Source organism: Euleptes europaea, chromosome 2, assembly GCF_029931775.1.
Source record: "Euleptes europaea isolate rEulEur1 chromosome 2, rEulEur1.hap1, whole genome shotgun sequence".
Taxonomy (NCBI): Eukaryota; Metazoa; Chordata; class Lepidosauria; order Squamata; family Sphaerodactylidae; genus Euleptes; species Euleptes europaea.
In genome coordinates, this window is record NC_079313.1 from 11860768 (window position 1) to 11930760 (window position 69993).

Below are 69993 nucleotides of genomic sequence, written 5' to 3' on the forward strand. Positions count from 1 at the left end.
TCCTTACACTTCAGAATGTTATACAAAGAATAAATTGCTATGGAAGTGAGAAGGCGCAGCGCGGCTGCCCTAAAGCATTAGAATGAAAGCTCCGCATTGCAATCACGTGCTCACCGAACGCACAGCCGGTTCCGGGCTGGCTAAAAGCCGCGCGGATGCGCAGCCCCAGGACAAGAGACAGCAACAGCGCCGCCATGCCTCTCTCTGATCATAGAGTCGGTTCTCCGGAGAAAGAGCGGCTTCAGGAGGGAAGCGGGAGACTTCGGGGCGCATGCGCCGAGACCTCTCTTCCCGAGGCCCCGCCCTTGCCGGCGCCGTTCTATAAAAGCGCGGCCTATTGACGTCAGCGCCCTCTTCCGCCCGCTCGGCCCCTGCCAACGAGACAGGGCTGCCGGAGCCGCCGCCATTGTTGCCGGCCTTTTCTTTTCCCCCCCGCCCCCTGGCAGTCCCTTTCGCGGCCTTCGGAGAATCCGACGCCATCCGCCAACATGGTAAGCCATCCGAGGCCGGGCTTGGGCTGGTGGGAAGCCGGGGACCGGGGCCGAGCTGGCGGGCTGGTTTGGGGCCCCGGGTGGGAGCGGGATGAAGGCGAGGCCTAGCGGGAGAGTTCGGCAGGGAGAGCCTTAAAGAAGCCTGGTCCGATGAATGCTTATTCCACGACAATAAGGCCATAGGATAAGTGCCTAAAAAAGCAAAACCAAAAAAAAAAAGCCCTTCCTGGTCTCTGCCCGCGAGGAGCTTCCCATCCAAAATGGATGGGTACGGGAACGTGGCCCTACGACTGCGGGTTTACACTATATTTTAACGCTCCTAATCCGGTTTCGTTTGGCGGGGGAGGTCTTTAGACCCTCGGGGATGCGGTTGGTTTGGTTAGCGTGGAAGCAGCGGCTAAAATGTGGAGAACCAGGATCTGGAAGACGCGGTCTCGAATCTCTCCTCTGCCGTGGTGCCCCGCTGGTGACCTTGGGCCAGTCCCACGTTCTCGGCCTAATCTACCTGGCAGGGTTGGTGTGAGGATAAAAATGGAGGAGAGCGACGTAAGCCGCTTGGGGAGAGATGTAGTGGGTAAATGAAGTAAAATAAAACGCATAACTATACGGGGACAGCGCTCCCCCCCCCCCAATTTTTCCTTACCCTTAGCAAATTCCTTAAAAGTCGTAAGTTGAGGTTTTCCACAGAGTGGCGTGATTTTAAAATGATCTTTAAAAAGGTTGGATTTCTCCCTCCCCCAATATCTATTACATAATGCCAGGAAAGGGCATGTTTTGCTTGCAAGGGCTTGGCTTCTATTTGTACAGAGGTGTTACTTCCTGGTTTCTTAAAGCGGGGTGTTGGGTGGAGAGGTTGTGTGCCTGCCTCCCCGGTTTTGGGGTTTCGGGCACACATCCCCAATTGGGCTTTAGGCTGCCCCTCCGTTGTACATTCGGGCGCCTTCTTGGGGGCCTGACTGGTAGGATTTCAGTCGCGCCCTGGAGGCAGAACTCTTTCAGAACTGCCTCTGGTCAGTAACTTTTCAGGATGATTTGGAAGAGGAAAAAATCACAATTGAAGCAGACGTTTGGGAGCTGAGCGGGAGACATTCACAGCCCTTAAGTTACGTGGCAGAAATGCCCGAGGGGCGTGCATGGAACGGCCAGGGGGGAAGTCTGGGACGTTCTCTCAGCCAAAGGGAGGTACTGCAGCAAACCATGGAATCTGATCTCTCCCCCCTCCTCCTGCATTGAAGTCACCCTCTTATGTAACTCTGCAGTCTTTTGCGGAGAAACACCGGAAAGCTAGAGATCTGGTTTTTCCTCGAGTGGGGCCAGTTTGGGAAATGGATGCCAGTTCTGCAGTGTGCCGTCTTGTACCAGAAACAAACGGGGCTGTGAGTGTCACGGGGGCGTTTATGGCAGCATCTTTGTTACGCAGGATGGCTTTTCCCCCACAGAGCTGCGTGGCTGGCCAGCTCATCTGTAATTTCAAAAGAAAAAAAAACCTTCGTCTTTTGCTTTCTGGGACTACCTCATCGCATCTCTGTGCCAAGCTGTGAAGTCGCTGGTCAAGGCTGGTTTGCCCTATACAGCCTGTGGCGTCACGGTCTCTCTGGTGCCGATCACATGGAAGCAAAGTCAACAGAGCCAAGCCTTCCAGGTGAAGAGCCTATTGCGAAGGTCGGCTTGAGCTGGAAGGCTTTGCTGTGATCACGATTCGAGAAATCCAGAGATATACCCAGTTTGGTTTCTGTTATGGTGGGCTGAGCTGGGTACCCAAAGACTGGGTGGGAAAAGGCTCAATTATGTATAGAAATATACTTATTTTAAGGTGTTGATATCTATATTAAAAACATTAAGTCATATTAAAAGAAAGCACAAATGGCAACAGATGCAGGTTGATAAAGTAAAACCCCGACGCATTTTGCCTCCCTGGCCTCCATCAGTGGTCTAATCGCATCACTTATAATGCACACCAATACATAATGCAACATGTATAACAGTGTTATAGCAGAATAATAACCCAGGTAGGGATGTATTCCAATTTGACTCTCTGCAAACTGTATTCTATAAAATTTATGTACTTTCTACTTGTTCTTTTCTGGGCTTGCTGGCTTCCATACAAGGTGTGCATGCCCGTATCGACCAGATAAACGGTTTTAGGTTGGGTCTTTCTCCCCTTTTTGTTTTTTGTCGTGGTGGGCTGAGCCTCATGTGCCACATGGCAGACAGGTGAGGTCTGCCCCCCTGCCAATGTTTCTTTATTTATGTTTCGACTTATGCCCTGCTTTCGATCCACCATCTGAGGCCGGGCTCAATGCAGCTAACAGTATGCATCATACAACACTAATATATAATAAAACCATAATTATAGCTTTTAAATGATTAAAAGCCCTCATTCTTAAATTCCTAAATCACTTAATAATTTAAACCAGAGGTGCTTATGTACAGAGCCGTGGTACCCTGGGAAGCAGTCAAACCCCCAGATGTGAGTTAACAAAACGAAAGAAGGGAGAAGGTGTTTAGGATCGTGTATGAATCACAGAGTTGGAAGAGGCTACACAGGCCATGCAGAATCAGCCTAGAGCAGGGGTGTTGAACTCATTTGTTACGAGGGCCAGATATGACATAAATGCCACTTGGTCAGGCCAGGCCTCACCAGCCCAGATCGAGAGTGGGGTGTGTGGTTGGCTTGTGGGCTGGATAAGAGCTCTCAAGGGGCCGGAGTTGGCCTGCCAGCCTTATGTATGACACCCCTGGCCTGGGGCATCCCCAACAAGAGTCCATCCAGCTGCTGCTTGAAGGCTATCAGAGGAGAGGGGGCAGCTCACCACCACCCTAGTCAGCCGATTCCAGCGCTGAACAAATCTCACCATACGCAGTTCCCCCCCCCTAATGTCTAGCTAGTGCCTTTCTGCCCGTAATTTATACCCATTGTTGTGAGTCCTACCCTCTGCTGCTTCAGTTACGGTATGCTCCAGTTCAGACATTGGGGCACTGGTTTTGATCTAGCAGTCAGGAGAACCCCACAGGTTTGAGGGCTGCCCCTTACCTGTAACGTTGCTTTGATGTCCAAATCAGGCGAACACTGGTTACCACATAGCTTGCTGCCTACCTAATGAAACCCTGGGGAGGGGGATTGAAGTTTCACCGCCATGTTTTTGCTGCCTTGATTGGAGATTAGCTGCAATTAGTATTGCCTCATTTGGATGTCACAGGAACCAGACAAGTGGACTCTTAGGTCGTTGCCTATGTAAGGCTGGGGCCTATCATGCTGCTGTTATACACATGAACACATGAAGCTGCCTTCTACTGAATCAGACCCTTGGTCCATCGAAGTCAGTATTGTCTACTCAGACCAGCAGTGGCTCTCCAGGGTCTCAGGCAGGGGTCTTCCACATCACCTACTTGCCTGGTCCCTTTAACTGGAGATGCCGGGGATTGAACCTGGCGCCTTCTGCATGCCAAGCAGATGCTCTACCACTGAGCCACAGCCCCTCCTTCCCTGATCAGATCAGCCGCATATAAAATGACAAAGAAGAAACATGTAGATGACTTTGCTGTCCGATCTCTAGAAAATGGTTCAGGAACTGAAGCGTGTGTGTGTGTAACCATACCGCTTCCCCTTTCTCCCTCCAAGGTGAACTTCACTGTAGACCAGATCCGGGCCATCATGGACAAGAAGGCCAACATCCGGAACATGTCTGTGATTGCCCACGTGGATCATGGGAAATCCACCCTGACTGATTCGCTGGTGTGCAAAGCTGGGATCATCGCTTCGTCCCGCGCTGGAGAAACGCGTTTCACCGACACAAGGAAAGACGAGCAGGAGAGGTGCATCACCATCAAGTCCACGTAAGTCGGCTTCTTTCGGCTATTTGTGGTTTCTCTAGGAACCCTTGTCAAGTGTCCCAAGGACGGGAACTAAGCACTGAATCTTTTGCACCCAGTTAGTTTCATTTGCAGAGACTGTGTTTTGCATAGCTTTTTCCTGTTGGTGATGGGGTAGAATCATGGAGTTGGAAGGGGCCATACAGGCCATCTAGTCCAACCCCCTGCTCAATGCAGGATCAGCCTAGAGCATCCCTGACAAGGGCTTGTCCAGCCTCTGCTTAAAGACTGCCAGTGAGGGGGAGCTCACCACCTCCCTAGGTCGCCGATTCCACTGTCGGAACAACTCTTACTGTAAAAACCTTTCCCCTAATATCCAGCCTGTACCTTTCCGCCCGCAATTTAAACCCATTATTGCAAGTCCTATCCTCTACTGCCAAGAGGAACAGCCCTTCAAAGTGACAGCCCTTCAAATACTTAAAGAGAGCAGTCATTTCCCCCCTCTGGAAATTATGAGATGTGTGGGTGGCAGGGCAAGGGGGTGTATCCTCAGTTGCCCCTCCCCCAATCTGTGCCCTAATCCTGTCTATTCAAACAAGGCTCTCTGCTTCTCCAGATTTGTAGGAAATTCCACAATTAACACTTTGGAAAGGATCACGTTTGTATGAGTTGGTCCTTAAGATTGGGACTACCAGCCGTTAAGGAGGACTTCCTGAACTGCAGGGGCGGATGACTTCCTTGCAAACCCCCACCTTGTTTGCAGTGTGTGTGTGCTATCACTAGGTGGGGCTTCTAGAAAGGGGGCTGTGTTGGCAACCTGTACCCAGAATTGAATCGAAGGGCTGGCGAACATAAAATACCAACGCATTTGGTTAGCTGAAGCTAAGGAATTCTGTTCCTTGTTTCCCTTCTCTCTGTATAACCAGGAATGGCCGCAATGTGCCTTGAGAGCCAGCGTGGTGTAGTGGTTAAGAGCGGTGATTTGGAGCGGTGGAGTCTGATCTGGAGAACCGGATTTGATTCCCCACTCCTCCACATGAGCGGCGGAGGCTGATCTGGTGAACCGGGATGGTTTCCCCACTCCTCCACATGAAGCCAGCCTTGCGCTAGTCACACTCTCTCAGCCCCACCTGCCTCACAGGGTGTCTTGTTGTGGGAAGGTGATTGTAAGCCGGTTTGATTCTTCCCTAAGTGGTAGAGAAAGTCAGCATTATAAAAACCAACTCTTCTTCTTCGGTGTGTGCCTCGGCACTTGCGCGTGCTTCAAGTGGATTTGAAGCGAACAGAACCTAATCCTGAAAAAGTGGAAATGTTGAGGGTACTTGCGTTGGCACAACTGGTTTGAACACCAGCCTAGAGTCAGGCTCTGCCTGCATTTCAGCTCCTGTGACCGTCGGGAACCACTCCAAGCTAGCAGTAAACCGTTTACAAAGATTGATAAAGAGACCGTCTTGTTTCACTGAGGTGCATATGCAGGGGGTGGGGGGGAATGGATGCCTGAAAGTACCAGCTTCTCCCCACAGGGCCATTTCTCTGTTCTACGAGCTGTCAGAAAATGACTTGGCATTCATCAAGCAGAGCAAAGATGGCTGCGGGTTCCTCATCAACCTGATCGACTCCCCGGGTCACGTCGACTTCTCGTCGGAGGTCACCGCCGCCCTGCGCGTCACCGACGGTGCCTTGGTTGTTGTGGACTGTGTTTCCGGTGAGACGCCTGCCTTGTCTTGGGTGTGGTGACTGGCGGGTTAAGCCCTCCCTCCCTGGTTTATTGGCTTTTCATATACCCCAGTTCAGTTTTCTGGCCTCGAGAGGCTCTGCGACTTTGAGGGTGCCTAGTGGGAGGCGAGACACCCCCCCCACACACACACACACACACACGAAGTTGCCTTATACTGAATAAGGCCCTTGGTCCATCGAAGTCAGTATTGTCTACTCAGACCGGCAGTGGCTCTCCAGGGTCTCAGGCAGAGGTCTTTCACATCACCTACTTGCCTGGTCCCTTTAACTGGAGATGCCGGGGATTGAACCTGGGACCTTCTGCATGCCACACAGAGGCTCTACCACTGAGCCACAGCCCCTCCTAAATGATTTAAGGGGAACACATGAAGCTGCCTTCTACTGAATCAGCCCCTTGGTCCATCAAAGTCAGTATTGTCTACTCAGACCGGCAGCGGCTCTCCAGGGTCTCAGGCAGAGGTCTTTCCCATCACCTACTTGCCCAGTCCCTTTAACTGTAGACGCCGGGGATTGAACCGGGCACCTTCTGCGTGCCACACAGAGGCTCTACACTGAGCCACAGCCCCTCCCAAATGATAAGGGGAACACATGAAGCTACCTTCTACTGAATCAGACCCTTGGTCCATCGAAGTCAGTATTGTCTAAATAACAACAACAACAAGTTTATTTACGGTCAAAGACCAGCAACAAATTGATATAATTCTAGACGTATATAAATAGTTAAATGGTGCAGTTATAACACTTAAATAACTTTAATTAAAATTTAGGTAACCTTCTTCTGCCTTATTAAACATGCTTGTGCGCAGAATTTTGCCACCTCATTGGTCTCATTGGAGCAGTCAGCAAGGAGAAAGTCAGTATAAAAGGAGCTTGTTCTACCTGGGCATTTGGGCAATATTCGTCTAATGAGCCTGGATCTAATTTCCTAATAGTAACAGCAATCTAATAAGACGTGTTCAATGGTTTCAATCCTGCCTGACCATTATCTACTCAGACCGGCAGCGGCTCTCCAGGGTCTCAGGCTGAGGTCTTTCACATCACCTACCTGCCTAGTCCCTTTAACTGGAGGTGCCGGGGGTTGAACCTGGGACCTTCTGCATGCCAAGCAGATTCTCTGCCACTGAGCCACAGTTCCTCCCCCCACGATCATGCCTGGACGTAGACCGTGTAAGGACCCTTATTTTTATATTGTAAAGATCGGAGTCTTTTAAATTGTCTCTCTTGGAGGCAGTAGAATACCTGCAGTCTCCAAGCAGCTGTAGGCCGCCCCCCCCAGCAAACCCAACCTGGCTCTTTTTCTCCCCCGAAGGCGTGTGTGTCCAGACGGAGACTGTCTTGCGCCAGGCCATTGCCGAGAGGATCAAGCCCGTCTTGATGATGAACAAGATGGACCGGGCTCTGCTCGAGCTGCAGCTTCAGCCTGAAGAGTTGTACCAGACCTTCCAGCGCATCGTGGAGAACGTCAATGTCATCATCTCCACCTACGGTGAAGGCGAGAGCGGCCCGATGGGCAACATTATGGTAAACGGGGGTGAAGTTGTAAATAAATTGCCCCTTTCTTAGATAGGAGTCGGTTTTGGATCTGTTGTACATCTTCCTTTTGAGGTGGATTGAGTCTTGACTTGCACCTACCTGCCTTCCAGATCGATCCAGTTCTGGGCACCGTGGGCTTTGGTTCCGGCCTGCACGGCTGGGCGTTCACCCTGAAGCAGTTTGCCGAGTTGTACGTGGCCAAGTTTGCAGCCAAAGGCGAAGGGCAGCTGAACGCGGCTGAACGCGCCAAGAAGGTGGAGGACATGATGAAGAAACTTTGGGGAGACAGGTGGGTAAGCTCCGCCCAAGCATTTGAAGCCATGGTCTTGTGAGAGGAAATTCCACTGGTCTTTCTTTTCCAAACCAATCTGCTGTAGCTGCATAAAATGTGTATGGCTGCATCCAGCTGGTGTATTGCAACTGGCAAATGCACTTAACGGCCTCTGGGGCATGCAATGATCTGGACCCAGTAAATTTGGACTGCTGCTTTTGTGGGGGAAATAGATCCCTCTCTCATAATACCAGAATGTGGGGTCGTTTGCTGAAGCCAGAGGGTGAGAGATTCAAAACAGATAAAAGGAAGTATTTCTTCACACAACGGATAGTTAAATTGTGGGACTCCCCTGCCCCAGGATGTGGTGATGGCTGCCAACTTGGAATGCTTTATGAGGGGAGTGGACATGTTCATGGAAGAGAGGAGTATCCATGGCTACTAGTCAAAATGGATACTAGTCAGTGGACATGTTCATGGAAGAGAGGAGTATCCATGGCTACTAGTCAAAATAGATACTAGTCAGTCACGATGCATACCTATTCTCTCCAGGATCAGAGGAGCATGCCTGTTATATTAGGTGCTGTGAAACACAGGCAGGATAATGCTGCTGCAGTCGTCTTGCTTGTGGGCTTCTTAGAAGCACCTGGTTGGCCACTGTGTGAACAGACTGCTGGACTTGATGGTCCTTGGTCTGATCCAGCAGGGCTTTTCTTGTGTTCTTATGGAGGAGAGGGCTATCCATGGCTACTAGTCAAAACGAACGCTAGTCATGATGCACACCCATTCTCTCCAGGATCATAGGAGCATGCCTATTACATGAGGTGCTGTGGAACACAGGCAGGACAATGCTGCTGCAGTTGTCTTGTTTGGGGGCTTCCTAGAGGCTCCTAGTCGGCCACTGTGTGAACAGGCTGCTGGACTTGATGGGCCTGGGTCTGATCCAGCATGGCCTTTCTTATGTTCTTATCCTCCTTGAGTACCTTGAATCCTTTTTCAAATAGTTCCAGTAGTCTTGAGGGAGAACCCACTGTAGCTCAGTAGTCAAGCCCCAGTTTTTGTCTGCTGAAACTCTCAAGTTCAATTTCCAAAATCGTTCGGTACAGGATCTCTGTTGAGGAGGAGTTAGAGGTCTTGGCTGCAGCCAGTCCGAGTAGACAAGTCCACTAGATAACACTACGATCCAAATCAGAAACAGATACTTAACTAGGGACCATCATGACGTGTGTAGGGATGCCAAAAGGAAACTTGCACCCTCTTTCTGGGGACAGAGTACCCAATCTTTTCCAGTGCTCCCAGACTGTCTAGAATTCTTGACCATTCCAATCTTTCGAAGACTTTTCTTCTTGGCCAGACACAATGCCTTACTCCTCAAGAATTATTTGGCAGATTCCTAGATAGTCCAATGAAACAGATAGTCTGCCTGTGTGGAAAGGTAAAGACAGAAACACCAATTTTTTTATTCAGTTGTGATTTATATTCTTCTATAAGATCTTCTCTTATTACTCCACTGATTTCACACTTTCCTGTTTGTTCTCACAACCGTCATTTAATCTATCTGTTGTCTGGTGAAGATAAGGCTGTTATACTCTGCCTGTGGTTTATTATTTCACGGTCGCTTTGAAGAAACTCCGAAAGTTATAAGAAAGTTGCGTCTAAATGCCTATTTGCATGCAGGCGCTCGTTTTGCACTGGCACTAGATAACCTGGCTGTGTCTGTGGCCAGATTATTATCCAAGCACCATGTGACCCAGCAAGGGACCTTCCATCTGATGGTGGTTAGCAGTGTAGGAGTTTGTACAGGCCTGATCAGGGAGGCTCCGCAGCAGGATAATTCTGAGAAGGTAGGCACCGACGCTGAGCCAGCGTAGTGTAGTGGTTAAGAGCGGTGGTTTGGAGCAGTGGACTCTGACCTGGAGAACCGGGTTCGATTCCCCACTCCTCCAGATGAGTGGCGGACGCTAATCTGGTGAATCGGGTTGGTTTCCCCGCTCCTTCACATGAAGCCAGCTGGGTGACCTTGGGCTATTCACACTCTCTCAGCCTCACTAACCTCACAGGGTGCCTGTTATGGGGAAGGGAAGGTGATTTTAGGCTGGTTTGATTCTTCCTTAAATGGTGGCGAAAATTGGCATATAAAAATAAATTCTTCTCTCTCTCTCTCTCTCTTTAGATTCTTCGACCCAGCCACCGGCAAATTTAGCAAGTCTGCTACCAGCCCAGAAGGAAAGAAACTACCTAGGACTTTTAGCCAGTTGATTCTGGACCCAATCTTCAAGGTAACGTACTTTTAAAAAAAACGCTCCTAAATCAGGCGTGGCTTCCTCCAAGAGAGCCTTTTAGCCCTTGCACACGCGCCACACATCTCTGCGCGTGATGATGAGAAAAATTTCTTCACTTTGACCTGACGTTTGTCTGAAGAGATTTTCTAAGATCTGATGCAAATGCAGCTCCCTGCAGATCTCTCTACAGAGTTCAAGAAGTTCTGTGCTGAGAAACCCCTTCAGGTTTCTTGACTATGAGTCAAGAATGTTTGTTCTACCCTGAGCCTCTTCCTGAAAATCAAGAATTATGTCCTTTTCAGACCTCTCTAAAAATATCAGAGATGCTTCTGTGTCTCATCGCCATCTTCTGGGCTGGATCCCACAGGTCCTGTTCCCCTAGCAGTGCTGTGCTTCTCCTCGTCTTCAAGCTCCTTGCACTTAAAATCATAGAGTTGGAAGGGACCACCAGGGTCATCTAGTCCCAGCCCCCTGCACAATACAGGAAATTCACAACTACTCCTCTCCCCACACACACAACACAGTGACCCCTACTCCATTCCCAGAAGATGGCAAAACCCTCCAGGATCCCTGGCCAATCTGGCCTGGAGGAAAATTGCTTCCTGAAACCAAATTGGTGATTGGCATTTCCCTGGGCATGTAAGAAAGGGCCATGAGAGCAAAACGCTGACACAACCCTTCCTGCCCTCCCTCTCATGATCTGACAGATGGCCATCTAGCCCACCACTTCCCGAGGAAGCCCCTAACTGTCAGAAAGTTATTTTTAATGTTAACCAGAAACTTTTGATTTAATTCCAACCCGTTGTTTTCTGTTGCCCCAGAAGGTCAGGTAAGAACCAACTCCTCACCATCCTCTCTATGACAGCTCTTCAAGTACTTGATGTTTGTCATATCACCTCTTAGTCGTTTCCTCTCTAGGCCAAGCTCCTTCAACCTTTCCTGTTGGGTTCTTATACACAGATTCATGGAAGAGAGACATATGAGTAGCTGCTAGCTACATCATGACTGAAGGGAATCTCCCACATTCAGCGGCAGTGAACGTCTGAATCCTGGTGCCGGGAGGCAACTTTAGGGGAAGGCCTTGGCTTCTGTGCCCTGTTGTTGGTCCTCCATAGTAGCTGGTTGGCCTCTGTATGAGACAGGATGATGGCCTAGATGGACCACTGGTCTGATCCAGCAGGGCTCTTACGTTCCAGCATGGTGTATTGGTTAAGAGCAGTGGACTCTAATCTGGAGAACTGGGTTTGTTTTCCCACTCCTCCACACGAAGCCTGCTGGGTGACCTTGGGCTAATCACAGCTCTCCCCGAACTCTCTCAGCCCCACCTACCTCACAAGGTGTCTGTTGTGGGGAGAGGAAGAGACTGCAATTGTAAGCCGCTTTGAGTCTTCCGTAAGTGGTAGAGAACAGTGGGTTATAAAAACCAGCTCTTCTTCACAAATCACAAAATCTCACAAGGTTGGAAGAGACCACAAGGGCCATCCAGTCCACCCCCCTGCCATGCAGGATCCCACAATCAAAGCACTCACGACAGATAGCCATCCAACCTCTGCTGAAAGACCTCCAAAGACGGGGACTCCACCCACCTACCCACCCTAAGGCAGCGCATTCCACCGTCGAACCGCCCTCACTGTCAGAAAGTTCTTCCTAATGTTTAGGTGGAATCGTTTTTCTCTTAGTTTAAATCCATTACTCCATGTCCTACTCTGAAGCAACCGAGAACAAGCTAGTTCCCTCATTAATATGGCATCCCTTCAAATATTTAAACATGGCTATCATGTCACCCCTTAACCTTCTCTTCTCCAGACTAAACAAACCCAGCTCCTTAAGTCTCTCCTCATAGGGCATGGATTCCAGACCTTTGACCATTCTGGTCGCCCTCCTCTGGACACGCTCCAGCTTGTCAACATTCTTCTTAAATTGTGGAGGCCAGAACTGGACACAGTATTCCAAGCGAGGTCTGACCAATGCAGAATACAGTGGTAGTATTACTTCCGTTGATCTAGACACAATACTCCTATTGATGCGGCCCAGAATTTCATTGGCCTTCTTAGCCGCCATATCACACTGTTGACTCATATTCAGTTTGTGGTCCACTAAGACTCCCAGATTTCTTTCACGTGTACTGTTGTCAAGCCAACTATCTCCCATCCTGTACCTGTGCCTTATGTTGTTTCTGCCTAGGTGACTTACCTTACACTTCTCCCTATGAAGGTACCAGCTTTAGTGGAACAGGTTCCATGGCATTCAATCTCCTGTCTTGTCTCTTTTTGACTTGAGTCTCAGAAGTGCCTTAATGTGTTGTAAATACAAGTAGGCCAAAACACAGGAGTTTGTACAGCTCCAGGATGGTCATTAGAGAGCGGCCGTGCTTCACTACCCAAGGGAGGGGGGATGCAGGAGTGGGTTGTTGCCGCCTAACATCCGTTCTCCCTCCCTTTCCAAGGTGTTTGACGCAATCATGAACTTCCGGAAGGACGAGACAGCCAAGCTGATCGAGAAGCTGGACATCAAGTTGGACAGCGAGGACAAAGATAAGGAAGGGAAGCCCTTGCTGAAGGTGAGTCCAGCTGTTTGGGTCTGAGGGGAGTGGGCCTCAGATGGGGGAAGGAAAAGGTTAATGTTTTGCTGACGAGCTGAAACCCCGGCAGGAGAATCTGCCCTTTGAGGTATAATCAGAGGGAACATGTTTTGGGGAAAGGGGGCTTCAGTTCCTCGTTGTGGCCTCTGTGCAGTCCCACATGGGTACTGCTCATGCGCACGCTTGCCGCCCTGCACATGCGCAGTACTCATACGGGCCTGCACAGAGGACCACTCAATGAACAATAGTTACACGTAAGTGCAACGTTGTTTTTACTGGAAGGCACCAGTGGTCAGAAGAAGCGCCCTCATAGGCCATTTATGCTTGGTAATTAGCAGTGCGTTCCAGGCTAAAGTGCCCCGCGTATTTTTTTGAATTTTTCACGCTGAACCGTCATTCAGGAAGTAACTGCAGGGCCGGCGCATACCCACTTTGTATTTTTTAAGAGCCCCTTTAACGCAACCTTTTGTGTTTGCTCCTCCCCCGCCTCGAAGAATCCCCTCAAGGAAGCACGCAAAATCCCAGCCTGCTAATGGAAGGAGTGAAGGAGCAGGCAAGTGGGGGGGGGATTTCTCCTTTTGCCTAGGCACTGTGAATTAGGCATTTTAAAGGTTGCATTTCAAAAAAGAGCTTTGAGCAAGCATAAAAATCGACCCTGCATAAATGGCCATAGGGACCTCATTCTATTCTCCCCCTTTCCCCCGGTGTGGTATTACTGTCACTCTGTGGTGATTTTGAGCCCCTTGTGGGGTTTTGTGCTTCCCAGGCTGTCATGCGGCGGTGGCTGCCTGCTGGTGAGGCCCTGCTCCAGATGATCACCATCCACCTGCCTTCCCCAGTCACGGCTCAGAAGTACCGCTGTGAGCTGCTGTATGAAGGACCCCCCGACGACGAGGCCGCCATGGGTAAGGTGGAGCGGCTTCTTCCCGAGGGGTGGGGGAAAGGCCCCATGCCTGTCTGGTCTCGAGACACCCTCCCCCGTATCAAGACTGAAGGAGCTGGAGAGAGCCAGTGTGGGGTAGGGATTAGCGTGTCAGACTAATATCAGACCCAGGTTCGATTCCCCGCTCTGCCACAGACGTTTGCTGCGTGGCCGTCCAGTTGCACACTCTGAGTCTAACCGACCTCAAAGGGTGGGATAAAATGGAGGAGAGTGAGGTAACCACCTAGGGGGAACAAGGGAAGTGAATAAATAAAAATTAAGTCCCAACAGATGAAACAGGTAGATACCCATATCAGGCCTGTCCACAGTTTTCCCTGTTGTGTCTAAAAGTATTTGAAAAAGGGGATGTTTCATCAGGGAATCAGCATAGGGCAGATATATCACCCTTTGTTGAAGACAAGGTGAGGGGTCTGGAGACCAAGTCCTGTGAGGAAAGGTTGAAGGAGTTGGGTATGTTTCGCCTGAAGAGAAGAAGACTGAGGTGATATGATAACCATCTTCAAGTACTTGAAGGGCTGTCCTATAGAGGAGGGTGCCGAGTTGTTTTCTGTTGCCCCAGAAGGTCGGACCAGAACCAACGGGTTGAAATTAAATCAAGAGAGTTTCCATCTAGACATCAGGAAGAATTTTCTAACAGTTCGAGCAGTTCCTCAGTGGAACGGGCTTCCTTGGGAGGCTGTGAGCTCTCCTTCCTTGGAGGTTTTTAAGCAGAGGCTAGATGTCCATTTGTCAGCAATGCTGATTCTATGATCTTAGGCAAGTCAAGAGAGGGAGGGGCATAGAGTAGGGGTCACTGGGTGTGTGTGGGGCGGGGAGGTGGTTGAGAATTTCCTGCATTGTGCAGGGGGTTGGACTAGATGACCCTGGTGGTCCCTTCCAACTCTATGATTCTAAGATTAATTTTCTCCTTTTCCTCCTTTGAAGGTATTAAGAACTGCGACCCCAAGGGCCCCCTGATGATGTACATTTCCAAGATGGTGCCGACTTCTGACAAAGGCCGCTTCTACGCCTTCGGGCGCGTCTTCTCTGGGGTCGTCTCCACCGGCCTGAAAGTCAGAATCATGGGACCAAATTACACCCCAGGCAAGAAGGAAGATCTTTACCTGAAGCCGATCCAAAGGTCTGTGTCGCCTTTTCAGGATTTTGCCACTACCTTCCTCTCCAGTCCAGAAGTTGTGGGCAGGGTCTCACCAATCATAGCCCTCCCACTCCGTTTTTCTCCTCTAGTCTTCCTGATCTTTTGTCGGGTTTTCCCCCAGCCAATGGTGTCAGTTAGGAAATTTGTTTCATTACCACATTCCTCTAGGGAAACTTTTTCTCTTTTGCTTTTAAAAATTGCGTCATCTCTTCACTGGCAGTGTTAAGAAAGATGCCGGTCCCCATGCAATCGCAGAGTTAATTTAACTACATGCTTAGATTCCGCAGAGTGGTAAGCTGCAGTACTGCAGTCTAAAGCTCTGCTCACGACTTGAGTTCGATCCTGCCGGAAGTCAGTTTCAAGTAGCCGGCTCAAGGTTGACTCAGCCTTCCATCCTTCCGAGGTCGTTTAACTGAGTACCCAGTTTGCTGGGGGTAAAGTGTAGATGAATGGGGAAGGCAATGGCAAACCACCCCATAAACGCAGTCTGCCTAGTAAACGTTGGGATGTGACATCACCCCATGGGTCAGTAATTACCCGCTGCTTGCACAGATAACTACCTTTACCTTTTTTAGGTTCCTCTTAGAAGGACAAGGATGAAATAGAAAGCTGGGGGGGGAAGGGTTGGAGCCAAAAGCCTACTGTTGCAAGAGCCTCATGCGTCTATGAGGGGGACTGTTTTTGTGGGCTCCAACCCTAGGACCAAGTGGCGTGAAATAAGCTGAAAGCGGAGGCGGCTGTGACCAGTTAGGCACTAGCTCTTCCCCCCCCCCAACAGCAGTTTGCATGGTATTAATGGGAATGTAGAAGAACCTGCAGAGCCAGCATGGTGTAGTGGTTAAGAGCGTTGGACTCTGATCTGGAGAACTGGGTTTGATTCCCCCCTCCTACACATGAAGCCAGCTGGGTAACCTTGGGCTAGTCTCATCTCTTTAGAGCTGTCTCAGCTCCGCCTACCTTACAGGGTGTCTGTTGTGGGGAAGGGAAGGTGATTGTAAGGCGGTTTGATTCTTCCTTAGTGGTAGAGAAAGTCGGCATATAAAAACCAACTATTCTTCATCACCAAAAACTGCGCTTTGAGTCAAAGTTGGGAGGGGCCTTATAATGGGACTGGATTGTGCAGGCGCCCAAAGGCATGGCTCTTCCTGTGCGGTTTTCAAAGGGTGCTACACAAAGCAGTTTTGTCCCTGGGCCACGAAACTTACTAAGCAACATCTGAAGGAGACAGTTGACCCTGCGGAAGGAGGCTCCTTGGAATATCACCTAGCCAACTAGAATCCTCAAAGGGGCTGTGGCTCAGTGGAGGAGCCTCTGCTTGGCATGCAGAAGGTTTGATCCCCGGCATCTCCAGTTAAAGGGACTAGGCAAGTAGGTGATGTGAAAGACCTCTGCCTGAGACCCTGGATAGCTGCTGCCAGCTGAGGAGCTGAGTTAGCCGGGGGACAAGCTGTCGCTCAGCAGGGATCGTCAAACAGATGGGGACAGAAGCAGTGTACCTATGAATACCCATTGCTAGTAGCAAATGATGCTAACCCTTCCATTCATGAAACTTAAAACTTCCCCAGGGCAGCAGTGGTAGAGCATCGACTTGGCATGCAGAAGGTCCTGGGTTCAATCCCCAGCATCTCCAGTTAAAGGGACTAGGCAGTAGGTGATGTGAAAGACCTCTGCCTGAGCCATGGAGAGGGGTTGCAGCTCAGTGGTAGAGCATCTGCTTGGCATGCAGAAGGTTCCAGGTTCAATCCCCGGCATCTCCAGGTAAAGGGACTGGGCAGGTAGGTGATGTGAAAGACCTCTGCCTGAGACCCTGGAGAGCCGCTGCTGGTCTGAGTAGACAATACTTTGATGCACTGAGGGTCTGATTCAGGATAAGGCAGCTTCATGTGTTCAAGTGTGGGAGGGAGGGCTGGCTTTATGGAGGTGATCCATTTGCATGTCCCGTGTGACCGTCATCATCTGACACGTTCCTCGCCTCCTGTCTTCCTCCCAGGACTATCCTGATGATGGGCCGCTACGTCGAGCCCATCGAGGACGTGCCTTGCGGGAACATCGTGGGGCTGGTCGGCGTGGACCAATACCTGGTGAAGACCGGCACCATCACTACCTTCGAGCACTCCCACAACATGCGCGTCATGAAGTTCAGCGTCAGCCCAGTGGTGCGGGTGGCCGTTGAGGCCAAGAACCCGGCCGACCTGCCCAAGCTGGTTGAAGGCCTGAAGAGGCTGGCCAAGTCGGACCCTATGGTGCAGGTCAGTGGGTGCTTGGAAGCTTGGGAGTGCATGGCCACCCTGCGTTCCATTTCCACCTCAATTGCTTTTTTTTGTTTGATTTATCTTACAATGTATACCCCGCTTTCAATACCAGCCGAGGCCAGGCTCAGGGCAACTAACACCAGCAAACAGGGGCTGTAGCTCAGTGTTAGAGCATCTGCTTGGGTCCACATGAGCAGCGGAGGCTAATCTGGTGAACTGGATTTGTTTCCCCGTTCCTACACATGAAGCCAGTGGTGCAACTTGTGGGCTAGTCGCACTCTCTCAGCCCCGCCTACCTCACAGGGTGTCTTTTGTGGTGGGGGAGGGAAGGTGATTGTAAGCCGGTTTGATTCTCCCTCAAGCGGCAGAGAAAGTTGGCATATAAAACCGACTCTTCTTCCTAAAACAATATCCTAATCCCTGATCACTTAAATAGTTAAAACAGGAGGCGCTTAGATGTATAGGGCCATGGTGACCTGGAGAAACAAACGCGTTTCGGCCTGAGAAGGCCTTCCTCAGAGGTCAGTCATAGAGTTATAATTTAGGACACATCCGAATGATATAATTCTGTCATACTAAACAGTAAAAAAATGTATAAAAGCCCTTTGGGAAGAAAAAGGAAAGCAGGAAAGAGAAATCATTAGTATATTCACCATGGATATAAGGTCAAAAAAATAAAAAAATAATAATCTTATTTCTAAAACCAACATTCAAATTACCTTCTAGTATAGTGAAGCTCCCTGTAAGTTTATTTATCCTTTTTGTACTAGAACATGGCTTCCATGTCTCAACTGCATTAAAATATGTTATAAAGTATTAGTCTAAAAACCTATAATTTTGTAATCCATGACTATATCTTTTCCTGGAGAAACAGTCAGGACCCCCAGAGGTAATTTGACAGAAGAAGTGGGGTAGGAAGGCCAGCTCTGATGACAACCCGTTGCTACCCTCGACTATAGGCCTGGCGGAATGACTCTGTCTTACAGGCCCTGTGGAAATCCCTTATGGTCCCACAGGACTCTGGTGTCATTAGAAAGGGTGTTCCACCAGGTTGGGGCCAGGGCAGAAAAGACCCTGGCCCTAGTCGAGGATGACGGGACACGTAGGTCCCCTGTAGCTGACATGTGAGTGCTTCTCCCCCCCCCATTGGCATTTACGTCATCCAGGGCCAGGCCAAGAATTTGGGGTGCCCAAGCCATCCACCTGGTGGGTAGGCGAGGAGACTCTTCCGCCCCGGCTGCCACAGCCTACCCTCCTGACCCCACACCACAACAGTCAGGCCAGGGACAGCAGAGGGAAGGAAGGAGTGGCCTCACTGCCAGCCATCCGCTGGGGCTGGGAGTGCCGCCTAGGGCAGGCCCTAATGCCGTGGGGTGGATGGGCTAGTCAGCGCCTCAGTGGGGCATGCTGCCCCCGAGCTCCATCCCATAGCAAAGAGAATGGCGGACGAGGAGTTCCGATTAAGGGTGCAGTACCGCCGGGCCAGGTTTCATGTGGCTGCCGTGGGCTGAGGGTGAGCCTGACTCCATGGATTGCACCGCACACCTTGTTGATGGAAGGGTACGGGAAGTCAAACGTCTGACCTCATTCTCTGGCTCTCCCCCCTCTCTTAGTGCATCATTGAGGAGTCCGGAGAGCACATCATAGCTGGTGCTGGGGAGCTGCATCTGGAGATCTGCCTGAAGGATCTCGAAGAGGACCACGCCTGCATTCCAATCAAAGTAAGCCCTACCCCCACCTGCTTTGGGGCCCCGTCGGGGAGAAAGTGGGTGTGTAAATGAAATAAATAATACCTTTGTGTACTGTTTGAGACACTAATGCAGAGGTGTCAGACATAAGGCCTGGGGGCCAGATTCGACCCCTTGAGAGCTCTTATCCGGCCCGCGAGCTAGCCAAGGTATTCCCCCCCCCCTTCGTGATTTCGGCTGGCGAGGCAAGGCCCAGCCCAAACAAGTGACATTTATGTCATATCGGCCCTCGTAACAATTGAGTTTGACACCCCTGCGCTAATGTGTTGGGAGCGCTAACGTTACAATAGCGGGCGGCGAAGGCAGATGATAAACTCGCAGTCGCTCCCAAAACTAACTGCAGGCCATCGGCTTAAAACCAGGAGGGAGGATACATTCTCGGTTTGTCTCAACAGAAATCAGACCCGGTGGTGTCTTACCGTGAGACGGTCAGCGAAGAATCCAGTGTGCTGTGCCTGTCCAAGTCGCCCAACAAACACAACCGCCTGTACATGAAAGCCCGGCCCTTCCCCGACGGCCTCGCCGAGGACATCGACAAAGGGGACGTCTCCTCCCGGCAGGAGCTGAAGCAGCGGGCCCGCTACCTGGCTGAGAAGTACGAGTGGGACGTGGCGGAGGCCCGCAAGATCTGGTGTTTCGGCCCCGACGGCACTGGCCCCAACATCCTGACCGACATCACCAAGGGGGTGCAGTACCTCAACGAGATCAAGGACAGCGTGGTGGCTGGCTTCCAGTGGGCCACCAAGGAGGTGAGGGCCCTGCCTTCCCTCGGGCGGTGACGGGTCTTTCTCTCAGAGCAGACAGGCTTGAGAAGGAAGGTTGTCCCGGCAACCAAACTGCGAGAGCAAAGTTGTCAGTGCCTTAAAGGAAGGAGAAGGGTTTGCATGCAGCGTTCAGCTTTTCCTTTTATTATTATTATTATTATTTTAAAGGATACAGAAAAGAAAAAAGGAAAACACATATAGGGAAAACAAAATGTCATTACATTACATTCAGTGTCCGTGCCCATAACACGCTTTCCCTTTCTTACCCCCGACTGTAATCTCTTATAGAAATACAAAGTATAGGCAGAAAACTCCTAACTTGAATTACTTCATTTCTATTCTATGCAATTATATCCTTTTAGTAGAACTTGCCCCCATTGTGTACGTACAATCATTAATTCTATGTTGTGTGACTTATCAGCTCTTATTTAAATCTGACATGATCATTCTTTTCATAAACAATTTAGCGTTCGGCTTTTCCAATCGCAACGCTTAGAAAGATTACAAGCTGAAAATTCTCCAAAGCTCTGCTTTTGAAGCAGTTTGCAGCCGCGTAACAATTCTTGCTTTATCGTGCCAGAAAAAGTTAATAACCCTTTACAACATTTGAGAACAACTTTTGTTAACACAATATAATCTTTTGAACCACGAGTCCTGTTGTTTCTCTTATTCGAGTAACCAATAATTGACCCAAACACCTACCTGAATCTTTGAGGAAACCTATCTACTGATCAACCTCTGAAATTGCTTATCGCAATCATGTTTACTACTACTAAGTATCTGAATGGCTATTGTAATAAGCAATGTCAGCAGAAACACATATGATTACTTCCGCAAATACTGATGAGCACATTTCTGAAATAGCGAGGTAGAAAGCCCTCGCTGTCTCAAGAAAAATACTTTCTCGCGCCTAACAGCTGCAAAACAAAGAGATGACCTAACAAGCAGGTGTGCAATCTCCTTATACTGGGGAGGAAATCATTGCTATTGCTACGTGCAGTGTGACTTCCTGATGTCCATGTTTCAGGAAGTTATATAAGAACTCATTGGCTTTGGGCCTTGATCAGGCTAGCCTGATTTTGTCAGATCTCAGAAGCTGAGTAGGGTCAGCCCTGGCTAGTACTTAAGTCAAGAGTCCACCAAAGAAGTCCAGAATCACTACACAGAGGCAGGCAGTGGCAAACCACTTCTATTCGCCTCGTGCGTTGACAACACTACGGGTCACCATAACTCAGCTGCGACTTAGAAGCATAGAATCATAGGGTTGGAAGGGACCTCCAGGGTCATCTAGTCCAACCCCGTACACAATGCAGGAAATTCACAACTACCTCCCCTCCCTCACACAACACCCCTACGCCATGCCCAGAAGATGACCAAAAAACCCTGCAGGATCCCTGGCCAAAGCAGCGATCGGCATTACCCTGGGCTTGTAAGAAAGGGCCACGAGAGACAAACACTGGCGCAACCCTTCCTGCCCTCCTCATGGCTTGCAGCTTCCACCACTGAAGTTTGTGCAGACATTTCGAACATTTCGAAAACACAGGGGGGGGCATGTTGGGCGATAATTCACCTCGAAACACACTGTGACAGTTTTAAAAATACCCGAGGAAGACATCATCTACTTTTAGCGGAGTGTGGGGGAGAGAATGGTAACGTTAAATGTGCATGGCCCTTAATGAACCAATGAACAGGTCAGGCATTTGATCCATCTAGCCCACGACCATCAAATTTGCCTGGCGCGGCTCTCGATTCTTAGAGAAAGGACCCTTTTAGTAGGGGTTCTGAGGTGGGGGGAGAGCCTATGGCCTTTTGCTTGGAGTTTCTTGATCATTGAGCCCTGCCCCTCCCTCACTGCTGCCTGCAGGGTGCCCTCTGTGAGGAGAACTTGCGTGGGGTCCGCTTCGACGTCCATGACGTGACGCTGCACGCCGATGCCATCCACCGTGGGGGCGGCCAGATCATCCCCACCGCCAGGAGGTGCCTCTACGCTTGCATGCTGACAGCCCAGCCCCGCCTGATGGAGCCCATCTACCTTGTGGAGATCCAGGTACAGGGAGCGAAGGCGATCCCGGGTGCTTCTGTGGGCAGAGAGCTAGACAGGCACCCCGTGGTCACTTTGCCCTTGCCAGCATGGTGTAGTGGTTAAGAGCAGTATTTTGGAGCGGTGGACTCTGATCTGGAGAACCAGGTTCAATTCCCCACTCCTCCACGTGAGCGGCGGAGGCTAATCTGGTGAACTGGATTTGTTTCCCCACTCCTCCATGTGAAGCCAGCTGGGTGACCCTGGGCAAGTCACAGCTCTCTCAGCCCCACCTAACTCGCAGGGTGTCTGTTGTGGGGAGAGGAAGGGAAGGTGAATGTAAGCCCATTTGATTGTTCCTTAAATGGCAGAGAAAGTTGGCATATAAAAACCAACTCCTTTCTCTTTCCAGTGCCCAGAACAGGTTGTAGGTGGCATCTACGGTGTGCTGAACAGGAAGCGAGGCCATGTCTTTGAAGAGTCCCAGGTGGCTGGAACGCCCATGTTTGTGGTCAAGGCTTACCTCCCCGTCAACGAGTCTTTCGGTAAGTGGGATGCCAGCAAGGCATAACAAACAAGTGTTGGGTTACGTGCAGTTACGTACTCGGCCACATTAAGCTGATGGCAACCTTAAATCCTGCAGTCATTTTCTCCTCTTCTGAATCTGGGAGCCGGTACCAGAATACGCGGGAGTTTCAGGGAACAACTGCTTGTGGTCAATGGAAAGAAACTTTTCTGGTAGATTGTAGAGTTCCTTCCTACATGAAAGAGGACAGTAGGCTAGCCAGGCAGAGAAGTGGTGCGTACCCCTGCTAAATTGTGGCAGTTTTAGCTGATTAACCTCCGACGCAGAAACACACACACACACATGATATCAGGATTCGCTACCCCGGATAACATAACTTCATGGAGATCTGTGGGGGTGGGGGGGAGGCAGGTAAATTCGATTCTCCCACTGGAAAATAGTCTGGATCCAACCTAGTGTGCCGGCTCTTCTCCTAGACCTCTGCGTTCCTTGGTTCTTCAGACAGGCAAAATGTCCACAGAACAAACTGCGGCGTTGCAAGCTAGAGCAGGCCCAGTCTTGAAAAGATCCGACTTCAGCTTTTTATACCACGACGGGCAGTATCTGGCTTTGTACGCCCACAGGTTCCCACAAATGGCGTTTCAAAGGTTCAGTGCTTTTGGGGCAGGGGGCAGGGGTTAAAATGCTTGAGGTTTATAGAATTCTTATCGGAGGGGCTGCCGAAGATGTGCACACTAGCAAGCAGACAACTGGCGCGATGCACTTCTGTGTACTACTAGAAAAGTGTAGGAGTCCAGTAGCACCTTTAAAGACTTCACAAAATTTCTGGCAGGGTGTGAGCTTTCGTGAGCCACAGCTCCCTTCTTCAGATACAGCCAGAATGTATCACATTCTAGCTGTAGCTGAAGAAGGGAGCTGTGGCTCACGGAAGCTCACACCCTGCCAGAAAATGTGTTAGTCTTTAAGGTGCCACTGGACACCTACTCTTTTCTACTGCTAGTGACAGACTAACACGGCTATCCATCGTGATCCATCTCTGTAATACTGGCAGTCGAGAATGTCAAAAGGAGGCTGTACAGGCTCAAGGAAGAAGAGGAAGATGTTGCTAAACCTCATAGTTGTAGACTGCCCCTAGCCAGAGAGGTTCATACATGTGTCCCCCCTGCGCTAGCATATATGGTTCCCAAAGGCACCTTGGCTGGCCAGGGTGGGGAAGTAAAAGGCTGGGTTATGGTTTGAGGTATTTGTTCCTGGGAGTCGTTTTCAGCTCCTTTTCTGCAGGAGCGCTCAGATTCTTTTGTTGGGAAACCAGACTGGAACGTCGCAAAACGTCCATTCGTTCTTTTTTTTTTTCTTCCCCCTCACAGGTTTCACCGCCGACTTGAGATCCAACACAGGGGGCCAGGCTTTCCCGCAGTGTGTGTTCGACCACTGGCAGATCCTGCCCGGAGACCCCTTTGACAACACCAGCCGCCCGTGCCAGGTGGTGGCCGAGACCCGCAAGCGCAAAGGGCTGAAGGAGGGCATTCCAGCGCTAGACAACTTCCTGGACAAATTGTAAAACAAACCTGCCAACCAACCCTGCAACACCAGATTTAAAAAAAATAAATTTGCAGAAATGACCTTTGTGGGACTCCCAGTCAAATTTAACTAACGTTACGGCAGCGGCACCGAGGGCAGCAGGGGGCCGTCTTTTTGCGTTAAGTCCATAGAGAGCTGTGTCTGTGTTCAGGCTTAGCGTTTCCCATATCCGTACGTCGATCACTCGGGGTCCTTCTGGTCAGTACCATTGTAACCGTCGGGGGGGGGGAACCCACATTTCCATTTGACATGATTGGGTGGGAAGGAGCGGGGAGAAGAAAGAGGCCTGGTTTTTCCATATTTATTCACTGGCGGCTGAAAGCCCTGCTTTCTTTGCTTGGGGGAGGGGGAGGTCTTCAGAGGCAGCAGGGAAAGGAGGGTGGATTTTAGTGGGAGGGTTGGTCAGAGGTGATCTGGGGCCATCAGGAGGGAGGGTCGGGGGCGGGGGGTTTCTGATCTGGGGCCATAAGGAGGAGACGGGGTCGAAGTCTTCTAGAGGGGAGAAAGTAGAAGGCCCGGGGCCTTGTTTGAAAATGAGTGTCTTTGTGCGAATCCATGTATTAGTACTACTGGAATAAATTGAATAAGACTGATTCAGGCTTCCTTTTGGCATTGAATCTCCATCAGCCATTCAGCTGCTGCAGAAATCCCAGGGGAGGGCAAACAGGCGCCACAAAGAAAAATTATTTTGAAAGCAGCCTGAGAAAGTTGGGTCATGGTGCAGTTATGTATGCAGTCACGTTAAGGGTGGTGGTTTGGAGCAATGGACTCCGATCAGGAGAACCGGGTTTGATTCCCCACTCCTCCACATGAGTGGCGGGCTCTAATCAGTCCCCACTTCTACACATGAAGCCAGCTAGTTGACCTTGGGCTAGTCACATCTCTTAGAGCTTTCTCAGCCCCACCTACCTCACTGGGTGTCATGTGGGGAGGGGAAGGGAAGGTGATTGTAAGCTGGTTTGATTCTTAAGTGGTAGAGAAAATCGGCATATAAAAACCAACTTTCCTCTTGTCGGAGGGTGCCATAATAGAAAGGCCAAGCTCCTCCCCATTGGCAGGGCAGCAGATGACGCATGTTCTCTCCATACAATGCATTTGCTCTCTTGCGGCGGAAGCTGACGTGTCGTGGATTAGCGCAGCTCAGAAACTGCTGGAAACAGGCATCTGCCTGCGTTTATCAAATGACTGCTCAGGAAGGCAGGCTGCCAGCAGCATGTGGGGGAAGCTGGCATCTTGGATTTCTCTTGCTCTTTGGTAACTGGGAAAGGAGCCAGCCTGGAATGCTCCAGGTATCCCTTTATCATGGCAGAGGTGCCAGTAAGCTTATTTCTCTGGGGCTTCTGTACAAACTGGTGAGCCGTAGCAGGCTGGACTCTTTAACGACAGTCAAATGTGCTGTTGGTACCCTTCCGTTCATTGGTGATGCGAGGGCACTACCTTTGCGCATCCTACTGTCCAAAAGGGGATTTGAGTAATGTGGCCCACACCCTGACTGTTTTTGGCCAGGAGCGTGGATAGTAGAATTGGATTCCCCTCCTTTCCCCTTGCATGCACTATCCCAGAGAAGTTTTCTTTTTCAAATCCTGCCTTGTGCCTGATATCTTGGCAAGCTGTTAAGTGACGGAAGGCCGCATTTTATGGAAAGTGTCGGAGATGGGCAAACGTGCCGTTCTGAAGGTGCCCACGTTTAATCCCGTCTCAACGTGAGTTGAACCTCACGTAGGAGCCTCTCCACTCGAAGACTCCTTCCACCAAAAGGAAGTACCACTTCTTAGGGAAACTCAGTCTGCAATGAATGAGACTGCAGTGTGCCCCCACGAGGAGAGCTAAGTTAAAAATTACAACAGTGCCCTGTGGATTGACACTGAAGCAGTTGAATGAATCCGGTGAGTTGGGAAGAGCTGGGTTTTTCTTGAATACATGAGGACATGAAACTGCTGTATACTGAATCAGACCCTTGGTCCACCCAAGTCAGTATTGTCTACTCAGACCAGCAGTGACTCTCCAGGGTCTCAGGCGGAGGTCTTTCACATCACTTACTTGCCTAGTCCCTTTAACGAGATGCCGGGGATTGAACCTGGGACCTTCTGCAAGCGAAGCAGATGCTCGTCCACTGAGCCACAGCCCCTCAGTTCACGACCCTTTGGAGAGAGAAGGATCCCAACTCCATGTGGTAAAGGTTGCTGCGGAGCAACCTCAGTAGCCACCTTATCCTAGCTAGGCAGGAAGGAAACTGGAGACGGGTCGATTCAAGGCAAGAAACTGGAAATGGGGAAAGTTTGTTACTATTTCCTGCCTGTCTTAGAACTAGAACGGATCACCCATCTGTCTCCAAGGTGCCCTCCTTACCTCAGAGTAGAAGGAACCTTCACGGTAAGTACCCAAAGTCCCGTTTTCCTAGCAGTGGTACTTCCTTCTGGTTTCAAGCCAATACCCTTGTTGACTGGTGCTAGGGAAGAGTGCACTGCTCTCTGCCTAAACCCTGTACCACCCAGGCATTTGAGTTGGGGGGGAAGATAAATAGTGGTGAGAGTGCCGGGCTAAGATGTGTAAAGGTAAAGGTCGCCAGTGCAAGCACCGGGTCATTCCTGACCCATGGGGTGATGTCACATCCCGATGTTACTAGGCAGACTTTGTTTGCGGGGTGGTTTGCCAGTGCCTTCCCCAGTCATCTTCCGTTTACCCCCAGCATGCTGGGTACTCATTTTGCCGACCTGGGAAGGATGGAAGGCTGAGTCAACCTTGAGCCGGCTACCTGAAACCAACTTCCGTCAGGATCGAACTCAGATCGTGAGCAGAGCTTGGACTGCAGTACTGCAGCTCTTACCAATTTGCGCCACGGGGCTCTTGGGCTAAGATGCAGGACCTCCAAAATTCAGATCCCCACTTGCCCATGTAAGTTCGCAGTGGTCTGAGCTGGTCGCACATTCAACCTAAAGTACCTCACCTCTTGGTGTAGTGGTTAAGAGCGGTGGTTTGGAACAGTGGAGTCTGGTCTGGAGAACTGGGTTTGATTCCCCCTCCTCCACGTCAGCGGCGGACTCTAATCTGGTGAGCTGGATTTGTTTCCCCGCTCCTACACACGAAGCCAGCTGGCTGATCTTGGGCTAGTCACACTCAGCCCCACATACCCCACAGGGTGTCTGTTGTGGGGAGGGGAAGGGAAGGTGATTGTAAGCCGGTTTGATTCTCCCTTAAGTAGTAGAGAAAGTCGGCATATAAAAACCAACTCTTCTCTTATATTGTCGAAGGCTTTAACGGTCAGAGTTCATTGGTTCTTTTCGGTTATCCGGGCTGTGTAAAAAATACCAAGACCACGGTTACACAGCCCGGATAACCCACAAGAACCAATCCTCTTCCTCTGCTTTACCCTCAAAATGATCCCTATGGAAGAGAATGAAATGTTTAAAATGCAAACTTTTGCCCCTTTCCAAGCGCAACTGTGACCTTGCCCTTGAAAACCAGTCAAACACCACAGAGGATTTTTGCTCAACCCTGAGTCAGGTAAGTGTTCAGCCCTAATGAGGGCTGAATTATAGCGGTGGGGCCAGGAAAACCAGTCTAGAGCAACTTGTGAAGAAATCCAAAGGGAGCCTCCATCTTCAGCCGCAATGTACTTTGGAGATGCTAGGGGAAATGCACAAACTATGCACAGACGCATAGTTAAATTGTGGCACTCCCTGCCCCAGTATGTGGTGGTAGCTGCCAATTTGGAAGGCTTTAAGAGGGGAGTGGACACGTTCTCGGAGGAGAGGGCTATCCATGGCTACTAGTCTAAAGGGATACTAGTCGTGATGCATCCCTATTCTCTCCAGGATCAGAGGAGCATGCCTCTTACATTAGGTGCTGTGGAATACAGGCAGGATATTGCTGCTGCAGTTGTCTTGTTTGTGGGCTTCCTTAGAGGCACCTGGTTGGCCACTGTATGAACAGACTGCTGGACCTAATGCGCCTTGGTCTGATCCAGCATGGCTTTTCTTATGTGCTTATGGAAAAGCCGAAGGCAGTAGGAAAAGAGGAAGACCCACCCCTGAGAGGGATTGCCTCACCCCTCGGTTTGCAAGATCTGCTGAGCAAAGCTGTTAATGATAGGAAGTTTTGGAGGTAATTAAATCACAGGGTCGCTGTAAGTCGGAAGCAACTTGAGGGTGCATAGCGCACACGTAGTTTTGAAGCAGGAGTGAACAGCGGCCTTTCTTCTTGCAGGCTTCTTCAAAACGTGGCAGTAGGTCTGTTTTATGCGCACAGTGACGTAGATGGCTAAATCAAACTTCCATGGGTGTGAGCAGTGCAGAGAAAATGGGAGCAATTCCTCCTCCCCCCCTTCTTAGTTTGGTAGAAGTATTTAACTGGTCCTGCTGGAAATGGTGCTGGGCACATACACACACAATAAAGCCCCTTGATGAAGAGCGGCCAACTCTAATCTGGAGAACTGGGTTCGATTTCCCACTCCTCCACATGAAGCCTGCTGGGTGACCTTGGGCTACTCACAGTTCTCTCTGAACTCTCTCAGCCCCACCTACCTCCCAAGGTGTCTGTTGTGGGGAGAGGAAGGGAAGGCAATTGTAAGCCGGTTTGAGTCTCCTTTTGATAGAGAAAAATGGGGTATAAAAGCCACCTCTTTAAGGTGCTACTGGACTGGAGTCCGGCTTGGACCTAGGGGTTCTCGGCTCCTCCTTCAGGTCTCCGGTGGAAGCAGTAAAATCTTAGTAAGGGGGAGGGGCAAATCTGAGGCTGGGAGAAGGGAAAATAAGGCTGTCTCAGCTCCATGAGAACTTCTGCTATCTACGCCCCCCATAGCCACTAGGTACCCCATCCAAGGTCCTGGTCCCTATGCAGCCAGGGATTGAACCTGGGATCTTCTGCATGCCAAGCCGATGCTCTACCACAGCCTCTCCCCTGATTCCAAGCATCCTCTCACTTCTTGTGCTTGAACCTTTGGCAATATGATTGACACAGCTGCCTCAAAAGTGGTGGTGGTGGTGGGTGGAATCCCTTTGGACACCCAAGTGTTTGTTCTAACATGAGCCTTTTTGTGGATGAGAATTTGTGCGGGCAGAGAAGGTAAGAAAAGCCCTGCTGGATCAGATCAAGTCCAGCAGTCTGTTCAGGCAGTGGCCAACCAGGTGTCTCTAGGAAGAGATCTGCGACGGCTCCTTCCCAGGGGGCGCACGGAATTATCAAGAAAGAAAAGCTATAAACAGTAGACTTCACAGGCCCTGAATTGCACAAAGGAGGTTGCTAGCCCTGGGTTGGAGGATGCCTGAGGAGGGAGGGGCTGTGGCTCAGTGGTAGAGCATCGGCTTGGCATGCAGAAGGTCCCAGGTTCAATCTCCGGCATCTCCAGTTAAAGGGACTAGGCAAGTGTGTGTGTGTGTGTGTGTGTGTGTGTTAAGTGCCGTCAAGTCGCCTCCGACTCATGGAGGTGATGTGAAAGACCTCCGCCTGAGACCCTAGAGAGCCCCTGCTGGACTGAGTAGACAATACTGACTTTGATGGACCAAGAGTCTGATTCAGTAGAAGGCAGCTTCATGTGATTTGGGGGCGGAGCCTGGGGAGGGGTTGGATCTCAGCAGGGGAAGCCAGGGTCCGCCCTTCAAACCTGCCATTTTCTCCTCTCTGAAGACTGGTATTAGAGGTAATTCTAAGAGGACCCCATCTGGAGGTTGGCAAGCCTAGGGGGAGCAGCACCTTCCCTCACTGCCAAGCTCTAGAAAAGAGCAAGAGTCCAGTTGCACCTTAAAGATCAACACAATCTCTGGCAGGGTATGAGGTTTCCTGAGTCACAGCTCACTTCTTCAGATACAGCTAGAATGTGAGTCCGTCTATCCTTAAGTCGAGAAGAGTGAATTCACACACCCAATGGCAATAAATAGCATGTAAATGTCAACAGCAGGTAAATGACATTATCAGGTGTGATTGGATCGGGTGTGATATGCAGAGGAGTAGTAGGCTGGAGAAATCAGCATTGGTAAGGAGACAGGAATCTCAGGTCCCTATTCAATCCAGGAGAATGCATTGTCTTGAGCTTCATCATTAGTTGTAATTCAGCGGTCTCTCTTTCTAATCTCCCTTTGAAATCCCTTTGTAAGAGAACTGCCAAGCTCTGCCTAGCAACTGCCTTTCCTAGGGCAGGGACACGCATTTGTGTTAGGCAATTTGGGGCTTGTAATCCCCCAAGGAAGGCAGAGACGCTGGAACAAGTTGCTACAGGACGGGCCCTAAATGAGGACGCTGGCTGTCACCGACAGCTTTTAGCTCGGGCTGAAGTCAATTCATAGTTCCTGAAGGAACTTATCTCTCAGGCCTGGAGAAGGGGTGGTGTCAGTCGTCACTCCAGGGCTTAACAAGAACCTGGGCTTTCTTCGATGAACGCTGCTTGAGCAAAACTAGAGGGATTGTGTCCCCAACCAATTAATGTTCCTGTGGGTGATCTCTGTGGTCCTTATTTATTAGATTAGATCATGGCGCCTCACTAGGCTTGCCATCCTCCAGGCACTTATATCAACCGTATTAAACTGTTAGTTGTACAAACGGGAAGTAAGGGCTCAATTGCAAAAATGTGTCTTTATGAAATAGCGATCAAAAATTAAACACTAAATATGACCTAAGAAGTGACTAAATCTAAACTAACTTATCTAAGTTGTGAAACAACATACATATATACAAAATATATACAATGAAGGGGGCCTCGTTACGAGAGAATAATTTTCAAGAGAATAATTTTCAACAGTCAATAAAGCATGTTCAGCGAACTATGCATCAAGAATTAATCTTCACCAGCTTAACATGAAATATAAATCACAGTGGGTAGCCGTGTTAGTCTGTCTGCAGTAGTAGAAAAGGGCAAGAATCCAGTTAAAGAGTCCCTTAAAGACTAACACAAATATTTTCTCGTAGGGTATGAGCTTTCGTGAGCCACAGCTCACTTCTTCAGATATTTGAAGAAGTGAGCTGTGGCTCACGAAAGCTCATACCCTGCCATGAAATATAAAAATATTGATTAACGCATCGCACAAGCACGAGCTCTCCTAGAAGCGGTGACGTCATGCACGGGCTGGGAGGAGGAGGAGGAGGCGACGACGGGGCTTTGTGACGTCGCCTCCGCCCCTTAGCCAATGGGGAGCTTCCCCCGGGCGGAGAGCGAGGGACGAGTGTTGGAACGCGGCGGCGGCGGCGGCGGCGGCGCCCTTCTCGGCTCTTTCCGTCGCGCGCGCTCCCGTCCCCCCGGCGCGCTCCCGTCCCCCGAGGTGGGCGAGGGCTTGAGGGGGGGGCTTGAGGGGAGAGGGCTGGGAAAGGTTTCTGTGGGGAGATGGGGGGCAGGTCTTGGGCAGCCTGGGGTGTGGCTGGAATGGGGAGGAAGGGGCAGGGAGGATTGGGGTTCTGGGGATGTGTGGGGTGGGTTAGGGGCCTGGGGGAAGCGTAGGGCTGTGTATGGGACCCCATAAGGGGAATGAGGGTGGAAGAAGTTGGACATATATGGGGTTACTCCTGTCTGGGGCTGAATATTGGGAGAAGCAGGGGCGGGGAAGATTGTGGTTCTGGGGATGTGTGGGGTGGGTTATGGGGCTGGGGAAACGTGGGGCAGTATATGGGACCCCATAAGGGGAATGAGGGTGGCAGAGGTTGGGAACGTATGGGGTTACTCCTGTTTGGGGCTGAATGTTGGGGGAAGCAGGGGCAGGAAAGATGGTAAAGCCCCCCTGCGGTGAAATGGGAGGCCGTTTCCAAGGCTGCATGTAGGGGGACGGGAGGCAAGAAAGATGGGGTTTGTTTGGTGCTCTGGTGATAAGAAGGGCAGAAAAGGGGGGGTGTCCCTCCCCGCAGGGAGGCATGTGGGGTTATGGAAGGGGATTTGGGGAGGCTTTATAAGGAGAAGTGAAAGGGGTGTCTGGTAATGGGGTGGGAAGGCTTTGGGGTGCTGGAATGAAAATGTGGGTTGGGGGCTGCAAAGGAGAAAGGCTGGGTTTTTCCTAGATCTTTGGAGGAATGTAAACATGGATCTCTGGGGGCAGGAAAGGTCAGTCAGAATTCAAGTTCAGGGAAAGGAATATGAAGATCCCCAGCAGAATTTTAAAAAAATAGTGAAGGGTGAAGTATGTTGTGGCTACTCCTTGACTGGATTTCTGAACCGTTCCGTTTCTGTTCTCTAGCACTGATTTCAACTCTCGGTCCAGCTCAAGGGCCTCAGGAAGCTGAGGGGCAAACCCTTTCCGGCCAGGCACCATGTCCACCTTCCGCCAGGAAAATGTGGAAGACCATTACGAGATGGGGGAAGAGCTGGGAAGGTGAGCCAACTTGGGCCCCTCTGTGGCCTTCATCTGCATACACCAGTTAACGACATTTTTATTCGTCAGTTCGTCTCTGGAGCTCAGGGCTTTCTCTTCCTTTAGTGTACCTGCAACAACCCTGCGAGGTAGTTTAGGCTGAGAAAGAGTGTGGCCCAAGGTTAGTGGCTGAGTGGAGATTTGAACCTGAGTCTCCCTGTTGCCTCAGTTACTATGTAGGGGAGGGGCTGTGGCTCAGTGATAGAGCATCTGCTTGGCAGGCAGAAAGTCCCAGGTTCAATCCCAGCATCTCCAGTTAAAGGGACTGGACAAGTAGGTGATGGGAAAGACCGCTGCCTGAGAAGCTTTATTGACTGGACTGGTGTGGTGGAGGAACCAATGGGGGACTGAAGACAGTGAGGTGGTTGGAGGGATGAAGTTCACCGATTTGAACACATTGGCCTGATCTGCATACAGGATTTCCCCCCTTTGCTGTCAAGTCACAGCTGACTTATGGCGACCTTGTAGGGTTTTCAAGGCAAGAGACGTTCAGAGGTGCTTTGCCATTGCCTGCCTCTGCATCACAACCCTGGTATTCCTTGGAGGTCTCCCATCCAGTTACTAGCCAGGGCTGACCCTGCTTAGCTTCTGAGAGCTGATGAGATCAGGGTAGCCTGGGGCGATCCAGGTAAGGGCAAACAGGATATTGGCCAATAAAATCCCTGTGATTTGGGCGGGGTGGGTGGGGAGAAGCAGGCAAATTCAGCAAAGTTGTGCTGATTTCATACTTGTGTGTGTGTTAAGTGCCGTCAAGTCGCTTCCTACTCATGGCGACCCTATGAATGAAAGTCCTCAAAAATGTCCTACCTTTGACAGCCTTGCTCAGATCTTGCAAATTGAAGGCTGTGGCTTCCTTTATTGAGTCAATATATCTCTTGTTGGGTCTTCCTCTTTTCCTGCTGCCCTCAACTTTTCCCCTCCCCCCCCCAAAAAAAGAGAGTTTGCTTTGGTTCCTTCAGGATCTTGGGGTTCATGATGTAAGGTTTGATTCCTGAGGGTGAAGCGTATTTCCTGTCTGAGAAACTCTGTCCCAGCAGTGTTTGTCCCTAGAGCTTGCTAAACGAAGTTGTTTTTCTTATGCTTGGAAATCAGTGTGTGTCACAATTGTGTGTGTGTGTCACAATCCCAAGTTGTGATTTTTAGTTTTTATGTTTTAAGTTATGTTTTTATCTTTTGTTTTCTGTGTGTTATCTATGCTGTAAGCCGCCTTGAGCTCTGTATGGAAGAAAAGCAGCTAATAAATGCTTTAAATAAATAAATAAAATCCTGGTGCAGGGGGATTGTCCCTTTGCTAGAGTCCTAGGTTGTATCCAAGTGACTACATTACTGGATATTGTATTGGATGTAAAACCCTTGCAATCCCTCCCTTTCTGCTTTGTGGAGGAGAGTTCCGCCTCACAGGGTTGGTTTTAGATGGGTCAAATAAAGGCAACAGCTCTTTTCTTACCTTTCCCTAGCCATTGGTGCTCAGAGGTAGACTGCCTTTGGACATGGGGGCTCTGTTTAGCTTTTACGGGAACAGCTGTCAATGGACACTTCCATGAATCTGCCCTTCAATCCCCGTTAAAGCGAGCAGCCATCTCTGCATCTTGTGGCAAAGAGTTCCATAAGTGACTCAAAAAGGTCTGACTCTGGAGGCATCCGAGGCATGTTTGCTTGGCAGTAAGCCCCACGGCCTCCGAGGAAGGTTGCTCAGAGTTGTGGCTGGGAGTCGCAAAGTGATCGGGGCTGGGAAAAAGCAAATGATAGACCTCCATGTCTGTTTATCCCCCTTTCTCTTGGAAACAAATCGCAAAGCTTTTGTGTATGTGGGGTGGGAGGAGACCCACACGTGACTCAGACCGGGGAGGCTGGTTTCAGGGATTATTCCCAGCCAGTTTTGCTGACGAGCGACAGAATTAAAACCTGCCCAGCTGCCTTCGCTTGTCTCCCATCAGCCTCTAGCGACCTTATATAGGAAGCCGGTGGTTCGTCGGTATGATGTCACCATTGGAAAATGTAAATAACGAACCAGGAAAAATCCGTCCAGTTTTCAAAGCAGTTGCAGGAGGTATTTTCATTGCCTTCTTTTTACACACAAGAGAAGCTGGTAGTTCAGCGGCTGAGCTACAGATCAAGAAGGCCGCAAACTCACAAGGAAGCCCGAGGGAATTTGATAGATCTCAGCTCGGCCACGAAGCAGAGTTTTGTCTTTCGCTGTTAGCCGTAATGACTTAATGGAGCCTCCATGTTCAGACGCAGTATCCGTGCGAACACTTATTGCAGCGAGAGGCTTTGGCCTCTGTGCCCGGCCCGGGGATCTGCCTGGCTACTGTGTGAAATGGGATGCTGGATTAATTTCGCCCTCTTTGGTCTAGCACAGGGGTGTGGAACTCATTTGTTACGAGGGCCAGATAGTACATAAATGTCACTTGGTCGGGCCAGGCCATGTGTACCATAAAATGTAATGTCAGGTGCCTGAGATAAAGACACAGGCAAAGGCAATTAAGGATATTATTTTTACTTTATTTTTTACTTAAAATACAAACATGCATAAAACAATAACACTCTTACAGTATTTTCTTTTATTTAACAGTCTTTAATAATTGACACCTTGGGACGGGGAGGGGTGGCTGGCTCGCGGGCTGGATAAGAGCCCTCAAGGGGTCGGATCTGGCCCTGGGCCTTATGTTTGACACCCATGGTCTAGCACAGTGGTTCCCAAACTTTTCGGGCCACCGCCCCCTTGGTTCCACAAACTCAATCCCAGTGCCCCCTACCCTATCCTATAAAAAGCATTATTCAAAATAGGGGTTTGCATGCCTTACTAAAGAAGATAATAATAAAATTTCAAAACAGTCACAATTAATTGCACATCTATTCAAAAGCAAATTAAAACTTTTTAGTTGAAATTTATTCAACAAAGCTGGTGAACTTGATCCAGTGGTACCAACTCTTCAAAGTCTGGAAAAAAATGCTGATAGTTTCCACCAAATTTGCCAGCATGGTGCAATAGCTTGATCTATTGTAAATTAGTGAACAACACAGTTGAAGGGGCCCACCTCTAGCGCCCCCCTGCTGCCCCCTTGCCTGTTAGGACCCCCCCAGGTAATCCCACCGCCCCCCAGGGATGGAACTACCCACTTTGGGAAACACTGGTCTAGCAGAAGCTAAAGTCTTCCCCTGTTGCTGCTGCTGTTGAGTGTCCCCGATCTGTTTCCTTCAGACTCCCATCTCTTTTCCTTCTCCCCAGCGGCCAGTTTGCGATTGTGCGGAAATGCCGGGAGAAGAAGAGTGGGCTAGAATACGCAGCCAAGTTCATCAAGAAGCGGCGCCTCTCCTCCAGCCGCCGCGGGGTGAGCCGCGAAGAGATCGAGCGGGAGGTGAACATCCTGCGGGAGATCCAGCACCCCAATATCATCACCCTCCACGATATCTTTGAGAACAAGACCGATGTGGTGTTGATCCTGGAGCTGGTCTCGGGAGGGGAGCTCTTCGATTTCCTGGCCGAGAAGGAGTCGCTGACGGAGGAAGAGGCCACTCAGTTCCTCAAGCAGATCCTGGACGGGGTTTATTACCTGCATTCCAAACGCATCGCCCACTTTGACCTCAAGGTGAGATCCCAAAGGGCCCCTGCAAACCCTTTACCTGGGCTGCCTTGTGCTACCACACCTTTGTTTGGAATGTGAGAAGAGCCTTGCTGGATCAGACCAGTTGTCCATCTAGTGCAGAATCCTGTTTCGCCCAGTGGCCAACCAGTTACTCTGGAGGACCAATAAACAAGGCGCAAAAGAATTATTTTGCATCCTATCTGTGGCTTCGGAGTTTGGTGTTCTCTGTATATGGAGGCTCCCTTTGCTGGACCTCTCCTTCCTCAATCTGTCTTACCCATTCTAAAGCCCTCTGTATTTCCTTTTGTCTGTCCTATACCTATTGCCCGTCAACTTTGTTGGGTTCCCCCAAGCCTAGTATTATGAGAGAGGGGGAAAATGGCTTCCTCGATCACCTTTCTCCACCCCATACATAATTTTATAAATGTCTGTCATGTCGCTCCCCATCCTTTCCCCCACCCAAACTAACAAGTCCCAGACTTTATGTTTAATCCGTTTCCTAAAAACATCTGCATCTTACTTTTCTTCAGTAGGGGTCCCCAAGGCAGCTTGCGACCAAGAATCTGACACCGCGCCGTAATAAATCCTCAAAGATAACAGCACAAAAAGGAAGAATGCTCAGACAGCATAGTAACTGCCAAACTTGAATACCAAAGGAATTCAAGGAAGATAAGATTTCTGTTTAAACTTCTTACAAAGAGATTAAAAGAGGTTAAAAGTTCGTAACCCCATGGAGGGTATTCCACAAAATGCCTAGTTTCTGAAGAGGATCCTCTGATAAAGACTGGTCACTTGTCTGGGGTGGTGGGGACCTGATCATTTTCTAGAAAACTAATGGAAACTAGAAGCATCTCCCCCAGTGTACTGATATAGCACATTGAAGTCTTATTTTAGGATGGGCAGTGATACCCTGAGAAAGTTGGGCAAGCTTGCTCTGTGGTGTCCGTGTAGGATTTGAGAGTAGGGCTAACATCCCTCTCCTCGCCTTAAATAAATCCTTTATTTAACAGTGTTGTTAAATAAAGGATTCCTCAAATTGCAGTAACTGTCTTGGTGGTCTAGATCAAATGTTTTTTGTTTTTGCCACCAAGTCACTTCTGACTTACGGCGACCCCTGGTAGGGTTTTCAAGGCAAGAGACGTTCAAAGGTGGTTTGCCATTGCTTGCCTCCAAGTCACGCCCCTGGTATTTCCTTGGAGGTCTCCCATCCAAATACTTTCCAAGGTTGACCCTGCTTAGCTTCTGAGATCTGACAAAATCAGGCTAGCCTGGGCTAGCCAATTCAGGGCCAGGACAAATATTGATACTTGAAGAATTTGCATGTTTTTTTGTTGGTACAACTGGAGTAGGTGGTGTGTCTGTTGACCATCGTCCAAATCTGGCCAGCCAAACGTTCGTTTGCTGGTACAATGAGTAGGTGGTGTGTCTGTTGACCATCGCCCAAATCTGGGTAGTGGAAGAAAAAGGGGAATAAAGGGGAATAAATAATCTGGCCAGCCAAACTTGCATGTTATGCAAATTGTTTCCAGGTTATGCAAACTGTACATCTTAACTGTTGCGTTCATCTACCGGTTGCTTTATGTCTTTGGCTCCCCCCACCCCAAGTTTAAAAGAAGGCTTAGCAGAAGCTTCTTTTGAACAAGGCTGTTCTCTCACCAGGAGGAGATACTTTCTCCACTTCAAGCATAATTGTACCAATTTCTATCAAGGTGTCCCCCCCTTTCAGTTGTCTTCCCCCCCCACATAAGGGAGTCAGAGCCTAAATTATTGGCAGCAGATTGAATGTCTCCGTTTATTTTTTACTTTTCCCACCAGCCTGAAAATATCATGCTGCTCGACAAAAACGTCCCCAGCCCTCGGATCAAGCTGATTGACTTCGGGATTGCTCACAAGATTGAAGCAGGAAATGAGTTCAAAAACATTTTTGGCACCCCAGAATTTGTAGGTACGTGTGGAATGGGGGCGTTCCAAAATTTTGCCCGCAACAGTTAATGCGAGGGTGGTGGGTGTGTCCCCCCCCCCCGAAATTGTTGAATTGCAGCAAGTTTGCAATTCTGAAACGGTCATCTCAGCATGTGTCTCCCGTCTCTCCCCCCCCCCATTTTTTTTGGGTACAAACCAGCAAACGTGCAAACCAGCAATTAATACAAAAAAACACATTTTTAAAAATCTCAACATGTGATTCCAGTCCTCCCCCCACAATTTTTTTTGTTGCAAACCTGCAAACAATATGAAAAATAGATACCAAAAAACACCTCTGTACCAATATACAAATCACGAAATCAGTATAGCTTGTGGAGGCTATTATAAAGTCCTCAATTATTTCACTTCATAGTGAGCCAGCGTGGTGTAGTGGTTAAGAGCGATGGTTTGGAGCAGTGGATTCTGATCTGGAGAACCTGGTTCGATTCCCCACTCCTCCACATGAGCAGCGGAGGCTAATCTGGTGAACCGGGTTGGTTTCCCCACTCCTACACATGAAGCCAGCTGAGTGACCTTGGGCAAGTCACAGTTCTATTAAGAGCTCTCTCAGCCCCACCTACCTCACAGAGTGTCTGTTGTGGGGAGGGGAAGGGAAGGCGATTGTAAGCCGGTTTGAGTCTGTCTTGTGGTAGAGAAAGTCGACATATAAAAACCAACTCTTCTTTGTCGAAGGCTTTCAGGGTCAGAGTTGATTGGTTCTCGTAGGTTATCCGGGCTGTGTAACCGTGGTCTTGGTATTTTCTTTCCTGACGTTTCGCCAGCAGCTGTGGCCGGCATCTTCAGAGGAGTAACACTGAAGGACACTGTTACTCCTCTGAAGATGCCGGCCACAGCTGCTGGCGAAACGTCAGGAAAGAAAATACCAAGACCACGGTTACACAGCCCGGATAACCTACGAGAACCAATCAACTCTTCTTTATTTATGAACTTTGGGATAAGAATTATTTTCTGGAATGTTGCTGAATGCTATATACTTAGTAATATGATTGGTGTTTATTATGTTTGGAATTATTATTTTGGACTCTGAGGATATGAATTATAAAGTTTATATGGCTATCTGAAAAGTTGATGTAACAGTGTGTTTACCTATACTGATTTTGTGAACAATATGAAAAACGCATAAAGTCAAGGAAACTGCTTTGGATTAGCTTCTTTTGTGAATGAACTTTTCTCCCCCTACTTCTTTCCAAAGCTCCAGAAATAGTGAACTATGAACCACTGGGCTTGGAAGCCGACATGTGGTGAGTGAAATCAGCTTTGAGTATAAAATGGAGGGTGGCGTTAAGTTATAAGCAAGCGAATGTGTCCCAGACTACTGTTGGTCCATCTAGCTCAACATCTTACAGGTGGGACTCTCCACGTTCTGAGGCAGAGATAACTCCTTCCCCAAACGAGATTCGGTAACTGGCGATCGCCCTCAGCTTACGCTCCAAACTGCCAAGTTCTGCACTGTTTCTATTAAAATACGCAGAGCTTTATTAGAGAATGATTGTTGGAATATTTTATCAATTTTAATATGATAATTTTAACCAGGGGTTGCTTTTATTGACCTTACACATTTTATATGTATGGGGTAGTCTGTGATTCTGTGGTGCAAAACTATTGTGTCTGGAAACTTTTGATGTGTTGGCACGTTCTTGGTCAGTCGACTGTATTAATAAACTTGACTTGACTTGATAACTGGCGATCCCGAGGATTGAACCAGGGACTTTAGGCGCACGGCCACCAAGCCACAGGCCCTACCTGATAATTTATTTGTTTGTTTATCACATTTAAATACCGCATCCTCTCCTGAATGGTCTTAGAGCGGTTCACAATAAAACATTCCACAATAAACATTCAATAAAACACATCTAAACATTCAAATAGCACCACTTAGTGAAATACAATAACCGTAAGAGAGTCATAAAACATGAGTATGGGGCTGTGGAGTCGGTTCCAAAGGGCAGAAGCAACCACCAAGAAGGCCCTGGCAGAAGATAAATGGATAGTCCGGGGGGCCAGGTATCTGGAATAAGCCTCAAGACACTGATGCAAGAGCATAGAGAGCCACCACAATTCAAACATACTCCGCAATACGTTAGAGCAGTTTCTTGGTCTGCACAAGGGGGCTGTGGCTCAGTGGTAGAGCCTCTGCTTAGCATGCAGAAGGTCCCAGGTTCAGTCCCAGGCATCTCCAGTTAAAGGGATCAGGCAAGTAGGTGATGTGAAAGACCTCCGCCTGAGACCCTGGAGAGCCACTGCTGGTCTGAGTAGACAATACTGATTTTGATGGACCGAGGGTCTGATTCAGTATAAGGCAGCTTCATGTGACGCATGCCTGGGCTTGCTAATTTTTCCTTTTCTTTTGTAGGAGCATCGGGGTCATCACGTACATCCTGTGAGTCCGCTTTATAAATGAACCCAGCTGCTTAATGGGATGTTTGTGGGGTGTTGGGCTGGAAGGGATTGTCTTGAGTTTTCCCCTCCCACCTAGTACCCTTGTGAGGGTGAGGTCAGGTGCCATTGAGTCGCCAGGTATTCTCTTACCTGGGCAGAAGGCCCTTGCTGCTGATCCTGCAGCTGAAAGATGTGGCAGTGTTTTCTGCTGTCAGGTAGGTCTGGAGCAGGGGTCCCCCACATGATGCCTGGGTGCCATGGCACCGTTTCTGGAGCCCACCAGGTGTTTTTAGGAAATGGGTGGGGGTCAGTTAAGGCTTCTGTGTGATGCGGTTGCTAAAAAGGCAAATGCGATCTTGGGCTGTATCAACAGAAGTATAGTGTCCAGATCACGTGAAGTGATGGTATCTCTTTGCTCTGCTCTGGTTAGACCTCACCTAGAGTATTTGTGTTCAGTTTTGGGCACCACAATTTAAGAAGGATGTAGACAAGCTGGAACATGTCCAGAGGAGGGCAACAAAGATGGTGTGGGGTCTGGATACCAAGTCCTATGAGGAAAGGTTCAAGAAGCTGGGTATGTTTAGCCTGAAGAGGAGACGACTAAGAGGGGATATGATAACCATCTTCAAGTACTTGAAGGGCTGTCATATAGAGGAGGATGCCGAGTTGTTTTCTGTTGCCCCAGAAGGTTGGACCAGAACCAACGGGTTGAAATTAAATCAAAAGAGTTTCCGTCTAGACATTAGGAAGAATTTTCTAACAGTTAGAGCGGTTCCTCAGTGGAACAGGCTTCCTTGGGAGGTGGTGAGCTCTCCTTCCGTGGAGGTTTTTAAGAAGAGGTTAGATGGCCATCTGACAGCAATGCTGATTCTATTACCTTAGGCAGTTCATGAGAGGGAGGGCATCTGGGCCATCTTCTGGGCATGGTGTAGGGGTCATTGGAGGTGTGAGGTGGGGGGGAGGTAGTTGTGAATTTCCTGCATTGTGCAGGGGGTTGGACTAGATGACCCTGGTGGTCCCTTCCAACTCTAGGATTCTATGATTTGGAACTTTTCCTGGTGAATTTGCAACCTGTAGTTTGTTAATAGCATTTAAAGAGATCTATGTTGGAAACCTTGAACAGAGAATACTTCTAGTCACAAGGTACTACTTGATAGTTGTTTGCCTAAAAAATATAGTGCCTGCCAAGGAGCTTTACCCAGGGCTGTAATTTTACCGCGAACGGTGGACCGCAAAGCATCTGAGAAGCTTCTTGTTCGTCTGGGTTTGGCGGCGACTTCGCCGCTTTGGGCACAACAGCGGTGGGGAACTGGCCAATGACGGCGCCATCTTCTCTCCTCGATCCGCAGCCTGAGCGGGGCCTCCCCGTTCCTGGGCGAAACGAAGCAGGAGACCTTGACCAACATCTCCGCGGTCAACTACGACTTCGACGAGGAGTACTTCAGCAACACCAGCGAGCTGGCCAAGGACTTTATTCGGCGCCTGCTGGTCAAGGACCCCAAGTAGGAGACTCAGATGGGGCGGGGAGGAGGAAGCGTGCTGGGCCCATAACCCAGAGGTTGATGGATCGAACCCATCCTCTGCTAGCCTTGGGGGGAGGACTGTGCCTCAGTGGTAGAGCACCTGCTTGGCATGCAGTAGGTCCCAGGTTCAATCCCCGGCATCTCCAGTTAAAGGGACTAGGCAAGTAGGTGATGTGAAAGACCTCCGCCTGACACCCTGGAGAGCCGCTGCCGGTCTGAGTAGACAATACTGACTTTGATGGGCCCAGGGTCTGATCCAGTATAAGGCTGCTTCATGTGTTCATGTGATAGGCGGGGGAGGAATCAGCCGGTATGAAACGTTAACGGATTATGAGCTCTGGGCAGTTGAGCTCTTGCGCAGGCTTCAGTTGAACTCTTGTACAGGCAAGCTTTCAGATCAAAGCTGCACAGCGGTCCCCCTTGCTTGCCAGATTCGGGCATGGTAGTCATGAGCCTTTTGTTTGAGCAGTGGTTCATTTGGGGTCTTGGCAACCCTTGGCTTGCTCAGCAGTCTGGGGTTGCTTCCCCCTGCTAGTCGGGGCCATCAGTCGCTCTGGAATCATCGCTCCAGTGGGCCATGGCTATCATGGCGGGACATGAATGTTTATTATCAAGGCGACACAGTTTCACAATAAACGGTTCCTTCGCTTGTTGAGATTCTATATTCTGTTAACCAGAGGGAGGGGGCCGTAGCTCAGCGGTGGAGCATCTGCTTGGCATGCAGAAGGTCCCAGGTTCAATCCCTGGCATCTCCAGTTAAAGGGACTAGGGAAGTAGGTGATGTGAAAGACCTCTGCCTGAGACCCTGGAAAGCTGCTGCCGGTCTGAGTAGACAATGCTGACTGATGGACCAGGGGGTCTGATTCAGTATAAGGCAACTTCATATGTTCATATACGTTCATATGTACAACCCATAGCTGTGACCGTAACACTGGTCAATATCTTCATTGGTGAAGCTGAACTGGCCGAGATTCCGGAAGGTTATATTCCATAGCATTGGGAATATAATATATAGGTATCCCATAACTCGGTGGGTTGCCTTTTTTCAGTGTACCCCTCCTCTTCCCAAAGAAAGATTTGAAGGAACGAGGCTTGACACATTCTCTTCGTGTTGTTGCAGGAAGCGGATGACGATTGACCAAAGCCTAGAGCACCCGTGGATTAAGGTACAAAAAAAATTACTTGGAACATTAGCGCCAGCGTGGTGTAGTGGTTAAGAGTGGTGGTTTGGAACGGTGGGCTCAAATCTGGAGAATCGGGTTTGATCCCCACTCCTCCACATGAGTGGCAGACGCTAATCTGGTGAACTGGATTTGTTTCCCGACTCCTGCACACGAAGCCAGCTGGGTGACCTTGGGCAAGTTACAGCTCTCTCAGGCCCACCCACCTCACAGGGTGTCTGTTGTGGGGAGGGGGAGGGAAGGTGATGGTAAGCCGGTTTGATTCTGCTTTAAGTGGTAGAGAAAGTTGGCTTATAAAAACCAACTCTTCTTCTAGTGCAAGTCGCTCACCTTTCTGCTATTTGCATAGTCTCTTGGGCTAGACGGTACTGCCACCAGAGTGGGCGAGACATATGCCTGGAGCTCTTGCCTGGGTTGTTGGGTCCATCTTGGAAGTGATTTTCTTGGGGGGCCCTGCAAGAGTCAGCATTTAAACCCATCAGCCTTCTTTGATGGATGAGGCGGGCATGGTGGAGGTTTATGAAATGATGCTCAAGGTGGACACCTCTCCCATAATACCAGAACTTGGTTGCACCCAGCGAAGTTGACGGGGAATAGGTACAGGGCACCCAAAAGCAAAATACTACTGGGGAGGGGCCGTGGCTCAGTGGTAGAGCATCTGCCTGGCATGGAGAAGGTCCCAGGTTCAATCCCTGGCATCTCCAGTCAAAGGGACTAGGCAAGTAGGTGATGTGAAAGACCTCTACCTGAGTCCATGGCAAGTCTCTGCTGGTCTGAGTAGACAATAGAAGAAGAACAGTTGGTTTTTATATGCCGACTTTCTCTACCACTTAAGAGAGAATCAAACCGGCTTACAATCACCTTCCCTTCCCCTCCCCACAACAGACACCCTGTGAGGTGGGTGGGGCTGAGAAAGCTCTAAGAGAACTATAACTTGCCCAAGGTCACCCAGCTGGCTTCGTGTGTAGGGGAAACAAATCCAGTTCACCAATTAGCCTCTGCCGCTCATGTGGAAGAGTGGGGAATCAAACTCCAGATCAGAGTCCACCGCTCCAAACCACCGCTCTTAACCTCTACGCCATACTACACTATACTGACTTTGATGGACCAAGGGTCTGATTCAGCTTCATGTGTATCATGTGTACTTTATTCAAGTTGAGTAATTAAATTGCAAAATTCCCTGCCGGTGGCCACAGCGAAGGGCCATGAGGGTAGAGGGCTTCAAAAGGGGGTTAGTCGGATCCATGGGGGAGGAAGGGGTCCATTGATGCCTACTGACCCCATTAACTACAGGGAGCCTCCATTCACAGTGGCAGGAAATCTCTGTTTGCCAGTTCTAGGAAGCCAACATCAGAGGAAGGCGTTGGCTTCTGTGCCCTGTTATCTTGGCCCTCCTGGGAAAATGGCTAGCTACTTTGTGCAAAGAAAAGAAATACCTATCTATGTCCAAAAACAGTCAATACTGAACTCACATAGATTGGCTACTCATGAAGTAAAAAAGCATTTATGAACGATTAGTAATGGAAACTTAACAACGCTATCGATAAACTGGGCAAGAATTAATACACCTGGCAATGGAAATCGTAGAATCATAGAGTTGGAAGGGACCACCAGGGTCATCTAGCCCAACCCCCTGCACAATGCAGGAAATTAACAACTACCTCCCCCCACATCCCCAGTGACCCTAACCCAACCCCCGCCATGCAATAAGAAGATTGAAAACAACCGAAGAAGTGTTTTGTACACGAAACGTCTTTGCCTCTAGAGGAGTCTTGGTGTGCTCACGTACATGGACTTTCCAGATGAGACTACACCTCATCATTCCTATTACAACTAAGGACATTGACAATAGGCCACTAGCCATTATTGGACATTTCTGATTACAACCTGGGACATTGTAAATAGGCGAGCAGCCATTGCTGGATACTCTGCTTGCATTGGTGTTTTATTTTGGCATGTTTTAGTGTGTCCATTTCATTGTTATAGCACATACAGGACTCACGGGTGTGCTAAGTTTCCACTATTGATTGTTAATAAATGCTATATTACTTCATGAGTAGCCAATCGATGTGAGTTCAGTATTGGTTACTTTGTGCAGCAGGATGCTGGACTAGATAGACCACTCGTCTGATCCAACAGGTGGTTCTTATGTTGTTACATCCTCCATGTATTGTAAAGTGGGAGTAGTAGTTTGGAGAGGGCTGCAGAGCTCTCTCTCTCTCTCTCTCTCTCTCACTCACTCACTCACTGGGTTAGGGAACACCTTCTGTTCGTGCGGGGTGCAACTGCCCCACATGACTTGGAAGTTTGGCCAGAAATGCTGTTCTTTTGGGTCCGCGCAATGCAGTAGAAGATTAGGAATTAGAGAGCCAGACTCTTTTGGGGGGAATTTGTCAACCATCTCTGACCTTCTCGTTGAGGGACCCTGATAGCTTCCCAAGGAAAACCCCTGGGTGCCCAGGGCATGGTTTGAAGTCCATTGTGCTGAAGAAATGGGGCAGGGATGGGCAAGAACCGTAGGTTGTTGTCCCCCTCCCTAAAGTTTTCCTTCTAAGGTTCTTCTCCCTTCTTGCCTTCAACCTCCTTGCAGGTGATCAAGAGGCGGAACGTCCGTAATGAAGAAAATAGCAAGAAGCCAGAGCGGCGACGCCTCAAGACAACACGGCTCAAAGAGTACACCATCAAGTCCCACTCGAGCATGCCTCCCAACAATACCTACATCAACTTCGAGCGCTTCTCCAAGGTCATGGAGGAGGTAACGGCAGCCGAGGAGAGCTTGCGTGAGCTGCAGCGGAGCAAGAAGTCCTTCCGGGAGGACATTGAGGCCCTGCGCTCTATCTACGAGGAGAAAGAGTCGTGGTACAAAGAAGAGAATGAGGCCATTGGCCAGGACCTCCGGCAGATCCGGCAGGACATGCAGAAGACGGAGGCCCTCAAGCGGCAGGCCCAGGAGGAGGCCAGGAACACCTCGTTGGCGGCCAACGGCCTGAAGAGGCGTTACCGGAAGCTGGAGAACCGCTACGAGGCCTTGGCCAAGCAGGTGGCTTCAGAGATGAAGTTTGTGCAAGAGCTGGTGCGTGCCATCGAGCTGGAAAAGCTGCAGGGCGGAGAAGATGACTGCGGGATTCGCTAACGCTGTTCCCGTTGAAGGGTTGGCTCTGTGCAGATGTGCGAATCTTGCCTAGCTTTATTCTTTGGGATCATGCTCCCCCTCCCCTATTGAGTTTACCAACCCCAGGGCTGTGAAGGGAAGCTAACCCAGTCCTTATTTAATCACCCGTGTGGCTTCTTCCAAGGCTACGCAACCCATTATTCAGTGCTCCTACAAGGATACAATGCAGCTTGGGACTTGTAGTCTTTAGCAAACTGTGCGCTTATTTTAAAAAAGTATCTCCTGCAGGTTTCTGCCTGGTTTGGCTGAGGGCTGTGCTTCAGAAGGGCACCTTTTTTTTCTTTTGCTGGCCGACACAGCCCTGTTCTGTCCACTGCTCTTGCCAAAGCAATCCCGACTGCCTGTTGCAGCTCCGAAGTTCTTCCGCCAATGTTGCTTGTGGTTTGGTTGCTGGATCTTCGATGAACCTTCCATGTCAGAGATGACTGAGGACATGAGATCTATTTGTCCGGCGGCTGAGTAACCAATGTGTGGGGGGCATCTTCCCGGGATCGCCTTTCTCCCCGTCTCTGAGCTTCTGCCAACCTCTGCCTCATTCAGAGAATGTGCCATGGAGAGCTGACCTCACTTGCCAGCAACCCCGAGACTGTGCTTTTCTGGGTTCCAGGGGTTCATTTTATATTCCTCAGGGTCTGTCTAGATTGTGGGCAGTATTAGTAAGTTCTGGGATGATAAAAAGGAGAAATGGGCCAGCCTCGTTGGGGGGGGGTACAACAACAAAGGAACCCCCCAACCACATTTTATCTGTCATCGGATAATTCCCATGTAAAATTATTTTGGATGATGCCCTTGTGGTACAGTTCTTTTGTTAAGTTCTGTAGATGTGTACTTCGGCAATCCTGGGTCGTTTATGGGAGTTTTACCTGAGGTTCGTTGCACGTTGGACCCACACCTTCCTGTTGGGAATCTATGCACTAGCAGTCTCCAGGCTCAAATCAGGTCCCCGCCCCTTGAAATGCTGCTTTGTAATTGGCTTACTTGTAGAGCTTACTGTGAGAGTAAATTCCCCGGTTCTCCAGATCAGAGTTTGCTGCTCCAAACCACCGCTCTTAACCACTGCACCATGCTGGCTCTCTTAGCCGATGGCTGTAGGCTGCTTTCTCTGTGACTTGGGAGGGAAAGACCCATTCCCCCTTCTTCCTGGCCTCTCCCCTCAGGCAGAGAGAGAATCCTTGCAACTAATTTCTTTTGTTTTCCTTTCCTGGCCATGGTGAACTTTGCCCAGTGCGAGAGGAGCGCTTGCGTCAGCCTGGGCTCTGTCGCCCTTTATGTTCGGGCCTTCGGGCCTCTGTGAGAAAGGGCGGGGCGGGGGGGGTGGCTGCTGCGAATCATTAATCAACCAAAATGATTAAGGGACTAGAGCAACTGCCCTATGAGGGCAGTAAGCAGTTAAAACACTTAGGGCTGTTTAGCTTGGAAAGAAGGCGGCTGAGGGGAGACATGATAGAGGTCTATAAAATTATGCATGGTTTGGGGAGAGTGGACAGGGACAAGCTTTTCTCCCTCTCCCATAATATTAGAAGGCGGGATCATCTGCTGAAGCTGGAGGGTGAGAGATTCAAAACAGATAAAAGGAAGTATTTTTTCACACAACGCATAGTTAAATTGTGGAACTCCCTGCCCCAGGATGTGGTGATGGCTGCCAACTTGGAAGGCTTTAAGAGGGGAGTGGACATGTTCATGGAGGAGAGGGCTATCTATGGCTACTAGTCAAAATGGATACTAGTCTTGATGCATACCTATTCTCTCCAGGATCAGAGGAGCAGGCCTATTATCTTAGGTGCCATGGAACACAGGCAGGATAAATGCTGCTGCAGTCGTCTTGCTTGTGGGCTTCTAGAGGCACCTGGTTGGCCACTGTGCGAACAGACGGCTGGACTTGATGGACCTTGGTCTGATCCAGCATGGCCATTCTTATGTTCTAGCCAGACTTCTACAAACATCCTCTCTCCAGGCACCTAAGAGCACCCCCCCCTTTTACTCCCATCTCCTTAGTCTGCAGCATAAAGAAATTGAAAAAACATCCTTGGGAAACTGGCTTCCCCTTTGCGCAAGCATCCGGGTCTCCCTTGCCAAAAGACGTCAGAGATTCCAAACTGCTCCTCTTTGGAGAAGAGTTTCTGATGCTTCTCTGCCTGCTTGGCTCGAAGTAACCTGTTGTCTTAAATTTGACTTACGTGTGATGCCGCTAGTGGAAGCGCTTATGCAGCAGCTGAACAGTACAACTTGGAAAGGCTTTAAGAGGGGAGTGTTCATGGAGGAGAGGGCTATCCATGGCTCCTAGTCAAAATGAATACTAGTCATGATGCATATCTATTCTCTCTAGTATAAGAGGAGCAGGCCTGTTATATTAGGTGCTGTAGAACACAAGCAGGATAATGCTGCTGCAGTTGTCTTGTTTGTGGGCTTCCCAGAGGCACCTGGTTGGCCACTATGTGAACAGACTGCTGGACTTGTTAGGCCTTGATCTGATCCAGCAGGGCTTTTCTTACGAAGGAGAGGGCTCTCCATGGGTGCTAATCAAAAGGAATACTAGTCATGACGCATATCTATTCTCTCCAGTATAAGAGGAGCATGCCTGTTATATTAGGTGCTGTGGAACACAGGCAGGATAATGCTGCTGCAGTTATCTTGTTTGTGGGCTTCCTAGAGGCACCTGGTTGGCCACTGTGTGAACAGACTGGTGGACTTGATGGTCCTTGGTCTGATCCAGCAGGGTTTTTCTGATGTTCTTATGTGGTGATGGCTGCCAACTTGGAAGGCTTTAATTCTTCTAGACATTAGGAAGACTCTTCTAACAGAGTGGTTCCTCAGTGGAACAAGCTTCCTCGGGAGGTGGTAAGCTCTCCTTCCCTGGAGGTTTTTAAGAAGAGGCTAGATAGCCATCTGTCAGCAATGCTGATTCTATGACCTTAGGCAGATCATGAGAGGGAGGACACCTTGGCCATCTTTGGAGCATGGAGTATGGGTCACTGGGGGTGGAGGGGTAGTTGTGAATTTCCTGCATTGTGCAGGGGGTCGGACTAGATGACCCTGGTGGGCCCTTCCAACTCTATGATTCTAAGAGGGCAGAGGACATGTTCATGGAGGAGGGGGCTATCCACAGCTCCTAGTCAAAATGAATGCTAGTCATGATGCATACCTATTCTCCGCAGTATCAGAGGAGCGTGCTTATTATATTAGGTGCTGTGGGACACAGGCAGGATGCTGCTGCATTCGTCTTGTTTGTGGGCTTCCTAGAGGCCCCTTGTTGGCCCCTGTGTGAACAGACTGCTGGACTTGATGGGCCTTGGTCTGATCCAGCATGGCCTTTTCTTTTGTTCTGAGCTCTGCCCCGAGGAAAGCCTCCATTCGGGTCTTGCTTCTGCCTCCTATTCATTGCAGAGCCTTAAGCAAGCCCCTCTGCCTTGCAGCCTCTGTCTTCCCATCTGAAGCCGGAGGGGAATATAAATTGGGGTTGACCTTTTAGGGTGGTTGTATGGATTTCAGCAAGCCAATATGCGGGAATGGTTGAAAATGTTATACACATGGCAACTGTCGGTCAGGCTTGTGAGTAGAGCTTGCAGCATTCTGGTCTGCTGTTGTCCTGGATTGGGAAGCTGCTCTGCTTCCACTCCCTACCTAAGCTATTTACTTAGCTCCCAGCTCTGGCCTCCAAGGTGCTGAGAAGCATTAGCGAACACCAGGGGGCCAGTACTCAGTGACAGTAATTAAGCTGGGGATTTGTTGCTGCAGGATGTAGAAGAAGAAGAGTTGGTTTTTATATGCCGACTTTCTCTGCCACTTAAGGGAGACTCAAACCGGCTTCCAATCACCTTCTCTTCCCCTCCCCACAACAGACACCCTGTGAGTTATGTGGGGCTGAGAGAGCTGTGACTAGCCCAAGGTCACCCAGCTGGCTTCGTGTGTAGGAGCGGGGAAACAAATCCAGTTCACCAGATTAGCCTCTGCCGCTCATGTGGAGGAGTGGGGGAATCAAGCCCAGTTCTCCAGATCAGAGTCCACCGCTCCAAACCACTACACCACGCTGTAGTGGCAACCACCAGGGTAGATAGCTGTAAAAGGTGATTATGCAAAAGAATACAGTAGTACCTCTAATAAAAAAAAAACCCATTAAATATATTTGTTCATTTCCGACATCAATCTCTTTACATTAAACAAACCAAGTATAGGTTGTCAATTCACCAGGTAAAGTTCCAAAATACAATGTCAAACAAATTCAAGTAAGAAGTTAATATTCAAAATATAGTTATCTAACAAATACAGGTTGTTAATTCCACAGGTAGTGTTCAAAAAAAGTATGCTTAAAGAAAATTCAACAAATTCAGATTGTGGATAAGTCTAGCAAATTCAAGTAACGTGTTAATATTCAAAATATAGATATCCAACCAATACAGGTTGTTAATTCCACATGTAGTGTTCAGACAAGTTCCTGGGTATATACTTGTTTCTTAAAATGATTAGAGATAATACTGTATTCTTTTGCATATCTGATATTTTTAGTACCTTCATTCCCCCTTGGTTCTGTTATTTGTAAAAGGTGATTAGGCACCCACAGCTGTGATGGCTAAATGGAACCTCCATGGTCAGAGGCAGTGCACCTCTTGTGGCAAACAGGGCTGACTGAGGTCTGATCCAGCCAGGGACGTTTTGCATCCAAGGGGCTACCACTCAACTCACACCCCTTCACGTTTTTGGGGTCCTCTGGGTCCCGTCAGGTTTGGCCATGGCCTCCGTTGTTTCCAGATATGGGATTGGCGGTGATAGGGGGTTTCCCCCTCACCTCTCTGAGCCAGCAATACAATCTCGGACCATACTTGACATGCAATTCCAACCAGTGATACAGAAATGAACTGTCAAATAAACTTTTTAAAAAACCAAGAGTGACATGAGTTTCCTTTGTCTTTCTTTTCTGGCGATGTTGGGGAAGGAAGCAGCCCTTTTTCAGGTGCCAAAGAGTGAAATAGAGCCTAATATGCTGATTGGGATCTGGCCCGGGTGCTGTATGGGCTCCAGCCTCCCCTCGACTCCGCAAATAAGAGAGAGAGGCCTAGACTGATTTTATTTCAGGCTGGTAGTTTCTTATCACTCAGGCTTTAATGCTCCGGCTCCGTATCTGGCTGATATAATAGCTCACAGTCTTAGAAGAAGAAGAATTGGTTTTTATATCACCTTCCCCTCCCCACAACAGACACCCTGTGAGGTAGGTGGGGCTGAGAGAGCTGTGACTAGCCCAAGGTCTCTCAGCTGGCTTCATGTGTTGGAGCGGGGAAACAAACCTGGTTCACCAGATTAGCCTCCGCTGCTCATGTGGAGGAGTGGGGAATCAATCCCGGTTCTCCAGATCAGAGTCCACCACTCCAAACCATCGGGTAGCATTTACCTCACTGCGATTTCAAACCATGCCCATGGAGCTTCTTTCTGGTTGCTTCTCAAAAAACACCACTGATTCAACGTATTTGCATATGTGGCAGCTCTGTGGAAGATCTACCCCATTATGTCCTGGCTTGTCCACTATATATTGATCTTAGGAAAAAGTTCCTGGCCAATATATTAACTACTCTACACTCTGATGCTGATAAATTAATTTTTTTGATATCAGATGTGGGTTAACATTTCCTGGATTTTATTAGTTTTATAATTTTTAGGGAAAATTGAGGGCAGCAGGAAAACAGGAAGACCCAACAAGAAATGGATTGACACAATAAGGAAGCCAGAGCCCTCAATTTGCAACATCTGAGCAAGGCTGTTAAGGATAGGACATTTTGGAAGACATTGATTCATGGGGTCACCATGAGTCAGAAGCAACTTGATGGCACTTACACACACATAGTTTTTAACTCGTCGTAATAATGTTTTTTGAAAGTTAAAAGTGCCAAAGCAGGACTACAGCTGAACATCAAGAAGAAAAAAGTAATGACTGCAGGAGAATTACACAACTTTAAGATTGACAATGAGGAAATTGAAATTGTTAGAAGACTTTCTATTCCTTGGCTCCATCATCAACCAAAAGAGAGACTGCAGCCACGAAATCAGAAGGACATTGATATTGGGAAGGGCGGCCATGAAGGAGCTACAGAAGATTCTTAAGTATAAGGATGTGTCACTGGCCACCAAGATCAAGTTAATTCATGCCATCGTATTCCCTGTTACTATATATGGGTGTGAAAGCTGGACAATGAAGAAAGCTGATAGGAAGAAAGATTCTTTTGAAATATGGTGTTGGAGGAGAGTGTTATGGATACCGTGGACGGCCAAAAAAAACAAATCAGTGGGTTCTATCAAGCCTAAACCGACCATAGAAGCTAAAATGACTAAACTGAGGCTATTGTATTTTGGTCACATTATGAGAAGACAAGTCACTGGAAAAGACAGTCGTGCTGGGAAAAGTTGAGGGCAGCAGGAAAAGAGGAAGAACCAACAACAGATGGATTGACTCAATAAAGGAAGCCACAGCCCTCAATTTGCAAGACCTGAGCAAGGCTGTCAAAGGTAGGATGTTTTGGAGGACACTGGTTCATAGGGTCACCATGAGTCGGAAGCGACTTGACGGCACTTAACACCCCCCCCCCCAATGTTTTAGATTGTAAAGGCCTATGTATAGGTACAATAAACCTATACTACTAGTAGTGTGGGGGAAAGCTGTAGCTAATATCACAGGGCTTGGGGTCATCAGTCAAGGTGGGGGCATCGTTTTGGAGTTTTTTTGCTGTCAAGTCACAGCTGACTTGGCAATTTGGAGGTGGTTTGCCATTGCCTGCGTCCGCGTCACTACCCTGGCATTCCTTGGAGGTCTCCCGTTCAAAATACTAGCCAGGGTCGAGGCTGAGAGTGTGTGACTGGCCCAAGGTCACCCAGCAAGTTTCCATCACACCGGGGTTTCCCAGATCCTAGTCCGACACCTTAACCACTACACCACGCTGTCTCTCTGGGGGCATCATGCCTGTGCACAAATAGATGCCCACCCTGCCTTGTGATCACAAGCCCTGCAACCGATGTAGCAATTAGAGCATGTCAGAGCTAGAGGGTGCAGTTCAGCTCCGGGCTCAACTACAAAAGTCACTGGACTTTGGGCTGGTCACTCTCAGCCTAGCCTACCTTGCAGGGCTGTTGTGAAGGTCAAAGGGCAAGGAAACAAATAGCCCCGTCAATATGAGATGCAACAGTTAAGATGGACAGTGCATTTTTCATGGACTACCCTGAGAGCCAGCGTGGTGTAGTGGTTAAGAGCGGTGGACTCTGATCTGGAGAATTGGGTTTGATTCCCCACTCCTCCACATGAGCGGCGGAGGCTAATCTGATGAACTGGATTTGTTTCCCCACTCCTACACACGAAGTCAGCTGGGTGACCTTGGGCAAGTCACAGCTCTGTTAGAGCACCCAGCCTCACCTACCTCACAGGGTGTCTGTTGTGGGGAGGGGAAGGAGATTGTAAGCAGGTTTGAGTCTCCCTTGTGGTAGAGAAAGTTGGCATATAAAAACCAACTCTTCTCCTTCTCCCACCATTGCAGGGTGGTATATGATACTTTTGTTGGGGCGGGGGAGATTCTCTTGAGTGACTTGAACGCCCCTCTTAAAAGAAGGAACCCTGCAGGTCTGCTGAGGATTTCTTGCCGAGGAATGGGCCAAAAGGTTCCTCTAGACCGATCCATTTCGTGGTGTCTCTTTCTCCCCCTGTGCTTTCATGTTTGTGCAAATTCTTCATCCAGTTTGTCTTTCACACCTCTGCTGCAAGCGCCGTGGCACCTTCTGAAGTCCTCTGTGTGACTTTGTTTCATTGCTGTTGGAGACAGACAGAAAGGAGGCCTCACTTGGCGGTCCCGAGGGGCAGACTGAGGTCAGGCGGTTTCTGGCATTCAAGGGCTAGCTAGCGGTATAGATATCCAACCCTCTGTGCAGGCTTCCACCAATAATTCAAAATAATACGCAAAATAGCACATTAAATGACCCACTTTAAGCAGAGAGGAGATGGTTCTTTAGATCCCCTGGTCCCCATTTGGTTTAAGGCTTCATAGGTAATAACTGCCATTTTGAATACTGCCTGGACGTAAAGTGTAGCTGTTTTGATAAAGATAGGAGTACTCAATTTCTCCAAACTGAAGTTTTCCAACAGTCTTCAAGAGCAGCCCCACAAAAAGGCCTTTGCAGTAATCTAACCTGGATTTTCTTAGAGCAGGGATAAACCATGGCCAGGTCTCTGTATGATAGGGTTGCCAACCTCCAGGTACTAGCAGGAGATCTCATAGAATCATAGAGTTGGAATGGACCACAGGGGTCATCTAGTCCAACCCCCTGCACAATGCAGGAAATTCACAACTACCTCCCTCCACACCCCCAGTGACTTCTACTCCATGGCCAGAAATGGGCCAAGATGCCCTCCCTCTCATCATCTTCTTAAGGCCATAGAATCAGCATTGCTGACAGATGGCCATCTAGCCTCTGCTTAAAAACCTCCAGGGAAGGAGAGTTCATCACCTCCCAAGGAAGCCTGTTCCACTGAGGAGCCACTCTGTTAGAAAATCCTTCCTAGTATCTAGACGGAAACTCTTTTAATTTCAACCCGTTGGTTCTGGTCCGAACTTCTGGGGCAACAGAAAACAACTCGGCACCATCCTCTATATGACAGCCCTCCTGCTATTACAACTGATCTCCAGCCAATAGAGATCAGTTCCCCTGGAGTCCAATTTGGCAATTGGACTCTATGGCATAGAAGTCCCTCCCCTCCCCAAACCCCGCCCTCCTCAGAGTCTGCCCCAAAAACCTCCCACTGGTAGCGAAGAGGGACCTGGCAACCCTACTGTATGAGGAAACGCCATGGATGGTGTTATCATCGGACGTTTGCTATGGCAAAGGCACATATTGACTAGCACTGCTAGGGTTTCCAACTTCAGGTAGGGAAATTCCTGGAGGTTTAGCAGGTGGAGCCTGGGGAGGGCAGAGTTTAGTGAGGGGGGACCTCAGTGGAGTATAATGCCATAGAGTGACCCCTCCAAAGCAGCCCTTTTCTCCAATGGAGCTGATCTCTGTAACCCGGAGGACAGTTGTAATTCTTGGAGATCTCCAGGCCCCACCTGGAGGTTGGCAACCCCAAGCACCACCCAATTGGCCAACCTGCTTTTGTAAGAGGAGGGCAAGTTCGGGTTGCCAACTGCCAGATAGCGGCAGGAGATCTCCTGCTAATTCAACTGATCACCAGCTGATAAGAGATCAAATCACCTGGAGAAAAATGGCCACTTTGGCAATTGGACTCTATGGCATTGAAGTCCCTCCCCTCCCCAAACCCCGCCCTCTTCAGGCTCTGCCCCAAAATCTCTCACCGGTTGCGAAGAGGGACCTGGCAACCCTAGGGCAAGTCCAAGATGACACTTTAATCCCTGGTCAGCAATACTGCTGGCCGATAGCACCTCCACCTTGTCTGGACTGAGTTCCAGTTTACTAGGAAATGGGAAACCTATGATGGAGGTATGGAGGGGTATTTTTTTTAAAAATATTTTTTTTACCAAAAAGCATTGGGAGGGGATAAGTGACTTGTAGCAAACTTCTTTTGTGCATTTATTGTGAGTTATTGGCAGCCTCAATTAACTTTACAGGTGCCTGCAATACTACATCTATATCCTTTTTTGGATATGGTAGTATACCACACTACATCTAATACACTGGCAGTTAAAGTGTATAAAAAACCAACAGACCGCAATGCATTATTGCATTTTAATTCATTCCACCCTAAACATCTTAAGAAAAATCTCCCATATGGGCAGTTTTAGATTAAAAAGGAACTCTACTCAAGAGCAAGACTACCAACAAGCTGCCAATAACTTGTCAGATGCATTAACGTCAAGGGGATACCCTGATAGAGTCGTACACAAAGCGAAACTACGGGCACAAACAATAGATAGACAAACATTATTATATGGACAATCTACTCAAAACAACAGTACACAGAGAACTCAAAATAATAGGTCACAGAGACTTACATTTGCCTTGCAACATACACACCTATCTGGTAAAATTAGTTACATAATAAAGAAGCATTGGCATTTATTGACAGGTATGTGATAATTTACCGCAATTTGGCTATAGAAGAACAATGTCCATTAAGGATAAGTTGGTGCATACAGATACTGTAAATACTCTGGACAATACTGATAGATGTAGAGGGCATTTTAAATGCCATGGCTGTTTAGCCTTTCAACTAAGCTTAGAAGTAAAAGAATTCAAACGGACCGACACACACTTTACCTTTACGCTTAAAAACTTTACAAACGGTGAAACTAAAAACTCTGTATATTGCCTTAGATGCCCGTGTGGATTTTTGTATATTGGGTCTAGTATTAGACCAGTAAAAAACAGAATATTAGAACATAGGGCACGTATACGCTCACGCATTGCTAGCGCTCCGGTTGTTGATCACTTCCTGGAAGCCCGCCATTCGGAGAATGATCTCTGTTTTTTTGTTATTTGGAATCTAAAGGGCAAAAGGTTTGATAGAAGAAACACTGAAAGAATTCTAAGGCAAAAAGAAACATACTTCATACACCTTTTTGATACTATAAAACCTAACGGTATGAACTTAGATAATGATTTTTCCTGTTATATATAGAGTATACGGTAGTCAGGACATACATTCTGCACACAGTAGGGTAACTGAGTACACGGCTGCACTTTGGAGTATCCCTCGGGGAACTGAGAACTGAGTGGAAAATTTAATTATTGTATTTACTTTTGGAAACGGAACTTTGTAAGTATGTTGCTGTTGACTACTATTGAAATATTTTTTGGTATCTGTATTGGAAACAACAATATATGTTATATTTAAAATAGGATTGGGGCTGAAGAAAAGACTTGAAACAACGGTCCCCCCATCGTTTCCCAAAAAGTGTCTCTTTTGGGACTGTACCTAACTATGGACTTTATGAAGAGATGAAAAAATATATACTTTGAAGAATATATCATTTTGTGCATAAAGACTGCACTTAAATTTAACACTGTATATATTGTACATATCTTTTGGAGTTCGTGTGTATACTTTTCACTCTGTTCTGTCATTGTTATTTATGTGTAAGCACTAATAAGAAATTTTTGCTACTTTTGTATTTGGAGACTCCGTTGCAGTTTTTCCTAACCTATTGGTATCAGCACGGAGGTGCCTTTTTTGGATTGTAACCTCCAGGTACTAGCTGGAGATCTCTTGCTATTACAACTGATCTCCAGCTGACAGAGATCAGATCCCCTGGAGAAAATGGCCGCTTTGGCAACTGGACTCTATGGCATTGAAGTCCCTTCCCCAAACCCCACCCTCCTCAGGCTCCGCCCCCCAAAAACCCGCCGGTGGTGAAGAGGGACCTGGTGACCCTACCCGCACTTCAGACAGGTCCAACGGCGATGGTCTTCCAAAAAGCCTGCAAGATTGGCCCCTTTTATAGGCCTTGGGGGGGGGCAATCTTAGCTGGACAATTGCTGCTGTTTTTTCGGAAGCCAGGGCTTGAATGCTGCTGTCCCCCCAAAGCCAGCTTTCCCCGTGTTTGGCCCAAAATGATGGTGGCGCCTTGCCGACGGAGCTATTATCTTGTATTGTGTTTCGTGCTGCTTGGCTCCATGGTCCTGCTTCATCATTTCACTCAGGCGAACTAGGTCTTTTAAAGTCAGGTGCCATGGACAGTGTTGTCTAGTGGTTCCCAGACTTTTCCGGCCACTGCCCCTTGGTTCCACAAAGTCAACCCCACTGCCCCCTACCCTATTCAACAACACAGTTGAAGGGGCCCACCTCTAACCCCCCCTGCTGCCCTCTTGCCTCTTAGTGCCCCCTTAGGTAATCCCACCGCCCCCCAGGGGGTGATATTGCCCACTTTGGGAACCACTGGGTTAGAGTGCTGGACGAGGCACAAGGGAGTCTTGGGTTCAAATCTCCTCACTCTGCCACGAATCTCACTGGGTGATCTCGGACCAGCCCTACTCTTCCTCAGCCCAACCTACCTCGCTGGGTTATAGCGAGGATAAAACAGGGGCGTGAGACTCACTTATGCTGCCCTGATTTCCTCAGAGGAAGATTTAAAAAGTCCTAGATCAGGGGTAGTAGAAAAGAGCAGAGTCCAGTAGCACCTTAAAGACTAACAACATTTCTTGCAGGGTCTGAACTTTCTGAAGAAGTGAGCTGTGGCTCACGAAAGCTCATAACCCTGCCAGAAATTTTGTTAGTCTTTAAGGTGCTACTGGACTCCCACTCTTTTCTACTGCTCGTGGCAGAATAACACGGCTACCCATCGCGATCTAGATCAGGGCTTCTTAAACTTTTTCAATTCGTGACCCCTTTTCGCCCGAGCAATTTTTATGCGACCCCGGTATGCAAATCAAACATTTACTGATAATAAATAAAGAGATTTATAAGGTTGCCAAATTTTTTGCGACCCTCAGATCCAGTTATGTGACCTCATATGGGGTCGCGACCCACAGTTTAAGAAGCCTTGATCTAGATCAGGGGTGTCAAACATCCGGCCCGGGGGCCGGATTCGGCCCTTTGAGAGCTCCTATCTGGCAGATGAGCCAGCCAAGGCAGCCACCACCACGCCCTTGATCTGGGCTGGCGAGGTAACAAATGAGTTTGACAACCTGGTCCTAGATGGATGGAAGCCCTTTGGCAAGAGCGCAGCAACGTTATGAGGTCCAAGAAGCAGTCCTTCTCCGACGGCCACAAGCTTGTATTTTGAGCCAGGAGAGCGGGCAGCGGTGGCCCTTGGGGTGGGGGCTGCTGCATTCCAACCCTGGAGGAGGGGGCCGGGTTGGCCATTCTCAGCCGGCTGCCTCCTGGCCTGGACGGCGTTGGCATCGGGAGCCGGGCATGTCAGTGGGTTGAGGTTCCAGACAGTAACCAAACAAACTTGTGGCTGGCTGACAAAGTGGCAAGGGTCAGGGCGGCCATACCTTGGCTGGTTCATCCCTCAGGGGCCCCTCTGAGGACACAGGCTGGGCAGAGTTGGCTCAGGGGTGGGGTGGGCGGGGTGGGCCTTTTCTGCCAAGGGCCCTCACTAGGACTGCCAACCTCCAGGTGATGACTGAGGATCTCCTGGGATGACAACTCCAAACAGAGATCAGTTCCCCTGGAGGAAAGGGCTCCTTTGGAGGGTGGACGCTATGGCACTATACCCTGTTGAGGCCCCCCCTTCCCAATAGGGTTGACAACTCCAGGTTGTGAAATACCTTGAGATTTGGGGGTGGAGCCTGAGGAGGGTGGGGTTTGGGGAGGGGCTTCAATGCCAGAGTCCAATTTCCAAAGCGGCCATTTTCTCCAAGGGAACTGATCTCTATCCGCTGGAGATCAGTTGTAATAGCGGGAGATCTCCAGCTACCACCTGGAGGTCGGCAGCCCTACTTCCCAACCATGCCATCCCTAGGCTCCACCCCGATATCTCTAGGATTTTCCCAACCCAGAACTGGCAATCCTAGCTCACATCCCTTCAAAGAACCGCCACTCAGTTTTTAAATGGAGCCCATCCTAAATACAGAAGGACTTTGTACTCCTCAGCTGCCTCAGGTTTACAGGGCCAAATTGAGGGGCCTGGTGAAGTCCCCCCCACCCCAACATCTTGGATCTGGGGGCCAAACTTTCAAACTGAAAAGTGGGTGTGGCTGTTTTCCCAGTTCCTGCCCTTGCTGGGTAGCTTTGAGCCAGGTCTGTTAAGCATGGCTGTTTCCCTCGTCGTCACCCCTCCAACGACTTCGGGTCTTTGTTGTGATTATGCGTGCCGTTTCCTACCTTCGGAGGTCGCCTCGCTCTCCCCCCCCTGCCTTTCCGCGCATTTTGCCTGCGTTTTCAAATTCAAGATAAAACACATCTCTAAAAACGCAAGCAAAACGCAGGGGGAGAGTGAGGTGACCTCTGACATTTGGAAACAGCGTGCATAATCAACACAAAAACCGGAAGTTGCCCGAAGGGGTGACGACGAGGGAAACAGCCATGCATAAAAGACCCTGGCTCCCTTTTTGGCCTGAGCTTTGGGTGCTGGAAAGTGTCCCACGCAGCTGATTTATGGCGACCCCATAGGGTTTTTCAGGCAAGAGCCATTCAGAGAAGAAGAGTTGGTTTTTATATGCTGACTTTCTCTATCACTTAAGGGAGACTCAAACCGGATTACAATGACCTTCCCTTCCCCCTCCCCACAACAGACACAGTGTGAGGTAGGTGGGGCTGAGAGAGCTCTAACAGAGCTGTGACATGCCCAAGGTCACCCAGCTGGTTTCGTGTGTAGGAGTGGGGAAACAAATCCAGTTCACCAGATGAGCCTCCGCCGCACCTAAAGAGCGTTCGTGCTCGATGCGAGTTGCTATTTTCCTCCCGCACTTCTGTCCGTTCTAACGTCCAGAGACGTCTCTGAAACGCTTGCCTTCTGAGCGCACCTCCAATGAAAAGAGCCCTCCCAAGAGATAAGGGGGCGTGGACGAGCGCCGCCTAATCGTGACATTGCTTGGGCTCTCCTCCCCCCTCGTCATTTCAGAACGCCTGCGTTGTATCGTCAGTGCATCCGGAAGATAGGGCAATGGGCTCACCCCCCCCCTTCCTGTAGTTCTCGCACAAACCTTGGCGTTGGCCATTTATGCACGGGAGGTTTTGCCTTGGATTTGCCACTCTCTAGATGCACATTTTTCTCATCCGAATTCTCAAAAGTCTGCACGGGGGCTTATTTTTGAGTTCTGAGAAATCGGATGGGGAAAACGTGCATCTAGAGAGCGGCAAATCCAAGGCAAAACCTCTCGTGCCTAATGGCCCAAAGTTGGAGGATGGGAGGATGTGATTGGGGGTGGAGAGGATGGAAGATTTTGGTAAGGAATGCAAGGTGGGGGATCTCGTCTATCTGTCCAACAAGAATTTACAATCCACCCGCCCATGGGATAAACTCAGTGCCAAGTACGTGGGTCCGTTCCCCATTTCCCGGATTATTAATCCAGTGACTGTAGAACTCTCCTTGCCCAAGTCTCTATGGAGAATTCATCCATATCAGTCTCTTAAAACCATATGTTCCTTCCCAAAAATGGCATCCTGAGCCACAACCCGAAGTGCCTGAAATGGTGGTGTGCGGGGGAGCATTTTGAAGTAGCTAAAATACTGGATTCTCGCATTCGCTACGGTACCCTTTAATACCTGGTCCGCTGGAAACATTTTAGTCCCGCCCAGGATGAATGGGTGCGCGCCTGTGATGTCTCCGCCCCCCGCTTGGTACAAGAATTCCATGCCGCCTCCCCTCACAAACCCACGGTGGGAGGGTGAAGGGGGGCAGAATGTCAGGAGCAGGCCATGAGGATGGTATGCGGTAGTGCTGCGCTGCTTCCCGGTGCTGTTGTGCTATTCTGTCCAAGGCCAGTCTGTGCCCCGTGTTTAGTCTTCATAGATTCCCATACTGTGGGAAATGCCGAGTGCTCCTTCCTGCCTGTTGGGGGGGGGGGTTTGCCTGGGTAACCAGTTATCTCCTTTTGCTTGCCCATATATGCTTTGTGCCTTGCCTTTGACCCTTACTAGTGTCCTTTTGAATATGGCTTCTGAAACCTGTCGATTCTAACCAATAAAACTGCTTTTGTGGATTTCGTGGCCGTCCAGGTTAGAGCGGCCTCGGTTTTACTCAGCTGTAAAATGGCGGCGAAACCACCCCTTTCTTGTCAACTGAGGACACAAAAGATCGGAACACGTGGTACATCAAAAGCATTGTCATATATTATCTGAGGGAAAACTCCACAGCTTGGGATGTAACTTGAGATCTCACTTTCTGTGACCCCCAAAAGGATCCATTTGCGCAATCTCTGAAAAATCTACTGAGGCCTACATCATTTCCACAGCATTGTGGATTTGGGGAGAGTGAAGTGCTTGATTTGAAGCAGGATTCAGCACCAGGATTCGGTTTTTAACGCCGCACCTCAAACACGGGGCTTGGGAAGCCAAGCTGTGTATCAGAGCATGCGCAGAGTGCCTTCACTTCATCCTTGAATCGCCACCACGGTTCCTCCCCCAGAACACAATTTTTTCTTTAAAAAAACACCAGACTTCAGGCCAGCAAGATACCAAGCCGTCATGGGGAGAGCCTCTGAGCATACGCAGAGTGGACTGCTTGCCATATCAAGGAACTGCAGGCAGACCGCACCCACCTGGGATAAGTAAATGTATAGCGACATCATGACGTGGGAAAAAACAAAAAGAAATCCCCTAACTTGCCAACAGGAGCGACTGCTCCAGAAAGTGTTCTTGAAGAAGAAGAAGAGTTGGTTTTTATATGCCAACTTTCTCTACCACTTAAGGAAGAATCAAACCGGCTTACAATCACCTTCCCTTCCCCTCCCCACAACAGACACCCTGTGAGGTAGGTGAGGCTGAGAGTGTGTGAATAGCCCAAGGTCACCCAGCTGGCTTTGTGGGTAGTGGTGCGGAAACAAATCCAGTTCACCAGATTAGCATCCACAGCTCATGTGGAGGAGTGGGGGAATCAAATCCGGTTCTCCAGATCAGAGTCCACTGCTCCAAACCACCGCTCTTAATCACTACACCACGCTGGTTCTTGTGGGGTCCTGATGGTGGACAGCTTGAAGAAAATGTCAGCCGGAGTCATAATAGATGGATACATTTGTGGATAGATCTACGATGTAGACCCATTTGGGATTCTGTGTCCGCTTCTGCTTGCCCCATCTCAAAAACGACTGCAGAAGGATGAAGGGGTTGGAGCGGACAAGCGACGTGGGGCTGCACTGGTTTCTTTCATATAGCAAGGGGGATGCTGGGGTGGGGTGGGGCCTGGACCACTCGCAAGGGCATCAGTCTTCTGGCCCAGAATTGGAGCAAATTCTAAAGGTGATGGTTGAGATTTCCAAGCTCTGAGGAATGCAGCATTTGTGCTTCAGGGAAGGGGTATGAAGGACCCTCATTCAGCCAGCTGCTGGTTGCTTTTAGGAGCTGTGGTGGTTGGGAAAGGAAGAAAAAGAAGAAGAGTTGGTTTTTATACTTTTTCTCTACCTTTAAAGAGACTCAAACTGGCTTACAATTGCTTCTCAAACCGGCTTACGATCAATCACCTTCCATTCCTGACCCCACAACAGACACCTTGTGGAGTAGGTGGGGCTGAGAAAGTTCAGAGAGAACTGTGACTAGCCCAAGGTCACCCAGATGGCTTCATGTGGAGGAGTGGGGAATCGAACCCGGTTCACCAGATCAGAGTCCGCCGCTCAAGTGGAGGAGGGCGGGATCGAACCCGGTTCTCCAGATTAGAGTCCGCCGCTCCTAACCACTAACCTGTTAAGACTGACAAATTCATGGATGCATCCCCCTGTGTACATTTCACCCTTCGCTCTCTCTCCTTCATGGGCTCAATCACGTGCGCGCCACAAATGCAGAACGCTCATTCTGTCTGGACTCACTTTCTTGTTAGGTTGCCGGTGTGGTCACAGAACACGACTTATTTGCCTCGCCAATTTGATACTTATGGATGACTGACTGCCTACACAAGGTGCCCGGTTTTGTCCGGAGGTCGCGCACTCCAGGCAAAATGGAAAAACTGCACCCCTTTCATCCCCCTCCCACTCTGGCTTTTTTGATGCTCCAACAGCAACAAACAAATGACCATAGAACAAGTCCAGAAGGCGTCCACAGGAGGGCAACAAAGATGGCAAGGGGTCTGGAGACCAAGTCCTGTGAGGAAAGGTTGAAGGAGCTGGGTATGTTTAGCCTGGAGAGGAGAGGACTGAGAAGTGATTTGATAACCATCTTCAAGTACTTGAAGGGCTGTCATAGAGAGGAGGGTGCAAAGATGTTTTCTGTTGCCCCAGAAGGTCGGATCAGAACCAACGGGTTGAAATTAAATCAGAAAAGTTTCCATCTAAACATTAGGAAAAACTTTCTAACAGTTAGAGCGGTTCCTCAGTGGAACAGGCTTCCTCGGGAGGTGGTAAGCTCTCCTTCCCTGGAGGTTTTTAAGAAGAGGCTAGATGGCCATCTGTCACCAATGCTGATTCTATGACCTTAGGCAGTTCATGAGAGGGAGGGCATCTTGGCCATCTTCTGGGCATGGAGCAGGGGTTGCTGGGGGTGTGGGGGGGAGGTAGTTGTAAATTTCCTGCATTTGTGCAGGGGGTTGGACTAGATGGCCCTGGTGGTCCCTTCCAACTCTATGATTCTATGTCCTTTGCATCTTCCACTATCCCCCACTCGAACCCTCCCGCTACCTCGTGATCCTGCAGTTTCGTGCCGTGGCATACGTGCCAGTGTACGTCACGTCACATCTAGCGGCGTTGTTTGTGAAGTCCGACTCGGCCACCAGGAAATCTGGGTTCACCATGACCTTGAGGAGGAAAACAATAGTGTCACACGCTCTGAAATAAGAACTTCAGAACAACTCTGCTGGATCAGACCAATGGTTAGGGTTGCCAGCTCCGAGTTGGGAAATACCTGGAGATTTGTGGGGGGTGGAGGCAGAGGAGGGCGGGGTTTGCAGAGGGGAGGGACTTCAGTGGGATATAATACCTTAGACTCCAATTGCCAAAGTGGCCATTTTCTCCGGGGGAACTAATCTCTGTCACCTGGAGATCCGTTGTAATAGCGGGAGATCTCCAGCCACCACCTGGAGGTTGTGTTATAGCAAAAACAACCTATTATAATGTAAATCAAGTTGCAGAGTCTAAGCTATAAATTCTATTGTTATTACCCTCCTGGACAAACCTAAGGAGGAAAAAACTCAGTTCCCAACCTCCAGGGAATCTGGGGGGAGGTTTCTGGCTGCTCTTCTCTTTGGTCCGATGCCGGACCAGGGAACGAATCGTCGGCGGCTCTACACCTCCTTCGCCAGTAAAATCCAGTCCCTTCACTGATTAAAGCCGGAGCTTTAATCAGTGAAGCCACATTTGCAGCCCTCAAAGTCAAGTCCGAGGCTTTACCAGCTCCCGTCCAATTTGCCCAAATGGATGGGAGCCACATCAAGGGGGGACCAGTCGATCATCGCACATGGGGAGTAGCGATGGGTATTGGTTCTCATTGGGAACAAATAGACTTTACCATAGCCCCCATCCGGTTCGAAGTTGTCCTAGGGATTAATTGGCTTAAAGGACATAGTCCCTGCATAGACTGGGAAACTGACACTATTACCTTTGCCAATCCCAAGTGCGAACAGCACTGACAGGGAGTCACGGTGGTGCCTCCACCCGCTCCGGCTTTAACCTCCGATGCCACATCGCCACCACCTTTGCCCGAAGCATACAGAGACTTTGCAGATGTCTTTGATGTTAAAGAATGTGATGCCTTGCCCCCCCACCGTACCACTGACTGTGCAATTGAGGTGGTAAAAGATTGCACACTGACTAAGAGCAAGATTTACCCCATGAGCGTTTCCGAACGCACTGTGTTACGTGACTTTTTGGATAAAAATCTTGCTCGAGGGTTCATTCGGCAATCGAACGCTCCCAACTCTGCCCCAGCATTCTTTGTCCGTAAAAAGGAGGGTGACCTGCGTTTATGCATTGACTTCCGAAAGCTTAATGCAGTTACCCAAGCCAACGCCTACCCCATACCGTTGATTTCAGATATTATGGGGCAATTACAGGAGAGTCGCGTTTTCTCCAAATTGGACTTAGTGGAAGCTTATTATCGCGTCCGTATCCGCGAGGGAGACGAACCCCTCACCGCCTTCTCTAGCTGTTTTGGAATGTATGGATTTCTTGTGATGCCTTTCGGATTAAAAGGGGCCCCGGAGGTCTTCATGCAACTCATTAACGAAATCCTCCATGATTTGCTGTACCGCGGCGTGGTAGTTTATCTGGATGACATTCTTATTTATTCAAAAACCATGGAGGAACATGTTGCTCTGGTCAGAGAAGTTTTACAACGACTGCGTAACCACCAGCTCTATGCAAAACTGTCTAAATGCGAATTTCACCAAGAGCAAATAACTTTCTTGGGGTACTTAATCTCTCATCGTGGCCTTAGCATAAAGTCCAATCGGTACTTGACTGGACTCCACCCTCCACCCGCAAGCAAGTGCAGCAATTTCTGGGCTTTGCTAATTTCTACCGCGGTTTCATTCCCAACTTCGCTCAAGTGGTGCTGCCAATCACTGATCTCCTGAAAACAAAGGGTAAGGGGGTTTCTGCAACGTTGCCCTCTGCCAAAATACTGTGGACTGATCAATGCCAATCCGCCTTTGTAGCCCTCAAACGGCTTTTCACTTCTGAACCGGTCCTGCAACACCCAGATCCGAACCAAATGTTTATTGTACAGGTCGATGCGTCCGATGTAGCCATGGGGGGGGGCCTTCTCCAGAGAGGACCGGATGGTCTCCTTCACCCCTGTGCCTACTTCTCGAAGAAGTTTGCGCATTCCCAATTAAACTGGCCCATTTGGGAAAAGGAGGCATCAGCCGTCCACCATGCCCTTACTCTGTGGAGGCAATTCCTGGAGGGGTCCAGGGTCCCCTTCGAAGTCTGGACCTATCACAAAAATCTAGCTGCCCTCACGGGGACCCATAAATTGTCCGCAAAACAACAGCGTTGGGCGGACTTCTTTGCTCAATTCCGTTTTGTTCTTAAACATGTGCCCGGGAAACAGAACGTGCTTGCAGATGCCCTATCCCGGTTGCCTCAATACCCAGTAAAACGTGATCAGCCGACAGACTCTTTGTTCACCCCGGCACAAAGAGAAGCCCTGCCCCTGCTGGCCGTGCAGACCTGGTCCCAAACCCGACTCCAGCAGGGGAATCACGCAGTGGCCGACAAGGTGTCCAGTCCTAACCAGCAGGCTCCCTCGCCAGCCCCCCTTGCGCCACCTGTATCCGGCGCCCCGCAGCAACCAGTTTCTCCCCCCCCTCCAACACCACCAGCTCCTGGTTCACCCTCTCCCGCGAAAGGAGGGGGGGTGATCATCTCCAATTCCTTCCTGGACTCCCTTCGGGCTCAGTGCTTAGCCGAACGCACTGCCCAAACCCTGCCCCAAGGTGTACTTGAGCAAGGTGGTTGTTGGTACAAAGACTCGAAACTATACGTGCCTAGGATACTTCGAAGAGAAGTTCTGCAGTTGGTCCATGGAGCTAAAACTGCGGGACACTTTGGGTTCCTGAAAACCCTTCACTTGTTGTGCAGACAGTTTTGGTGGGGGGGAATGCGTTCTGATGTGGACTCCTTCATTCGCAGCTGCCCTATCTGTGCCACAGTCAAACGATCTCAAGGCAAACCCCCAGGACTACTGCAACCGCTGGAAATTCCCAGCAAGCCCTGGGAAGTGATTGCCATGGATTTCATGACTGATCTCCCCCTTAGCGGGGGCAAAACTGTACTATGGGTTGTTACTGACTTATTTTCCAAACAGGTACATTTGGTTCCGTGTGCGGGTATTCCCTCCGCCCCCAAGTTGGCCCGCCTCTTCGTGTCACATGTTTTCCGTTTGCATTCGTTCCCGCGCAAGATAATCTGCGACCGCGGAAGTAGTTTCGTGGCTAAATTCTGGAAGGCGTTCCTCAAATTGGTAGGGGTGGAGCAAGGGTTGTCAAGTGCTTACCATCCCCAGACGGATGGACAAACTGAACGTGTGAATGCTGTATTAGAATGTTATTTACGTTGTTATGTCAATTACCACCAGGATGACTGGGTAGAACTATTGCCTTTTGCAGAATATGCGTACAATAATGCTGTCCATCAATCTACAGGGTTCAGCCCTTTCTATGCTGTGTACGGTCAGGACTTCAGTCCTATTACCCCTACGGAGGTTCCAGAGGGGGTGGGGGATCCCGATGTATCCTCTTGGGCACATGCCCTCCGCACCACATGGCCCTGGCTAGTGAGCAACCTAAATAGAGCTAAGCGCAAATATAAGGTGCAGGCAGATAAGCATCGGTCCCCCAGCAAGGAGTTCCGGGTTGGTGAATTAGTGTATCTTTCCACAAAAAACCTGCGATCCACTCGACCGTGCCACAAACTTAATGCCAAGTACACTGGACCATATCCCATTGCCCGGATCATCAACTCTGTCACTGTGGAATTGACTCTCCCCAAAACCCTGAGATGTATCCACCCTGTCTTCCATGTCAGCCTCCTTAAACCTCATGTCGCCTCCTCGGAATGGCACTCAGAACCGCCTCCCGAGCAGCCCGTGATGGTGGGGGGGAGGAGCATTTTGAAGTATCAAAGATCCTGGATTCATGTATACGGCATGAATCCCTGCAGTACTTAATTCGCTGGAAACACTTCCCCCCTGCCTACGATGAGTGGGTGCGTGCACAGGATGTCTCCGCCCCACACTTAGTGGACTGCCTTCCACACCGCCTACCCGGATAGGCCGTCCCCCTTGCAAGGAGGGAGGGGGCCTTAAGGGGGGCAGGATGTCAGGCCTGTATCTCAGTTGATGTTTACTTTCGCTTTCCCGCCGACCAAACTCAAGGACTGTTGTGCCTACAGAACTCTGTTTGAAGCTCTGGGAACACAGCTTTGTTTTTGATATGTAATCTCTCGCCTTTTCAGTGCTTTTATATTACCAAGTTCAAGCCAGCCAGCTTCATTGCTGTCACCCTTTTCTTTATGCTCTGTTAACCTATTTTGACCAGTAAAACCAGCTTCTTTGGACCTGACTGTCTCTGATGTGGTTTTTGGTTCAAGTGGGCCAAGGGCTGACAGTCAGTCCGATGTATCTCAGCTAAAATGTCCTGCACTAGGTTGGGGTCGTCATTTGCTGTCCCCAACGGAAGGAACCAAGGATGGGAGCCTTCCAGGGCTCCGGGCAGGAACCCACCACCCGGGGAGCGATCCTGCTCCCACCCGGGTCCCGGGCGAACCGTACGGGGCTCCAGCCACGGGCAGGTAACTTAGAGAGCACCCTCCCAGCTCCAATCCGAGCGCCAGGCGAACCCTCCGGGGCTCTAGCCTGGCAGGTGAGGAGAAAGGTTCCTGCCTTAATGTAAGCACTTGTTTCCACTGAAAGTCCAATAGCCACATCAAGAGACAGGTAGTCCAAAAGAGTTGGTTTATTGGTAACAGGTATGCAGAGCTTAGAAATCAAAGGAACGAAGGGGGAAGGGTGTACACTTGGTTATATGGAGAAACCCAGACAATACAGTCATATCATGATAATACACTTCAGCCTACCAGGCTCCCACAAAGCTCCCAGGCCCTGAGAAGCTATGCCAGCTGGAGGCTGTTCTGGTAAACAACCTTGAAGCTGGAGGCAAACGGAGAATCCAAAAGTCAGCCTGACATTCTATATATCTATTATATGGTTTTTGTATTGCATGTATGTGGGAGATTTTATATGTATAACATTGAGTTGGTTTATGTTTAGAATTATAGTTGTAGTAAGAAAACATAGCGTAGAAATATCATCATTAAATGTGCAACTTTGATATGAAAACCTGGTAACAATTACAACAGGTTGTTTTTGTTAAAATACAAGCCCTGGAGGTTGGCAACCACTGATTTTCAGTCTAGAAAAGTCCTGGATTGGCAAAAACTTTTTTCTCTAGGTCATTCCTAGAGGGTGGCAACAGAGGATTTTTTTTCTCCAGGCCAGCCCTGGAGGTTGGGAACTGAGTTTTTTCCTCCTTAGGTTTGTCCAGGAGGGTAATAACAATAGAACTTATAACTTAGACTCTGCAACTTGATTTACATTATAATAGGTTGTTTTTGCTATAACACTATCATTCTAACAACCTAGGTTCTTCTTTTTGAGGTGACTACCCGGAGTTTGGCAACCCTGCCAATGGTCCATCTAGCCCAGCATCCTGTTCCAACAGTGGCTAGCCAGAAGCCCTCATGGGCTCATGAACAGGGCATGCAGGCAACAGACCTCCCCTTTTCGCTTCCCAAATTCTGGCATTTAAAGGTAGACTGCCTCCGAACATGAAGGTTTCATTAGCCACAGATAGACCTCTCCGCTTCTACAAATTTGTCTAGCGTCCTTTTAAAGCCATCTAAATTAGTGGTCTTCACCACTGGTCTTCACCACATCTTGTGGCAGTGAACTCCACAAGCTAAGTATGTACTGACAGTCTTCTGCCTTCTCTCGATCTAATCTTTCCTTTCCTTAAATTCAGGGTGGCGGTATGTGAGGGTGGTCTTAACTGGTTCAGATAATTAGATTTAACAATCGGAACTTGTCCCAAGATAACCGAAAGGCCACAGCCTTTCCACACCGGCCCGTTCTTTGCCTGTAAGCTGAA

General features: G+C 49.2%; 3 protein-coding genes and 1 non-coding gene across 4 annotated transcripts in view; 3 read left to right on the top strand and 1 right to left on the bottom strand.

Moving 5' to 3' along the window:
- The first annotated feature begins 356 nt into the window (after positions 1-356).
- EEF2 (eukaryotic translation elongation factor 2) lies at positions 357-23719 on the top strand. The gene is made up of 15 exons (XM_056844543.1): positions 357-491; positions 4114-4328; positions 5828-6009; positions 7351-7562; positions 7685-7863; positions 10019-10124; positions 12574-12687; positions 13475-13613; positions 14576-14771; positions 16780-17038; positions 18655-18762; positions 19185-19538; positions 21418-21600; positions 21986-22118; positions 23467-23719. Exons 1-15 carry the CDS (start codon positions 489-491, stop codon positions 23658-23660), a joined length of 2577 nt encoding a protein of 858 aa, XP_056700521.1. The 5' UTR covers positions 357-488; the 3' UTR covers positions 23661-23719.
- LOC130474064 (small nucleolar RNA SNORD37) lies at positions 10218-10286 on the top strand. Its single transcript, XR_008933212.1, has one exon. It is a non-coding gene; the product is annotated as a small nucleolar RNA SNORD37 (small nucleolar RNA).
- Positions 23720-31903: 8184 nt separating the features above from the next.
- DAPK3 (death associated protein kinase 3) lies at positions 31904-45796 on the top strand. Its single transcript, XM_056844547.1, has 8 exons — positions 31904-31968; positions 35240-35600; positions 37413-37542; positions 38773-38821; positions 39934-39960; positions 41309-41461; positions 42603-42648; positions 45254-45796. Exons 1-8 carry the CDS (start codon positions 31907-31909, stop codon positions 45794-45796), a joined length of 1371 nt encoding a protein of 456 aa, XP_056700525.1. The 5' UTR covers positions 31904-31906.
- Positions 45797-56213: 10417 nt separating this feature from the next.
- LOC130472631 (protein-lysine 6-oxidase-like) overlaps positions 56214-69993 on the bottom strand; it is a 24228-nt gene continuing 10448 nt past the window's right edge. The window contains exons 7-9 of the mRNA XM_056844007.1: positions 64028-64143; positions 62435-62564; positions 56214-56300 (exon numbers count right to left, since the gene is read on the bottom strand). Coding sequence (XP_056699985.1) covers positions 56214-56300; positions 62435-62564; positions 64028-64143 — 333 coding nt within the window. The remainder of the gene's footprint in view (positions 56301-62434; positions 62565-64027; positions 64144-69993) is intronic.

Bases quoted from the DNA above. Each gene is read 5' to 3' on its own strand.
- EEF2 (XM_056844543.1), top strand. The intron at 10,125-12,573 runs GTAACGTACTTT...TCCCTTTCCAAG, and splicing joins TTCTGGACCCAATCTTCAAG to GTGTTTGACGCAATCATGAA. The intron at 18,763-19,184 runs GTAAGCCCTACC...TTGTCTCAACAG, and splicing joins ACGCCTGCATTCCAATCAAA to AAATCAGACCCGGTGGTGTC.
- DAPK3 (XM_056844547.1), top strand. From the start codon at position 31,907: ATGTCCACCTTCCGCCAGGAAAATGTGGAAGACCATTACGAGATGGGG. The intron at 35,601-37,412 runs GTGAGATCCCAA...TTTTCCCACCAG, and splicing joins TCGCCCACTTTGACCTCAAG to CCTGAAAATATCATGCTGCT. The intron at 37,543-38,772 runs GTACGTGTGGAA...TTCTTTCCAAAG, and splicing joins TGGCACCCCAGAATTTGTAG to CTCCAGAAATAGTGAACTAT.